Source organism: Quercus suber, unplaced genomic scaffold (genome assembly GCF_002906115.3).
Source record: "Quercus suber isolate HL8 unplaced genomic scaffold, Cork oak 2.0 scaffold_453, whole genome shotgun sequence".
NCBI lineage: Eukaryota > Viridiplantae > Streptophyta > Magnoliopsida > Fagales > Fagaceae > Quercus > Quercus suber.
Genome location: NW_027069904.1, coordinates 472,270 through 526,870, shown reverse-complemented (window position 1 = coordinate 526,870; position 54,601 = coordinate 472,270). Strand labels below are relative to the sequence as shown.

General features: G+C 34.7%; 2 protein-coding genes across 6 annotated transcripts; one reads left to right on the top strand and one right to left on the bottom strand.

Moving 5' to 3' along the window:
* Positions 1-7,751: 7,751 nt before the first annotated feature.
* Positions 7,752-19,959, top strand: LOC112038804 (zinc finger CCCH domain-containing protein 1; the record flags this gene model as incomplete). Its single annotated transcript, XM_065762338.1, has 2 exons — positions 7,752-8,501; positions 19,112-19,959. Coding segments are annotated over 2 exons (888 nt in total), but the record flags the coding sequence as incomplete, so codon positions are not given.
* Positions 19,960-22,272: 2,313 nt separating this feature from the next.
* Positions 22,273-39,636, bottom strand: LOC112038821 (probable LRR receptor-like serine/threonine-protein kinase At1g56130). 5 transcript variants are annotated; one of them, XM_024071682.2, is made up of 24 exons: positions 39,421-39,636; positions 36,378-36,561; positions 35,127-35,198; positions 34,884-34,955; positions 33,869-33,940; positions 33,098-33,169; positions 32,933-33,004; positions 32,765-32,836; positions 32,541-32,612; positions 32,374-32,445; positions 32,183-32,254; positions 32,015-32,086; positions 31,675-31,740; positions 28,708-28,776; positions 27,970-28,014; positions 27,754-27,815; positions 26,829-27,211; positions 26,469-26,664; positions 26,218-26,379; positions 25,665-25,783; positions 25,080-25,290; positions 23,473-23,704; positions 23,029-23,179; positions 22,273-22,933 (listed from the first exon to the last, which is right to left on the bottom strand). In XM_024071682.2, exons 1-24 carry the CDS (start codon positions 39,548-39,550, stop codon positions 22,562-22,564), a joined length of 3,102 nt encoding a protein of 1,033 aa, XP_023927450.2. In that variant the 5' UTR covers positions 39,551-39,636; the 3' UTR covers positions 22,273-22,561. The 5 variants fall into 5 exon arrangements, with proteins under 5 accessions (XP_023927450.2, XP_065618415.1, XP_065618416.1 ...); XM_065762343.1 differs by having other exon boundaries at positions 36,378-36,590; positions 39,421-39,508; XM_065762344.1 differs by lacking the exon at positions 39,421-39,636 and adding an exon at positions 37,099-37,387.
* Positions 39,637-54,601: the final 14,965 nt, after the last annotated feature.

Here is a 54,601-nt window from a genome sequence, read left to right as displayed (position 1 = left end):
GATTTTAGAACCTGTGCTCTGATACCAAATGATGCGAACCTCAATCGGTACGCTTTGAGACCCAACAAAAATATTGGAATACTTGCTCAAGAAAGCTAAAATTTAGATTTTTGATAGAACCTTGACCCAACGTTTATAATCGAAACGCGAACCAAAGGTATAAGTAACAAACCTTGACCTAATGATTATAATTGAATCACGAACCAAAGGTATAGGGGGGGGGGGAGGGGGGACATTAACCGGCACTATTAAGGGTAGGTACCTGTGGGGGAGAGATTAAATTGCGATCCTCACTTATAATAGTTTTAGAAACTTTTTCCTTTAACCTAATAAGTATTGAACAATCACACAATACTCCTGATACGCTTCTCCACTTCAATCACCTTGCTCTTATACTATGATCAACATCATCTTCAAGCTCTCCACCTTTATAAATTGTTTGATCTAAAACACTAATTCTTTGGTATCTCTTGACCCTCAAGTCTTACAACTCCTAACCTTTATTTTTACCAAACTAACATTCTATGTACTTTACTTTAAACTACTTAGCCAAAAGGCTTTATATTCTAAAACATCTCTCTAAATTTCTAGTCTGCTAAAACTATATCATATGCAAAAGCATAAATCAAGGGACTTCATTTTGCTCATCCATAGCCAACATTCCTAACATTCACCACATAACCTGTTTAGGTAACCTATAATGTGATTTCTCTAAGTCAACAAAAACCAAATGAAGATTTTTAGAGACTACTTGATATTTTTCCATTAGACATCTAACTAAGAAAATAGCTTCCATAGTAAACCGACTTGGCATAAAGCCAAATTAATTCTCTGATATTGTTGTTTCATGTCTTAATTAAGACTAGACACATATTTGTTATACCCCAAAAGGGCTAGTCTAGTCACAATTGAAACTCATAATAGTTGCTTATAAAGCCCAAATCAACCTAGTATACACCTATGTGGAACTCAACACACACCTTTGTAATTCATATAAATTTAGGGATCACCTCATCCCCCACTTAAACCTCTAATGCCCTCATCAAGGCCCACTTTGTGGGGGTAAATGTCTCCAAGCTCACACAGAGTTGGCTCTAATACCATTTATAATGGCCAAAAAAAAAAAAAAAGCTCTAGCCACATTAGCGTTATATTTCCAAAGAACTAGTCTAGGCACAATAGAGACTCCTTGTAGTTGTTTATAAAGCCCATATCAAATCTAGTATATGCCCAATGTGGGTTTCAAGCTCTCAGCACACACCTACTCAGCTAATTCAACACACACTTAGTGCAAGCCCACTCTTGCCCATTTCTAGCTACATATGAGTGTAGATGTAGCATGATACTTACATGAAATGCCTAGGTTGTTAGGTATTATCTTTTAAATGAATATTGAAAGACTAAAAGGATTCTTTGACAAAAATTTAAATAAATAAATAAATAAATGGCCCAAAAGGATTCTTCATAAACATACAGCCCAACACCAATATGTTGATGCAAGTTGAAAGAAATTCAAGAAAAAAAAAAAGAATATCTTTACATGAAGTTCAAGAAAAAACATCAACATCAACATCGAAGTGAATCTACCTATATGCTTAGAGGACCGTCATGCCTACCCGTCTACAAACACTTCGATTGTGTTGTCTAGGTTTGGGAAATGGATTCAAGCCTTGGCCACTAGTTATGCATTCTTAGGATACGTTTGGATACAACTTATTTTGCTGAAAACTGAAAACCGAAAAAATTGTAGCAAAATAATTTTTAAATGTATGAATAGTGCCGTGGGATCTATTTTTAATATTTTTAAGTGCGTGAATAGTGCATGAACATTAACTTTGTCTCCCGCATAGTGTAATCACGTTACTGAACAGTGCCATTTACTGTTCATAAGCACTAGGGATGGCAATTGTGGCCCAACCTGCAGGTACCTGGCTCGGTCCGACCCTAATGGGTTGGATTTTACCCGGCCCGATAAATAATACGGTTGGGCTTGGGTTTTGAAAAAAGAAACCCAAAGCGAGTCTGGGTTTTTTGTAAAACTCGGCCCGAACCCGGACCCGACCCAACCCGGTTACAATTTAATAAAATTACAAAAAAAAAAAAACCCTCCTATATATATATATATATACACACACATTTATAAACCCTAAAACTAATCCTCTCATTTCACACAACACACACCAGCCGCCACCTCCTCTCCCACTCTCACTCACTCTCAACTCACCGTCGACACTGTCACCACTTGCCTTAAGCACCTCAAGTGATCAATCATATTGGATTCGGGGGAGTTGTACAATTCGGAGATGAAGTCTTGGGAGACTCTGCCACCGATGAAGAAGCCGAGGAAGATGTGTTCTAGTGTGTTTATGGATGAGAAGTTTTATGTGATTGGGGGAATTGGAGGACCTGATTCAAAGGTTCTTTTCATGCTTTTGTGAGCAAAGCAAAATCTGGGTTTGGATTTTTTTCTTTTCGTGTTTTTGTGAGCAATCTGGGTTTGGATTTTTTTTTTAGCCAAATTTGTTGGGTTTTCTTTGGTGTTTCATTGCTGAGATTTTCAGATTTGCTAAGTTTATTTCTTTTTGGGTTTGCAAAATTTCTGGGATTTGTTGGATTTTTTTTTTTTTTTTTTTGTACAGATTGGTTTATTAGAGGCATCCGTTTGGATGGCAAGAAAATTTCGAAGAAAATGCTGTGATTGCTAAGAAAATTACATGTATTGTTCTGTGATTTGTGATTTTTGGATTGTTCTGATTTTCTGGGGGTATGATTTTTGGCTAGGCCTCGACAAGCCCCGCGGGGCCCAACGGGTCGAGTTTGGGTGCAACAAAAAAAACCCGTTTATTAAACGGGCCGGGTTCAGGTAACAGGTATAGACCCGCGGGTCGGGTTCGAGCATAAAGTAACCTGACCCGAATCCGACCCGTTGCCATTCCTAATAAGTACTGACAAAAAAAAAAAAAAAAAAAAAGATGAGAAAACGCAGTTTCAGCAAACGTTCATAAAGTAACCTGACCCGAATCCGACCCGTTGCCATTCCTAATAAGTACTGACAAAAAAAAAAAAAAAAAAAAAGATGAGAAAACGCAGTTTCAGCAAACGTAGAAACGCAACCTTGAATCCAAACATATACTTAGTGTTCTATATTGATTTAATGTTTTTTTTTTTAAAATTCTGGGAAATATAATTTAATAATTAATAGAATTTTTTAATTTAAAAAATTTGAAGAAAGAGAGAAAAATTTTGCCACTTAACGGCAACATTTAATAAAAGTTTTTATTTATTTATTTATTTATTTTGAGAATCTACATTTAATAAAAGTTGATAGAGAGGGATTCATTGAATAAAAAACTTATAGAAATCGATTAAACAAAAATGAAATTAATTGCTTAAAATGAATTTTGGTCAAATTTAATGGATGTTAATTATAACCCAAAAAAATAATAAAGAATAAAGAATTCTCTTGTACAGGACATAAGAAATGATTCGTGCTAAATTGAACAAACAAGATTAAGTTCCATATGTATATAATAAAGGCGTGAAATGGTAAGTTTTTAACATGCTAAAAGAGCTTTGGTCATCAGCATAGTTGTCAGTATCGTACGATACGCGATACGTATAGTACGATATGTATCGTATCGTGTATAAAAAGTTTCGTATCATAAGGGCGTATCGTAAGTGCTCATGAATCATCCAATACATAGATGCGTATCGTATGAATCATATCGTATCGGTGAATCGTACGTATCGTATGATACATAGACATGTGGGTTTAATATGGGTTTTTTTGTTAAAATTTGTGGTTTTATTTGATTTAAACAAGTTGTTAGACTTTGTTAATACAAAATTATTGGGAAACTTAATTGAGTCTAATTAAATAGCAAGTCCATGAGTTTTTTTTCCTCCCTTCTCTTTCTCCTACAAAATTTCATAAAACTCACTTTCATATGTGCAAATTTATTTTCTATGCTATTAATAATGTATTAAATGAAAATATAATTATTTTTTATTTTGTTATTATTATTTTGAGTTTGAAAAGCTAGAATGCCAAGAAAAAAATATAAAGAAAAAATTATTAGAATAAAAAAACCAAAAAAAAAGTAAATGTTGATAATAATAAAGAAAATGTCTATGAAAAAATAATTTTGCAAAATGTTGAACATGATGATAACATTGACTTAGATGGAGTTGATTAGCCAAGATAATGAAAGATATTATTGTAGGGTTTGGATTTGTGGCCCAAGTCCAAGAGCAATGAATTTGTAGAGCGTGGGTGATAGAGCTAGATTAACTATGGAGCTAACAGCGATTGATTATGGCATGCAAGTATAAACCAACATAAAAGTATACCTAAAGACTAATTGAGTTCAAGTCCGAAGAGACTTTTGATAAATTGAATATAGGTTACAGTTCTTAAGATTCCAAAATCCCCCCTTCTTCTAGGAATCCTTCTTCTTTATATAACATCCTCCCATCTCATCTCCATTGTCCACTTGTTCTTCATGTCATGTATCTTCTCCAGCTTTTTGTGAGTGGTGGTAGACGAGGTTACCATGTTTAGGGGTCTTCTCCACATAAATGCGGCCAGAAAAGTTGTTGCAGTGCATTTAATACGGTGGTAGCAGCTTTCCCTTTAGATATTTCCTCATTCTTATCGTCTCCAGATATACTCAGAGCTTATCTTGATTAGTAGGAGTGCTCGGATGATCATTCGGACCTTTTACACGTTCGATTGGTCAATACTATTCGCGTCTGAGGAATAGAATCTCTTCGAACGGATGACGACCTCTTCAGATTGTACCCATCTTTCTTTTCCAGGTATCGTTCTTCCAGATGGGTCTTGCCCTTACCATCTCCTTCTCTTCGGACACACAGTAATCCTCAAATGGGGCTTTAGGCCCACTACGTTAGATTGGGCCTTTCCCCCTACAATTATTATTTTGGATCATATATCATGTATTACTTATGAGTTTAATCAATTTAAATGCGCATGTTATAAACATAAGTTAATTTGATTTATTTAGTTAGCTTTGTTAAATTTTATTACAGAAGTAATAATTAAATTGGTCATTAGTTGAATATATTTTGAATTTATAATGAATATACCTTTTATATATGTATATTTATAATTATTTTATAATTTTATTAGGTGTTTGTGTATCTTACGATACATGATTCAATACGATACACGATACAGAAAAATCAAAAATCGATTCATGATACGATTCATGATTTGACAACTATGGTCATCAGTTCTTTTTTTTTTTTCGGCAACGTAACAAAGGAAGAGAGTTATTATATGGTTCTCTTTTAAAGTTCAAATAAATTAAAACTTTAAAAATTTGACATGTCAATTTTTTTTTTCTTTAAGATGTGACATCATTAATTTTGTGTTTTTGTTAGTGGAATATGACATGGTATAATATCAATAATTTATTTTAAAATAAAATGTTAAGATTAAAAGAAATCTATACGATAAAGTACTCTAGGAATTCTAAAGAATTTTGACTTGAAATACAAGGGATTCTGTTATGAAAAGCTTAACAATTTTGTTCTAAATTAAAATTTGTAATTAATTTAAGAAAATAATTGTTTTGTCATGGAAGGGGAAAAATTAAAATCAGACTCCTTGGCTTTCGAAAAATTATCTTTGAAATTTATATACAAACCTACACAATCTAATCTCAAGTCTATAAATGTATACAATTTGCCTTTCTTTAATATAGCTAATGTGACATAATTAATAATTATATTGGTATTTAGTTTTGTTTTTGGACAAATGTGGGGTTTTTTTTTTTTAAATAATAATAAAGTATTAGAAATGTAGGTTTTTTATAGGAAAAAAAAAAAATCAGAAACATGGGTTGTTTTTAACTTATTTTTCTATTAAAAAAATAAATAAATGTATAGTTGCTTTGAAGAAGTGGATTAGTGGGAAAATGTATCTATTTTTGTAGGCGTTTTAGTATAAGTTAGACATGTATTTTTACGCGCTTGCTCAGAGACTCTTCTATTTTATGGACAAATTTTAATAATTTGCATCCATTATAATTAAGGGTGTGATGAGTATTATGCATTTATAGGTGAAATAATTTTTTCATCACACTCCTAGGTTTTTTTGTTATTGAAAAATGTAGCAATCCCAAATTATAATGGATGCAAATTATTAAAATTTATCCAAAAAATAAAAGGGCCCTGAGCACGCAGGCCAGTAACTTGATAATGGGGAGATTTAAATTTGTTGGGTAGAAGTTTGGAGTTGTGTGTATGACTAAATCGTGGGTGTACGTCTGTGTTCCCCCCCCCCCTATCTAAACAAAAAAAAAAAAAAAATTGTGTATATATCTATTTAGTTTAGTTTTTTTTTTAATAACTATTTAGTTTTTTTTTTATATATATTTTTTTATTTTTTATATTGATACTTATTTTTGTTTTTGGCTAAATGTGGGGTGTTTTAAAAAAATAATAATAATAAAGTATTAGAAATGTAGGTATTTTATAGGAAAAAAAAGAAAAGAAAAGAAATGTGGGTTGTTTTAACTTATTTTTCTATTTTTAAAAAAAATAAATTTATAGTTGTTTTGAACAAGTGGATTAGTGGAAGAATGTTCCTATTTTGTAGGCAATATTTTAGTGCAAGTTAAACATATATTTTTACTAAACTATTTTTTAGTTTTGTCTCTAATTAAACTTAGGGGTGTAAGGATATTTTGAAAAAAAAAAAAAATCAGGTCTAAATAGGAGAAACCCCTTAAATAGTAGTATTGATAATAATACTGTGTTCTCAAAAATCAAAAGAAAATAAAAAGAAAAAAATCAAACTGCATGTAGTAATATTGTTCTAATAAAGTTGTTTGTATTTTTAAAAAATACATTTGAGTAAAAAAATATATAATATTATTTAAAAGCTAAAAATATATATTTAAACAAGTACCAAACGAACTTAAGTTTTAGATCCAGGACATGTCTTAGTTTCAATATTAAACGGCGACGTTCCTCTCTCTCCTTGAATACAAAAACTTTATGCATGAAGTCTTGAACGGCACCGTATTTGTTCTCATCTCAGATTCTCAGTCTCACTGGGAAAAATTTTCCTCTCATAGACTCTCACGGAATCCTTAAAAAGTCACTCTCTCTCTCTCTCTCTCTCTCTCATCTCTATTGTCCACCGTCGGCTCTGCCACTATGTACTTCTCCGTCATTGCACGTTTCTTACTGATTCTTATTTTCTTGTAATTTTCAGTGGTAATTTAAGAGTTTCAGCAAATCCCAAAGGCTCAAATATTTCATAGGAATTTTCTCATCATATCTTTCTTTATTTGATTTGATTATATTTTTAGGGATTTTTTTTTTTTTTTTTTATAATTTTCTTTTCAGTTCACCCTATTGTGTCTACCTCTCATGCCTCGCCGATACTGAGACGAATTACTTTACTTTTGTCTTGAAAGGCATGGCTGTGTAAAAGCCAGGAATCAAATATAGTTGATTTCTCTGTTGTTACACTCTTTAGTGTCGCTGAAGCATCTCTCTCTGTGTGTGTATATATCATTGCAGTATCTATATGTATCAATATGTATATTTTTGATAATTCTGGACCTGCATTCTTTGGTTGATTATGGTCTATTGTGTAGATTCCAAATTTGCAGTAGTTCCTATTAATTTGGCTAAATATTCTGTTATATTTTCTGAAGCATTAGTATGGGACTGAATGTCAATGATTTTCAGGAGTCCTTAATGGCAGATTCGGCTAAAAACCAACATTCTTACACAGTCAAAAGAAAACCATAAAGCCTGACAATAACCTATATTTTTCGACTGGATCCTCTAAGAACACGTCATCTACTGCAGCAAAGGAAGAATCTAAGAAGAAGCCAATTTTTCAGTTTGAGTCTTCAAAGGAAATTCAAGTTGAACATGATAGCAGAGCGACAGTAACTCTAGAAACTGAGACCGATTTCTCAAGAGATGCTCGTGCATTGGGTGAGAGATCTCTTAAGCAAGCAGAGGAGGCTTTGAAGGGGAAAGGAAAAAGCTCTGGGGATGAAAAGTTGTATAGAGGCATTAATGGATATACCGATTACAAGGCTGGTTTCCGAAGAGAGCAAAGGGTTGCCAGTGAGAAAGCTGGCGGGGCACATGGGCCTCTGAGGGCTTCTGCTCACATAAGAGTTTCGGCGAGATTTGATTATCAACCGGACATATGTAAGGATTCCAAAGAGACTGGTTACTGTGGGTATGGAGATTCTTGTAAGTTTATGCATGATCGAGGGGATTACAAGTCTGGATGGCAAATGGAGAAAGAGTGGGATGAAGCAGAGAAAGTAAGGAAGAGAAATCTAGCTTTGGGATTAGATGATGAGGATGATGGCGGTGTAGACCCTGGTGAGGAAGATGATGATGATGATTCATTGCCCTTTGCATGTTTCATTTGCAGGCAGCCATTTGTTGATGCTGTTGTAACCAAGTGCAAGCACTATTTCTGTGAGCATTGCGCATTAAAGGTATCCCTTCTGTACCAACTTAAATTATGGAACATAATCAGTCTACTGTTTGTGGATTTATGATGGATTTTTTTACATTTGTTTGATGAGGAAAATCAGAGCAGACATTTAAAAAAAATTAACCTGTTTAAATTTTGAGAGTGAAGCTGGCAATGGATTAAATTTCAGGCTTGTAGTGTATGAAACATGACAAAGTGTAGGCTTGTTATAAAGGTTTATTACCAGTGCTGTCCCCTCCCCAATACTAGTAGCACATACTTACACACTTATGTACATATGTAAACTAGTTCAATTTTTAGATGAGGAGCTCTGCATGCAAATTAATGATACAATCAAATGCTATGAGTGAATTTTTCAGCAAGATGCTGACAGATGGGTTTCTAATACACTAACATAGAAAACTTAGAGCTGGTTTAAGTTTGAGATAAAATTCAGGTGTCATAATTATTCTCAGAGTTTTGATGGTTGGATTTCTGTCGAGACATATTTTGCCTACGTCTAGAAGTGGGTTCTTATAATGGGCTTAGGGTTTGTGCATGGATCAAACACATAAGGTTGTTATATGGGTGTAAATAACTTGATGATTAGGGTTTATAAACTTATTTCTCAGTGAAGTCTTTCAAAACGTGTTTTCTATATAAGTAGTTTGAAGTCCTATTTATTAGAGAACTGAGTTGTGTAGGAATTATACTTAAAAAGTAATAATTCAAGAGAAACAAATGTAATACATCTATCAATTATCAATTATATCACGTGCATATGTAATAAAAATCAATAATAAAATGTGAGAAATTTACATACTAAGTTATATTATTCAAGGACCTCACAAGCAATTAGAATGCTCTTCCCAGCTAGTCAGGATTAATAAGAGCTTTCTTTCCTCTTCTCACACCCCTTGCAAATGTGGCCTTGACAATATTTATAATATTCAAAAAGGACACGACCAGCCATAAAATCCTTTCTATTGTAATAACAATTCATGTAACAGATATGTTACATTCATTAATAAACAACTTCATTAATTAGATTTATTAAATTTTTTTTGTGATTTATTTGATTTCTATACTATCTTCTGAGTTTCATATGTCCCCTGTAAAGTCTAGAACTGAGCAACCAACATCCTAACATCACTCAAAATTCCAAATAGCCAGTTTTTGTTCTAATTTCCATCAAAGTAAGGCGGCGGCCGATGGAGAAAAGTGTAGTCGATCCATGGAACCACAAACTAGTCAGAAAAAGCCTCAAACTAGTCGATCCATGAAATAAGAAAAAGCTAAAATGTGAGAGGGAGGCCCGGCTACCTCAAACTAGTCAGAAAATTTGTCTTTTTCCTTGCTTTTTTGTATCTTCAGATCGACATGGGTGGATTTCGCAGTTTTTTTATTGAATCTAAATTCTTTCAGTTGGTGGTTGAGGAAGGGGGAAACTTTTTCTCTCTTAAGATTTTTGAGTGGGGAAAATACTTTATGAAATCTGTTTTTATGGGCAAACACGCTGCACAATGGCTCATGCACACTGTAGAACACTCTGTGATTGGGGTTAAACCTAAGCTCTTCTTCACGTTTAGAGAAGGAGACACTGCATACACAGTGCAACGGGGTTCCAATCAGTTTGGTCAGTACTTATCAGTGACAGAAATCAAAGTCGGTGGGCTTAGGAGAACTATTATTATCCCGGCAGGACGGGCGCAACAAGGGTGGAGGGTGTTTGGGATTGAATTACGTAGATTATTAAATCCTTCTCAATATGCGATGGGTGATCCGAAGTTCATTCCTCATAGGCTTAAGCTTTCCTCTGAGGTTCACTCTTCTCGGACCTTTGCAGAAACGCTAAAAGGACCTGTGCAGAGAAGGGATATGAAGCAAGCACAGTAGCCTATTCTCAGAGATAAGGCTACAACTCGAATAGCGGAGAGTTTGACTAAATCCCCGAGAGAAAATCCTCACATGCAGGTGGTGGTTTCTGATTCTCAAACTGGAAATTTTGCTCCGACGGCCGTGGGTGGTATGGAGGGGAGGGATCGGCGTATTAATGGGGAGAAGCAACTTGAGGCGAAAATCCCGCAAGGAAATAAACTCAGATTTCCTTTGTGGTTTAATACGATATTAAACTCAAAACAAATTGCGTCTGGTACGGAGCGTGATCGTAGGAATTATAGTTGGTTAAGGAAAGGTTTGATTGTAGAAGTGAAAGAGAATTGTAGGAGGCGGGTTTTTTGGGAGCACGTTAAAAAGGGTGAACAAAAGTCTATGTGGGTCTCCAGGGGGATTACGGCACCCATCTCAAACAGTATGGGGTTGGGCCCATCCTCGTTAAAAGCCCATAAGCCTTTAATAGGTAATAATTCGTATGTTGGCCCAAAAATATCAAGCCCAAGTGTCTTTGAGGCTGGTGATTGCTCTAAGAAAAGTCACCCTGGACTCGGCCCAAGCCAATGTGATCTGGCTGTGTGCCCCTTAAGCCCAGGCAAAGAAAAGGTTGTAGTGCCTTCTGCGATGCTTCTAACGTGTTCTGAAGATTCCTCTCTGCCACCCGAGGTGCATGTGAAGCCTACGATGGACACAGAGTCAATCATCTCGGAATTGTCTCTTCTTCCCGAGGAGCAGATGAGTGTGAAGAATACCCACACTTTTCCCGAGCCGATGCATGTAGCGGATGTGTCCCAATCACCCACCGTGCTAGTTCCGTCAGCAGTGGCTTCTATAGCATCTCCGGTTGCGAAGGATGATGGGGGTGAGAAAAAGGTAGGCATGGATATGTCCCTTGTTGAGTGTCCAGAGAGCTCAAACTTTGAGGGGTTCCAGAATTGCTGCCCCACTATTCGAGAACTGGTTGGAGATTTGGATAAATCATGGGATAATTCTAAAGATTGGATGTTACAACTGAGGGATGGTAGGCAGATTGTGATTCCACTTTCGCTCTATCGGCCTCCAGGGAGTGAGTCGGATTGCTCAGTCATGGAGGGTGAAGCTACTACAGGTAATTTTTCTTGTGTCACCAATGAGCAAATTGTTAACTGGGTAGATGAGTGCGATGGGGTGGTTGATTCCTTGTCTGTTGCTACTGGGTCCGAGGATGAGAGATCGATGACTTGGGATAAAGGGGGTAAGCCTTTAGTTGTAGAACCATTGGCCACAGAAGCTCCTTTGGATATTGAGGGTGATTCCGGGGAAGAGTTTGGGTGTAAGGAAAATAGTGACAGCAAACTATTATCACGATGGGTAACCAAACGGATTAAGGCTTTCCAAAAATCTGTGGGGACTTCATTAGAAGGTTTTGAGGAACAAATAACGGGACTGTTCTTAGCTTTAGAGGCAAGAAAAAGAAATAATAAAAAGCAACAGATTATGGTAGGTAGTCCAAAGAAATTAATTAAATCGGGGCAGAAGGGCCAACGGGAATTGAAGAATTTGATGAGCTCTTTCAATGTGGAGTATGGGTCAGCTAAGTTAAGGAGCGCCAGTAGTGAGAGGGCTATTGTGGTGCGTCAATGAATCTGAAAATTATTTCTTGGAATGTTAAAGGTCTGAATGAACGGGATAAAAGGCTTCGGGTTAGAAATCTGATTAGAAATTGGAGGCCAGATATAGTTTGTCTCCAAGAAACTAAAATGGAGTTAATAACTAGAGCAGTGATTGGCAGCTTGTGGGGTGGACCACATGTTGATTGGTCATATTTAGGCTCTTGTGGAGCTTCTGGAGGTGTGTTGCTAATATGGGATACTCGGGTGGTGGACAAAGTGGAGGAGGTAGTGGGTCGATTTACAATGTCGTGTAAATTTAAAAGTGTAGTCGATCATTTCGAATGGGCATTTACCGGAGTTTATGGTCCTAATTTAGTGAGGGAGAGGAGGCTTTTATGGGAGGAATTATTTGGTCTGAGCAGCTGGTGGAATGTTCCATGGTGTGTGGGCGGTGACTTTAATGTGGTAAGATTTCCTTTTGAACGTGCTGGTTCTACTGTTTATACTGCTGCTATGCGGGAGTTTTCTGATTTTATTTTAGAAAAAGGTCTGATTGATCTCCCTTTGGAAGGTGGAACTTTTACTTGGTCTAATTCTCGAGAAGTTGAGTCGAAGGCAAGGCTGGACAGATTTTTGTTTTCTGCAGATTGGGAGGATAAGTTTCCTACTGTTTGCCAACGTAGACTGTCTAGGCTTCTATCAGATCACTTTTCGATTGTCCTAAAGGGTGGTTCCTTTCATCAAAGGGGCAGGAGGCCTTTTAGATTTGAAAACATGTGGCTTAAGGATGAGGGTTTTGTGGATAGGGTGCGATGTTGGTGGGATTCTTATCATTTTCAAGGCGCTCCGAGTTTTGTTTTGGCAAACAAATTAAAGCTATTGAAAAATGATTTGAAAAAATGGAATGTGGAGGTTTTTGGACATGTTGAAGAATGGGGAAAACAATTGTGGAAGGAACTTGGTGATTTAGAGAATATTGAAGAAAGTCGTGGTCTAACGGTGGAGGAAAGGTTGGAGTTGGATAGAATCCGAGGGGAGTTGGAAAAAGCATCTCTATTGGAAGAAATTTGTTGGAGGCAGAAATCTAGAATCCTTTGTATTAGAGAAGGAGATAGGAATACTAAATTCTTCCATCGTGTAGCCAATTCTCACAGAAGAGTTAACTCCATTGATAGTCTTATGGTGGACGGAGTTTTGTCTTCGGATCCGGAGGATATAGCTCAGTGTATTTCTCGGTTCTATAGGCAGCTCTATTCAGAAAATGTGGCTCATAGACCTGTCCTAGATGATGTGGAATTCTCTAGAATTTCGGAGGAAGATGCTATTTGGCTAGAGAGGCCTTTTGATGAGGAAGAGGTGTTTGGGGTGATTAATAGTTTTAATGGCGATAAGGCTCCTGGCCCGGATTCCTTTGTATTAGAGAAGGAGATAGGAATACTAAATTCTTCCATCGTGTAGCCAATTCTCACAGAAGAGTTAACTCCATTGATAGTCTTATGGTGGACGGAGTTTTGTCTTCGGATCCGGAGGATATAGCTCAGTGTATTTCTCGGTTCTATAGGCAGCTCTATTCAGAAAATGTGGCTCATAGACCTGTCCTAGATGATGTGGAATTCTCTAGAATTTCGGAGGAAGATGCTATTTGGCTAGAGAGGCCTTTTGATGAGGAAGAGGTGTTTGGGGTGATTAATAGTTTTAATGGCGATAAGGCTCCTGGCCCGGATGGTTATTCCATGGCTTTCTTCCAATCTTGTTGGAGTATTTTGAAGAAAGAAGTTATGGAAGTGTTTCAAAACTTTCATACTCAAGTTGTGTTTGAGAAGAGCCTTAATGCTTCTTTTCTTGCCCTGATTCCTAAAAAGGTAGATGCTGTGGAGATTAAGGATTTCCGTCCAATTAGCTTAGTTGGTGGGATGTACAAGATTATTTCAAAGGTGTTGGCTAATCGGTTTCGAAGGGTAGCACATGGGCTTATTTCAGATTCACAGAATGCTTTTGTGAAAGGTAGACAAATCTTGGATTCAGTGTTAATTGCTTCTGAATGTATTGATAGTAGATTAAAGACTGGGATTCCAGGAGTGTTGTGTAAGTTGGATTTAGAGAAGGTGTATGATCATGTGAATTGGGGTTTTCTTATGTATATGCTGCAGCGCTGTGGGTTTTCTGATAAGTAGAGGAAATGGATTTTGTGCTGCATTTCTACTGTTAAATTTTTCATACTAATTAATGGGAGTCCTTCGGATTTTTTTGGAAGCTCTAGGGGGCTTAGGCAAGGGGATCCCCTATCTCCATTGCTTTTTGATGTTGTTATGGAAGCTTTGAGTCGTATGTTGGATGTGGCTGCAGCTGTTGGGCAGTTTTTGGGCTTCTCTGTAGGTTCGACAACTAGTACATCAATGATGGTGTCTCATCTCCTATTTGCGGATGACACTCTTATTTTTTGTGATGCTGATCCTAATCAATTAGTTACTTTGAGGGAGATTTTGAATAGATTTGAGGAGGTTTCTGGGTTAAAAATTAATTTGGGGAAATCAGAGTTGGTTCCAGTTGGAGAGGTGCATAATCTGGATATGCTGGTGGGGTTGTTGGGTTGTAGGCATTCTTCCCTTCTTTTGAAATATTTGGGACTTCCTTTGGGCGCCAAATTCAAGGAGGTATCAATATGGAATCCTATTCTAGAGAAGATGGAACGAAGACTAGCAGGTTGGAAAAGGCTTTATTTATCTAAGGGAGGTAGGGTCACTCTTATTAAAAGTGCCTTATCCTCCTTACCTACTTATTTCCTTTCCATTCTTCCTATTCCTGGGAAGGTTGCTACTCGTATGGAGAAATTACAAAGAGATTTTCTTTGGAGTGGTAGTAATGGTGATTCTAAATTTCACTTGGTGAAATGGGCTAAGGTTTGCAAGCCAATGCAGGGTGGGGGGCTTGGTATCAGACAATTGAGAAGCTTTAACACTGTTTTGTTGGGCAAGTGGTTGTGGAGGTATGGTTTAGAGACAGATGCGCTGTGGAGGAGGGTCATAAAGGCGAAATATGGGAATGTTTGGGGTGGTTGGTGCACGAAAAAGGTGACTAGTCCGTATGGTGTTAGCCTTTGGAGGTTTATTCGAAGTGGCTGGCTGAACTTCTCTAAACTATTACGGTATGATGTGGGTGATGGTACTAGAGTGAAGTTTTGGAAGCACGTGTGGTGTGGGGATTGTTCCCTCAAAGAGGCTTTTCCAGAACTTTACAGCCTTAGCATAGCAAGGGATTCTTCAGTGGCGGAGGTTATGGGCTGGTCTGGTGGGCAGCTGCATTGGAATTTTCTTTTTCGTCGTTCACCACAAGATTGGGAGGAAGAATCTTTTGATCGGTTCATGGACATTGTTTACTCTTCGAAAGTGCGGGGGGTTGGCCCTGATAAGATTTGTTGGAAGCTAGCCAGGAGTAGAGGGTTTGAGGTTAGTAGTTTTTATCTCTCCTTTTACCCTCCTTCCCTTTCGTTCCCTTGGAGGATGGTGTGGCACTCAAAGGTTCCCCCAAGGGTGGCTTTCTTCTCATGGTCAGCTTCTTTAGGTAAGATTCTTACAACTGATAACCTTCGCAAAAGGCGTATTGTTGTTCTTGATTGGTGTTACATGTGTAAGAGGAGTGGAGAGTCGGTGGATCATCTTTTGCTTCACTGTCCCTTAGCCTGGGAGTTGTGGTCATTGGTGTTTTGTTTGTTTGGGCTGCATTGGGTTATGCCACTTAAGGTTATTGAGTTGTTTGAATCTTGGCAAGGTAAATTTGGGCGGCATCGCAATATAGATTTTTGGAGACTTGTGCCACACTACTTGATCTGGTGTATTTGGAAGGAAAGAAATGCTCGCTGTTTTGAGGGATGTGAACGGTCCTTGCTAGAGATTAAGTCTTTCTTCTTACACACTCTCCTTGGTTGGAGTGTGGCTCTGTCGCATTTTTCTTATATTTCTCTTCCTCTTTTAATTGATCATTGTAACTTGGGTTCTTGATTTTTGCCCCCAAAGTACATCCCCAATGTACTTGGGTTGGCTTTTTTTGTTTCTTATTAAAAAATTTTTAGTTATCTATCAAAAAAGAAAAAATTAGATTTATTAATGAATAAGTTCATTAACATGTCATTATTTTTGTAACTCCATACTTCATGGATTCATCTATCGATCATATCCAGAATCACTATAATGACAACACCTCTTATAGGGGGCCAAGTTACTGGTAATGACACAAAAGATTTATTAAGGCCAACACTTAACGTGCATGAATCTCATTATGAAAGGACTTCCGAGATTATTATGCACTAACCATCGAAAGACTAACCCTTATTGTCTTCCATAGTCTGAGCAATTTTAACTTGCACCTTCTTTCCATCATGGTCCAACAATGTACCTATTAGAATAGGCTACATCATGATGGATATGGTCAAGTCAAGGACTATAATGAAATGATTCATAATCTTAGTCTACAATATCAAGTAGACAAATTCCAATATTTTACATCATAAAAATATTGTAAAATTTCACAAGAAATTTTGAAAAATTAATTATTGATAATAGAGATATCATAAAATATCATGTTTGGCCACATTATTCTAACAAGTTGCACTTTTTTTTTCTTTGTGGTTTCAATTTTGAGCCAATTACTTGTTAAATTTAAGCCAACTGTTGAGTCTGCAATTTTAGGCATTCAATCCAGGTGTATGTTGGGTCCAACAAATCAATGTAGTCATCAGATCCAGGATTTCCTTTTGATTGATGCCATAAAATCTTCCATTATGAAGTTTCTAGCAAGATTGATTATGCAGCTGATGACACTAATTTTTAGATGAGGAGCTCTGCCATGCAAATTAATGATACAATCAAATGCTATGAGTGAATTTTTCAGCAAGATGCTGACAGATGGGTTTCTAATACACTAACATAGAAAACTTAGAGCTGGTTTAAGTTTGAGATAAAATTCAGGTGTCATAATTATTCTCAGAGTTTTGATGGTTGGATTTCTGTCGAGACATATTTTGCCTACGTCTAGAAGTGGGTTCTTATAATGGGCTTAGGGTTTGTGCATGGATCAAACACATAAGGTTGTTATATGGGTGTAAATAACTTGATGATTAGGGTTTATAAACTTATTTCTCAGTGAAGTCTTTCAAAACGTGTTTTCTATATAAGTAGTTTGAAGTCCTATTTATTAGAGAACTGAGTTGTGTAGGAATTATAATTAAAAAGTAATAATTCAAGAGAAACAAATGTAATGCATCTATCAATTATCAATTATATCATGTGCATATGTAATAAAAATCAACAATAAAATGTGAGAAATTTACATACTAAGTTATATTATTCAAGGACCTCACAAGCAATTAGAATGCTCTTCCCAGCTGGTCAGGATTAATAAGAGCTTCCTTTCCTCTTCTCACACCCCTTGCAAATGTGGCCTTGACAATATTTATAATATTCAGAAAGGACATGACCAGCCATAAAATCCTTTCTATTGTAATAACAATTCATGTAGCAGATATGTTACATTCATTAATAAACAACTTCATTAATTAGATTTATTAATGAATAAGTTCATTAACATGTCATTATTTTTGTAACTCCATACTTCATGGATTCATCTATCGATCATATCCAGAATCACTATAATGACAACACCTCTTATAGGGGGCCAAGTTACTGGTAATGACACAAAAGATTTATTAAGGCCAACACTTAACGTGCATGAATCTCATTATAGAAGGACTTCCGAGATTATTATGCACTAACCATCGAAAGACTAACCCTTATTGTCTTCCATAGTCTGAGCAATTTTAACTTGTACCTTCTTTCCATCATGGTCCAACAATGTACCTATTAGAATAGGCTACATCATGATGAATATGGTCAAGTCAAGGACTATAATGAAATGATTCATAATCTTAGTCTACAATATCAAGTAGACAAATTCCAATATTTTACATCATAAAAATATTGCAAAATTTCACAAGAAATTTTGAAAAATTAATTATTGATAATAGAGATATCATAAAATATCATGTTTGGCCACATTATTCTAACAAGTTGCACTTTTTTTTTCTTTGTGGTTTCAATTTTGAGCCAATTACTTGTTAAATTTAAGCCAACTGTTGAGTCTGCAATTTTAGGCATTCAATCCAGGTGTATGTTGGGTCCAACAAATCAATGTAGTCATCAGATCCAGGATTTCCTTTTGATTGATGCCATAAAATCTTCCATTATGAAGTTTCTAGCAAGATTGATTATGCAGCTGATGACACGAGCTTTCAGCAAATTATTGTCAAACTCAAAACAACTCTGTTAAGAATATATATCATGTTTTTTTTATTTGCTTTTGTTCTGTGCTTAAGCATTGCCAAAGGTTTACTACAAAATATGTTAGTCTGATTTCATTGTTCCCCATCTCTCCTTTATTTGTAAGTGTATTCTAGCTAGAGGTTCTTCTCTTTTTCAGCATCATGCCAAGAATAAGAAATGCTTTGTTTGCAACAAACCTACTCTTGGCATTTTCAATACAGCTCATGGGATACGCAAAAGGATTGATGCGGAGGGTAAATAATAGTCGCTTGGTTTTTCATCGTGCTCTTTGGTTTGTAACTTGTTGGAACAAATTTTTTTGTTTTGTTTTGTTTTTGTTAGCATTGAAAGAGGAAATTTCCTTATCAGCCTCTCTTTTTCCTAGAATGTCTGGTAAAATTCTCTTTAACTAGATATCTTACTGAAGGAAAGCAATTTAAGTCTGGAGTACTATTGTAGGTTTTTGCAGAATTTAATTTGTATTGGGTATCTGAGAAAGCAAACAGATTTACTCAGTTTAAGCCTATTTGGAACAATTTGTTTAATTAGGTGGAGACTGTTTCATACATTGGCCAAAGGACACAGGTCATGACTTTGAAGTTTCTTTTTGTTTTTGTTTTCTATGATCCTGATTTATACGTCTTAACCTGATATGTAAGAAATTTTTATGATATTTCATATTATTAGCTTTAATAAGTAAATAGACTTCACATATTATTCATTCTCTTTTATTGGGGGATTATCGGAAAATTACCTTTTAAATATTTTTTGGTGAGACAAATAAAGTTTCAGTTTTCTGCTTTTGCTAATTGGGTGTTCAAATGATCACAGAGGAGGAAGGCTTGGAGCTCTATGTAGACATGGTACTTGGCAGGGCTGTTTATGATGTGTGCACCCAGATGTGTCACAGGGGAAATATGTTTGGTTTCCTTCTCCTCTACAATGATGAAGAGGCAAAGAGGCTGTCTTAACCTGTTATATCTAGTTTTTTGGAGATGGAAGATTGTGTGATCAGCACATAACATGACATACATGAGCAATGGGTTCCTGCCTCTGCTGTGATATGTGAGCTCGCACTTTGGGCACTGGGTGTTGCTGAGACCATGGTTGTTTGATGTCAGAAGAGCACATTTTGCTTGGTGGGTTAGAGTTCATTGGTGAAAGGTTCCGGTGGCAACAGGCCTGCATTTAGGATGTCAAGTGCTCCTGTTGAAGATATGAAATATTTTGAAAGGTAGGGAGGTGGCAGATGCAATTGGACGGGATAGGAGAGAACAGCAGACATTGGCAGAATTTGAGACATAGGTTTAGAGAACACTCATTGGCTGATCCTGATGAGCTTTGTGACCTTGGTGAGCATTTGACTTTTCTTTTTTGGGTGAGTGCCATATTTACTATCATTTATATTACTGTCGAAAGGAGTTCTCTCTATGAATTGTACAATTAAATAGCTGGTTCCAGTTTTGGCCTCTTTTCACATTGGTTGACTTCTGTTTTTTTAAGTGTTTCATGTAGTTGAACCAAATTCAAATGGTGCTGCCCCATCCTCAGTTGTATATGCCATTTGTATTGAAATGCTTCTATATTCTAATGTTGAATTAATTGAGTTAAGTAAAGGTGGAGGGTGAGGTCAACCAATGGGATGCTGTGTAATTGGCAATAAAAAAAATCACTTTTGTTGGATTGTGGCTTAAGGATTATATTGAATAGCGTCTTAAATGCTTGATAAGCAAATAGTTCTTTATCTGGATTAGCTAGGCAACCGTTTACTTTGATTTGAAGAAGCATGTCAACTGGAAAGGTAGCTTAGCTTTGTCAAGTGCAAAATTTTTCTGGTTGAAACTCGGAGGATCGAGTAGTTGAATTGTTGGGACATGAGCTGATTGTATTGGGCCTATGTTTTAGAAAACATTTTTTATGAGATGATGGGAATGCCTTTGGCTTTTGCCTTCTGTTCTTTATTTGAGTATCTACCACTGTAGACATTTGTTGTTTCATTTTTCATTTACCAGAGATAAATTTATAGAATATACATCCCTGGATTAAGTATAAACATAGAATTCAATGAGGCTGTGCCCAAGAATGGTCTTTTACTCATAATATGCTTCACTATACATGCTTATAATCTTGTCATCATGATTTGCAGATTCTTACCGATATTTTGAATTAATCTTGCATTGGAAACGTTTTCAAGTTCGAGTATCTGTTATAGATCAATATGAATTGGATGTGTACCTAAGGATGACTTTTAATTTCTTCTCTTGTATGATGTTTTATATATCTATTTTGTAATTGGACCTGATTGGCGATCTAGATCTGAGGATCCCAAATTCTCTAAAGGCACTGCTCATGCGCAATCTTTCAAGCTTTGGACATCATGCAATCCACTTGCATTGGCATTCAGTTTATGGATGCATGGTTATAATTTAGGCAGGATTTGTTCTTTAGGTTACATACTATATTTCAAAATTTGAGATTTGCCCATTTATATTCTAAGACTGATTTTTGTTGGACTATGGTTTGGTATGGCAAAGCCTAAGCGCAACTTTCTTATTTTCCATTGATGTTGCCGCAGTTAGTGGGTTTTATGTTGATTGGGAACATAGCAGTACTCCTAAATGAATTTTTAAGGTGATCAACACATGTTCAAGGGGATGTGGTTTTTCACAACCTAAATTAAATTTAACATGATTAATATTCCACATGATCAAGATTCGTGTGGCAAAACCATGTAAACTGCTAAATTCTTAAAAATTCTGAATTTTTTTAATTAAATCCAACATAGAGGATTAAGTTGACACCAAATCTTCAAGTATCTATGATCCATCATAGGTACTTGAGAATGTTTTGTCAACTTGTATACTAATCATGAGTTAACACATAAACATGATATGGATTTGAGTGTGAAAAAGGGATTTGTTATTAACATAAAATTTGACATGTGTATTAAGAGTATGAAAAAACATACAATTTAGATTTTAAAAATATGTAATAATGTTTTTTTTATTAAGTAAGGTTGTAAACTTGAGCTACAACTAATTTTGTAACTAAATTTTGTCCATCATATATTATCACTTCTAAGTTAATAATTTTGAATGTGTATTTTTTAAACATTTTGAATGTGTATTTTTTAAACAAATGTTAATTTGATTTATTTAGTTAGTTTTGTTAAATATTATTACATAATTAATAATTAAATTGGTAATTAATTATATATATTCCGAACTTATAATAAATATATCTATAATTTTTTTATAATTTTATTAGATGTTTTAGAATCATAGGATACATAATATGATACAAAATACAATACAGAAAAATAAAAAATCAATTCACAATACGATTCAAATTTTGACAATTGTGATAATGTGTGTGTAAGCTCAACTCATGGGGAGGGTAGTTTGAAATGTGGTTTTAATAGTCATAATTGCCTCCTAATTAATTTCAACAAATAAAAACCCAAGCTTTCATTTCAATTCAGCTCAATAAAAAAGCAAACGACCATTTTGAATTTCTAGGGCTTTCTTCTTTGGTGAAGGGCTTTCTTCTTTGGTGAATTGGAGTGATGGGACAATCTTGGGCGGTGTTGCATTCTTCTAAAGAGGATCCACAAATCAAAGGTCCAAGAGAATTAAGTGCCATGTTTTAATAGGCACCAAAATCTCTAAGGTGCTTAATACCTTACCCGCGCATAATCAAATCATTGATTTTGTAATTTGAATTTTCTATTTAATACATGATTTTATCAAAGCTTACCTTAGTACCCTCACAATTTACGTTTAAGGTTAAAATCGATTATACATAAGTGACCAATCACACATTAAAATTTTGGATGAGTGGTGGTGATTCTATTCGCTTAATCCACTTTAGTCATACAAGGCTAATTTTGTGTTGCCTATGTGCATAACTCACCAATCCTATGAATTCTCATATTTCTACTGCATTCATGCTCCGTATATGCCATTTCATCTATAGGATAAATAGTGAAAAAGACTAGAAAATGTCAAAATAAAGTTCCAATAGTAAATAAATTGTGGTCAAGTGTATGATTTCACATTGATATTATGAAACTATAAGCCTATAACTTCCTAAAGAAGAAAATTTTCATTGTTGGTTGAAATCATGATACACGACAAGACAAATATCTCAGTATTTACACACATGACATCACATATTACCATTTGCAAAAGGTGAAAGCCAGTCAAGCATAAAGAGTTTTAATTTGAAGTGCCTTAGATAGCAAAGGCAGTGTCCCTGAGTGACTGCAACAAAGACAAATGTTTTCACCTTCCATCTCCAATTATGCCACCAAGCATGGGTTCAGTAACATTTATAGGAGAAGGCAATGGATCAGCAAGTTGGCTAAGATTAGTGTTATCCCCATGATGCTTTCGATCTTCTTCACTCACAAAGTTGCTTGTTATATCTTTGAAATTCCAATCAGTTAAATAACTCGGCTTTGATGTAACAATGCCTACCTCAATATCTCCTGCAAGCATGGCCACAACACGGGACATTGGTGGCCGCATGTTTGGTGATGCCTGTGTGCACAACAAAGACACCGCTATAACTCGAGCAGCTTCACTTTCATCAAATTCTAATAATGTGGGATCTACCAGCCTTAAGCTCTCACTATTTTCATGTAGAGTCCATGCCTGGTGATTCATGACAAGCAGAGCAAATAAGAATTTTGTTTTTAATGCAATAAATTAAGAAATGGAAAAAGAGAGAAAAACCTCCTTTCCCATACCCATTCAAGGAGATAAATTTTTTGTGCGTCCAAACTATTGTCTGAGTTTGGTCTCCCACTAAGGATCTCCAAAGCAAGAACACCAAAACCAAAAACATCAGCTTTCTCAGTCAGGTGCCCACGCATCGCATATTCTGGTGCCAAATAGCCTCTGCAAGATTTAAAATTAAAATAACAGTTTATCAAAACCATCAGTGTAGCTTATCAGGTTCAATTTCCATAGATGACATAATTATCAGTAATTGAAAAAAAAAAAAAAAAACACTTTCCAATAGCATCCTTAAGTTTATAATAGTTAATCATTCTTCTGCTCTAATAATTACTGATTAATTTTAAGATACTTATATAAAGATCTATATCTTATACTGCATAATGCACCTTGATTCAACATAAAAAAAACTATTAAAGACAAAATGGCTTTGAGAAAGTGGATAAGGAGTTTACATGGTCCCTGCAACTCGGGTGCTGATGTGGGTTTTAGTGTCATCATAAAGCTTTGCCAATCCAAAATCTGATATTTTCGGGCATAGTTCTCCATCAATCAAAATATTGCTAGCCTTCACATCTCGATGTACAATCCTTGGCCTTGACTCCTCATGGAGATAAGCAAGTCCTCTTGCAGTTCCCAAGCAAACATTGAAGCGAGTAGGCCAATCAAGACACAACTTACTTTCTCCTGCATTAGTAGTGGCTCCCATCCAATTATGTCTTGGGGTGAAAAAAATATATTTTCATATGAGATTTGGGCTACTTCAAAATATTTGGCAATGGACCAAAACATAATTGACAATGCTTAATAACATAACAATAATATCACCTTAGTCCCAAAACTTGGGGGTTGGTTATGAATCCCCCACAAATTAATCAGGATCATACACATGTATTCTTTTCTGCCCTTTTATCTTATCCAAAATCATACTCTTTGTGACTTCCTTAATTGACATGGTTCTTTTACTGCTTCAAGTACTGTTGATGAGAATATTAATCACATTCCTCTACACATAATCAAACCATTTCAAGTGACTCCCTCTCATCTTTTCATCAATTATTTCCATCTCTAAGTAAATTTCTTCATTTTGAATACCATTTTTCTTTGTATTTTTAGTTATCCATCTTAATATTCTCATTTCAGCTATAATAGTTTTATGAACATGTTATTTCTTAAGATCCTAACATTTAGTATCATGGATCATAGTTTGTCTATGAACAGTTTAATAAAAATTTTCCTTAACTTTATAAGTACTCTAAGATCACACAATTTTCCTAATGCACTTCTCCACTTCCTTCACCTTGCTCTCATATATCCTATGATTCACATCGCCTTCAAACTCTCCACCCATATGAATTCTTAATCTAATAAATAAAAAGCACTAACTATATATTTGGTATCTCTTTACCCTCAAGTCTTACAACTCTTGATCTTTATTTATATTGGTACCAAGCTAACATTCTATATATTTTACTTCAGTTTTACCTAGTTGAAATCCTTTATATTCTAAAACATCTCTTTAAATTTCTATTTGATATTGACTCTACATTTAGTTCTTACACTAAAACTATATCATTCACCAAAGCATAAATTAGAGGACTTCATGTTGAATTGATCTAGTGAACTCATTCGTAGCCAACACAAAGAGATATAGATTTAATGTTGATCCTTGATGCAAACCTATAGTGATATGAAACTTACTTGTGATGCCTTTCCTTGTTCTCATACTAGTTACAACTTTGTCATACATATTCATAATCAACTTAATATACAATAAAGTAACTATTTTTACCCTAGAACTCACCACATAACCTCTTTAAGTAAACTATCATATGATTTCACTAAGTCAATTAAAAACCATATAGGAATCTTTATAGAGTTCTCTATATTTTTCCATTGAATGTCTAACTAAGAAAATAGCTTACATAGTAAACCAACCTGGCAGAAAACCAAAGTGGTTCTCCGATATTATTTTTCGTGTCTTAATCTATATTCAATTGCTCTCTCCCAAAATTTTCATAACAACCAAAAGGAATGATTTGAGTATAAATTATGGTCCTACCAAATAATGCCTGATCAAGGCTTCCGTTTTCAAGATATTCATAAACAAGAAGGTGCCTATCGCCCTCAATGCAGCATCCATATAATTTCACAAGATTGCGATGCTGCACAGCCGATATGGTAGAAATTTCAGTTATGAATTGACCCCTCCCTTGGTGAGATGCTACTGATAATTGCTTCACAGCTACAATCCTCCCATCAACTAGTGTGCCCTGTGAAGTTGTATAAATCAGTGACATGAAAAGTGAAATTCAGGGTTTTTTTGGTTCAACAATAGGAATGTTGGTATGTTCCCTTGAACGTTGCACTACTCCTTTATACTTTCAATCAACTCTGACTTTAGCTAAAATGTTTAAGATAAACAATTAAAAACAATTTTCATGATAAAGGTCCTACCAAGTGCACAAATCCCCCACTTTTTCAGCCTATGGAAACATTAATATTTTATTTTAAATGTAATTACTTTTTTAAAAGTATATTTTAGTTGTTTTTAGTACCATTTAGTTGAAAATTTTTCTGACCTAATTTTGCCATCAAACTTAATGTTAATTAATTATCCAACATTACATGTAATAATGTACTTTACCTTGAAAACAGGTCCAAATCCCCCCTCCCCTAACTTATTTGAAGGGTTGAAGTCGTCAGTCGCACTTCTCAGCTCAGCATAACTGAAAGTGTTTGGTCGGAAGCCTATTCCAAGAAGCTCTGCACATTCAAGCAAGAGAGGCTCTAGATAACTGATTTAAACTCTTCATTATTGTCATAGTTATATATTTGAAGATTTTTTTTTTTGGGTAGTGGTGTCGGTGACATAGAAATTTCAATTTATAGATATGCATTATGAAGAAATCTTGAGCCTGTCTCTTATAATATGACCTGCCAAAACTATTGAGTCCAGACCTTTATTCCATTTCATGAAAAGGATCCATATCATTAGAATTTTCCAACACCTATTCTAGGAATTTTCCATTTCAATAATAGTACTGATACTTTTCCAACACCTATTCTAGGATTTAGCCTTTTCAAATATCAGAGAGTAATTAGAATTTTAGTAAAAAGTGAGTGGTACAGAGTCCATTAGTGTTTATTTCTTAGGCTGTATTTCACCAGTACCTCCACTACTGCTGTTATGTTCTTACCTTCCTCATTATAGTGCTGTGATTTTCTCTTCACGTATAAAACAGCAAATATCAAAATCAAGCTCACGACTCCAACAGGGACTGCAATTCCTACAATCAAACCCAACCTGCTTTTCTTCTCTCGATTGCTTGGTGGAATCCCAGGAACATTGGATACAAAATCTGAGCAATTATTTATCAGTAGTAATTAGCAGTAAATAATCATTTAATAACATCACAAATCAATTCATAAATCATATCATATATATTACCTGAAACAACATGAATGGCTGAAATTAGTGGCCCATAATAACCTTGTACAGGTATGCAACAAGTTCCCTTACCAGCCCAAAATAGATGAATTTCAAGATAATTCTCTGACACATTAGCCTTAAAAATCTTCGGAATTGCTTTCTCCACCTCACCCGCCTCCTTTGTTATGTCAAAGTCCTTCAATTCTAGATGACCCTAGAAAAGAAATTATAGGAGAATGTTATAATTATTATTGAATGAATTAAAATGGAACTCTATGCAAATAAACAGAAATTGTATTATACAAACTCTACAGGAGTAGGTAATGATCTTTAGTCAAGAATGGAATATACTTTTTCTCTAAAGCAATCTAGAGTTACCTGAATGTAGATATCGAATACACGCCTCCCTAGACTCTTCCAAGTTTGAGAGCTTATATAATCAAAACCAGTTTCCGCAAAAAACAAGCTTACATTATAAATACCATTATCAAGACCTAGGCCATAGTATCTAAGTGATCCTGGGGACATCCTTGAAGTCTGGTAAAGTTCTGGGGTGCTAGTTGCAATGACTTGTGCCAAAGTGATTTCAACATAACTTTGATTATTTCTCTCAGCAAACCTCCCCACGTTGCTGACTGCCCATTTTTCTGTATCAGTAACATAATACCATGCTGGACCAAAGGATGATGCATTTTCAGCCTCGTACACTATACCCTCAGCAGGCATCTCTCGGCCACCACACTTGATTGAGAAGTTTGCATCTGTAGAATTATTATGATTGCCCTCATCATGATAGATAATTAAAACTTCAAAATAAAACATGCTTGCAAAGTTGGTAAAATTTCTGGCTTTCCCAGCAAAGTTCATGCATACTTGCAGTGTTATTTTCCATAACTTGATATTGAATTAAATCATTAAGTAATTAAAGAAACAACTCATGACAAACTACCCACTTCTGCAATAATAATGTTAGGTTTTGTAAAAATTCAGCCATTCAAAGGATAAAGGGAAACTTTTAAAGAGGGAAGGGATAAGTTAGATTACTTTTTTTTTTCTTCAAAAAAATGAACATAATTTTTTTATCTTATAATTGAAATACTATTAATTGTTCATATGTTATTTGGCTCCACAACATTCAAAAAAAATTTGGAAGATATCCAATTCTATGCTTTGTAGATTATTTTGATTAGTAGGATCCATATATGATCCCACCATCATATGTGAAAATGTTGGGGCCTAATCAATCATGAAAGTCTGTGCCTTGTCATATCCCATAACAAAGTATAAGAAAGAAATAACTTACAAAGTGGAGAATTCCTATTGCATGGGAAATTTCTTTGGAGGCAATTTAGTCCTGGAAAAACACTGCAAACACAGGGAGTAACTACTGCTTATCCAAATTAAAAAATTTCTTTAAGGAATTCATTCAACTAAAGATGTGAAATTGGTAATCACATTCCTTCTCATGCATACTTTTGGACTTGTCTGTTAAAAAAGGGTGAGAGGAACAACTACTCACCTTATGTTTGATCTGTCAAATATGAAGTTGTTTGCCACCAAATTCCTGCATAATTTTATCCAATGATCATTTATCCCTATCACTCCTGATATTTATTAGAGGTGATACATAGGATAATAAATTAAAACATTGGTACAGAATAAATTCACAAACAAGCTGTTGGCTCCTGAAGTCAGCCTGTTAAAAAATCAGTAATTAACATCCACCAAGTAATAGTGAAGGGTATATTTAGGGTTCTCATAAAGCAAGGAAAAAGGGTTAACCAAGTAATAGAAGAGGCATAAGATGTATGGGCCTTTGACATGACCTCAAAAAAAAAAAAAAAAAAAGAATTATGCAGGACTAGCTATACCTAATATAGTTTCCACCATGCATGTTAATCTAGTTAACATGATTTTTTTTTTTTTTTTTTTCCCCCTTTTTTCCTTTAAGTATTTAATCATCAGTTCCAAAAGCTAGTATAGATAGACAACTATAGAATGAAAGAAGTCAACTTCAAGTTTCAATAGTAATTATGTTATTTCTAACCAGTATTTATTAATCTTCTTTAGATTACTAAGGTTGGAATAAATTAATTGATTCTTCAGTTACATTCATGTGGCATCAACTTTATATATACTTCTAAAAATAATAAAAAATTCAGTTAGGTTCATGTCAATAACACCTGGTGTTCAAATCTAGGTGTTAAATTTAGAAAAAGAGATGAAAGAAACGGGTACTATGACTTGAGAGACATACAGTTGTAAGTTTGAGGATGCTGTTACCCATGAGGGAAATATTCCAGATAGCTGATTGTAGGAAACATCTCTGCACCCAAAGGAGTGTGGAAAGCGTTGAGCAGACACATTATGCACAAAAAAAAAATATTCAGAATAAGAAATCCACAGAACAACTAGAATGCTTTATCAGTTGGTCACTTGCCAAATGCAAAACTTTCTGATTTGGACACTTTATTGCATGACATTTAGAAGATACCAAAAAAAGTAAAAAAGGCTTCTTCTTTTCTTTTTTTTCTGTCCCTTGAGCAACTTAATTTAAGAAAGATTTCTTATGCAAACTTGAAATGATAATAACTGCAAGTAATTAATTATATTTTCAGGTATATTTTACATATTTTATATTTATTTAGGCAAGGAAAGGAAAGAAAGTAATTAATTAAACAAAACTAAAACCAAAGACAAAATGCAATAATTACTATTGAAATAACAAAAACCACCTCCATCACTCAACTCAGAATGTGAGGCATCCTTTCCCCAATTATATTGTCCAAACAATTCCCAGCTGAATGGGAAAGCCAAATGCAAATTCTGTCATATCTTAGATATCTTTCATGCTCCTCTCATCTATGCTTCTGTGCCTGCACCATTCTGAAGCAAAAAATACCCTTACGACAGTCCATAGCATTAACCGTGTCCCTTCACCTATCACTCGCAACTTCAGCCTATATGAAAGGTTATCTGGCTCACCTCCTTGACTACGGTCATCTTTGCATCTTTGGCTTTCTGTTATTTTGTCCTTCAACCTCATGAACGCACAAAACTTGAGCACCTCATTCAAGATTTGATTGCTTCCTAGGATATGGCATAGAACACAAAGGCTACAGGTGCTATGATTTTCTATCCACCCTATGTCCAACGTTCATATACCTTACTTTGCACCATTCCCTAGTGATCCACTTCTTACACTACTCTGTACCTCTTAATCAGATTCTGACCTCTTCCCTAAGCAACCACAAGTTGAATCTTCCCCTGTTGATACAGTTTATTCAGCTCCACCTCTGTCCCATGATTCTACACCATATGAGGTATCCAAGAGCACATCACCTCCAGCACTGTGTGGCTCTGCTCAAGGAAGTCAGTTTCCATCTAATCTTTGGGATTTGCATTGCTTTCATGAATTAGCTACCTTGTATGAGTCTCACTCCCATTGTAAGGCTTGAACTGATTTGTTTTGGCAAAAAATTATGACAGAGGAACTTGATGCACTGTCTAGGAATCATACATGAGACTGGTTGACTTGCCTCCAAGGAAGTTTGCAGGTTGGATGCAAGTAGATTTATAAGATCAAGACTCAAATTGATGTCTCTATTGAAAGCTATAAAGCTCAACTTGTGACAAAGGACTTTTCTCATAAGTATGGAATTGATTATAAAGAAACATTGGCACAAGTTGCAAATTGAGTGAGAGAGGGAGAGAGAAGATTGAGTGGTGCCCTTTTAAAAAAAATGTTTACCATGTCCTCCTCTGTGTCCTAACCATGTCAAAGAAAATCCTTTTGATACACCACAGACACGCATGCAAGTATGTCCCTAGTATGTCTATATCAAACAGGTGTCCAACACGAACAAGTTGGCAATTTTTTTCGTGTCAATATTTCTTAGGTTTTAAAGCGTGACACATAATACTGTTCCACATCATGAAAAACTGAAATTAGTTTTTGGATTACAATTATACACAGATTTGTTTGAAGCATAAAAATACATAGACAGAAAGAGATTCCTTTGAACTGTAAAAATGAATAATGTTAAAGCATGCTAAAGTACACACAGATTTGCTTGAAATGTAAAAACACACATACCCAAGAGATTCACTTCAAACATTTAAATACTAAATAAATAAAAGGAGAGAGAGTAATGTTAAAGCTGCTAAGAGCTTGTTTTGTTGGCTTGATTCCGTGCCAAATTTGAGTGTAATTTCTGCTCAACTTTCAAGTAATTTGTCGGGATATTTTTGTAATTGGGTAGAATTACTTGAGCCACCTGGTCACTATTGCTGAAGAAGGACTCGTGGCAGTAAAAGAAGCTGCCTTTGTTTGCAACTTGCAACCAACCGGTGCCCGTGAGTTAGCCAAGGACATAACTATTGTTACAGTCTTATCCCTTGGCCAGTTCACTCCCAATATGTATATATCTTTCTCCTACAAAAATAACTTAGAAAGATAGAGAGCAACTTTCAGATTTCCTATTAGAGAGAGAGAAAACCAATTTCATTGTTTGAGCCAAACACATATCTTATTTGTCTCTTCTCCTTCCCTCTCATCATTTCCTATCCAAGAGAGAAGATTTTAACCATTACTACCTACACCTTATCTAAGTGTTAGAGAGTTGACTAGTGCTGGAAACTAGTTGGAGTAACATCAAAATCCAAGAGGTCTTGGTGACTTACTGATACTAGGTGGAGAAAGGACGTGACAAAGTCAGTTGCTACTTGAAACTTGGAGAGCTCAAGTACTAGGGGAGGTTTAGGCTTGGAGGGTCTTTATGTGAATTTGTACTGCAGTTATTCACTAGTGGAGAATTGGAGGTGATGCCATGGAGAGGTTTTTCACCACGGGCTCTGGTTTCCTCTTCGTAAACACTTCTCGGTGTTTGTGTGTAGTTTGCTTGTTTATTATTTTGCACTTTATATTGCTTTTGAATATGTATCCAATGGAAATTGGTTAATCACTTATTGGGATGAATTGTTAATTAGGATTAAAAGTGGTTAAGCTGAAAAATTGGTTTATTCAGGTAAACATTTGCCTAGGTTGTTAGGTATTATCTTTCAAAATCACATTGACAGACTTAAAAGGTAAACATTAAGAGTTTATAATGACAATATTATATGCTCATTGGAACCTACGATTATGAATAATGTTAAAGGTTACTGAAAGGGAAAACATTATTAATAGATTAAGAAGACATATTATTATGTTATGAGAACTTACATGGTCAAAAGTACTTCACTCTTTAGGCTAGGAAGTGTTCCAGAGAGACTATTGTTTCCAAGAAACCTAACCATTTTGATATAGTGTAAGAGAAAGTAAAAGATATATATATATATATATATAAATAAAAGAGGGGGGAGAGGGGCCATTATGGATAAAACAGAAGTGCACAATGATAACAAAAGAGGGCATAAATCAATATCTCCAAACAAGGGGGGCAAAGTGCTCAGCCCTGGCTTAGGTGGTAAAGGGACAGGTTGGGTGGAGGTCCTAAATTTGTAACTTTGAATCCTTCCATTGCAAGAAGAAAGGAAAAACAAGAAGGCAAAGGCATACTTACAAGACGTTAAGCGAACTCATACTGAACAAAACACTTGGTATTTCACCTGTTAGGTTGTTGAAACTCAAATCCCTGCAATATCAAGGAAAAAATCGAGATAAATAAATGGAGCAGAGGGAAGTCTTTTATCAGTCAGCATTTAAGGTTGAACTGTCCATTGGAACTTACAGTAATTGTAAACTTTTGTATTCTCCAATATCAGATGGAATACTTCCAGTTATCAATGCATTTCTTAGAACTCTATGGGAGAAAATAACATTGGATAATTAGTGCATAGGTGAATGAGTTTAGATTGTATATCTGGTAAAAATAAATGTTGGATAGGTATATGAATGAATGGTGGGGGAATGTTAACTTACAAGTCAGTCAAGGACGTCAAATTTTTAATAAAATCCAAGGAGGAGCTCACATTGTATATATCACTGATTCGCCTACACATGTATACACAAACATTATGAGACTAGTCTTGCTGAGAGAAAGAGAGAGAGAGAGAGATGTTACAATAATTTGAGAAATATATACTCACAAACTTGTCAACAAAATCAAGTTAGAAAAAGTGGATGGTATTGGACCTTCAAAAGAATTTCCTTCAAATCTCCTACAAAAACATTTAACCAGCTTATCAACAGCAGTATTATAGTAGCCATACTTCATTGCTTTGGAAAAAAGCATAAAAATCTGGAGATAAATGCAACTTATTATACACAAAAAATACATTTGAAGATGAAACCAGAAACTTTGATGGCTTACAGAGATGTTAGCTTTGTCCAGTTTCCAATAAAGTCCGGTATCCTTCCAGTGAAAGGACTGTCTGATGCCCCCCTGAAATGCAAACATATCTATAGTAAGCTGTGCCCATGATAAATCTTTTCATCTACATGAGTAAAATTAAATAAATAACAGTGGTGTCCTCTTAACACGACTCGCAAGTTTTGAAGGTTGGCAAATGTCGAAGGAATTTCACCACCCAATCCACAACTGTTTATGAATCTGCAAAATTGACAAGCCAATATGATTTAGAAATTTCTATTTGACACACTCATGCTTATGGTTAAACTGAAATAAAAGAATGTTAGAACTTACAATCCCTCAAGTTTGACCAAATCACCCAATTCTGGAGGAAGTGTTCCTGAGAAATTATTTATACCAAACGACCTGCATGATATACATCCGGAGAAGCTATATGTCAAAGAAATCATTGAAATTTATATGGTGTAAGTTTTTCTGCCAGTATTCGGTTTCAAAACTGTATTCTTTGACTGTTTCGATAAATGCAAATTCTGACTAACATTCAAGAGCTTTCGTCAATCTGGTAGTAAAAATGACACTTATTTTAGGGCAATGTTAGATTAAATGAGCCATATAAAAATTTCACATTTTGTCATTGCATCAGGTTTGTAAATCATCAAAAATAGTTAAATGATATTACGAATAGTACTATTTAGAATTTATATAAATAGTTAGAATATGAGTTATCACCACCATTTAAGAGGCTTTGTTACTTCTGTGGAAATTTTAGATAGAATGAACCTTAAAAATTTTTATTATCAGATTGGCATTTATGAAAGCTTCATATATTGTTAATGTTTTCAATGAAATAACTTAGATAAAATCAAATATAGTCCTAGTTACGTTTCTTTTTATGCTCCTTTTCCTTTCTATTCTATTGTGTGCAAAGAATGCATCTTCATTCCACAGAATTCAGAAAAGCAATTAACTTCCATCATAATAAGGGCCACAATGCTACTTCGGGGTATGACCTTGACTGTTGCACTTACAAGACAAAACTTTTGATTGACACTTTCTTTTCACAGAATAATTAATGTTTCACGGTAGGGTGTTTTCATGTCTTACAGCAACTTTAGCTGCTTCAGGTTTCCAAGCTCCTTTGGGATGGTCCCAGAGAAAGAATTGTGGGCAATTGACCTGAACAGTTAAAAAACAATAAATCTAGAAATCAATAACCAATTATTCTCAGCAATTATTGTTTAATATTTACACAGCAGTAGTGATCAAATATTTCCATAAAATAACTTGAATTATAGGGAAGTATCAAATAATATAATTTAGCAAAATGAAATTGCCAAAATGAACAAACAGTAAACAGAATACAACTAGAAAGGACACAGATTTTGGTACGTAAAAAATGTCCAAGACAGCATATGCTGCTGGTTCAATGTGTAACTGTCTAAGGCAGAAATAGAAGTGCTAAGGCATGAAAATTTTATTACATGTAAGATTTCACCTTTATGAAGCGAGGAGTAACAGAAGATTTGAGGAGCCTTGATAATTAATTGAATATCAAGGAATGTTAGGCATGCACTATGTATGTTCCTGTGCTGCTTGCTTTGTGGAAATTCATATTACTTTAAATTTTTTGTTGAGAAAATTTATATTACTTGAAATTTTTTGTTGAAAAACTTTATATCACTTGAAATTTCTTTAATACGGAGTCTTTCTCTCTATGCACCCTTTTCATTATGCAGAAGGCCTTTGAAATTAAAAATTAGATAAGAACTAGTTCACCTCTAACAACTATATTATAAAAAAAAATTTAAAAAGGGCGGAGGCCTTTCATTTCATCCCCTCTCCATCCACATTTACATGATGGGTACTTGCATTCATCCACATGAGAGAAACAAAGGTTCTACCAAACCAAAATGAATCATATTCAGACAGCTTATATTGCACTTAGTAAGTCGGATGTGTTTACATGTTTTTACTGAATATAAATGCAATTTAACATGAACCTACTGTGATAGATGACGAGCATAAAGTTACACATTTGCAAGTTCGGTGACAATGTGTATAGACAGAAAAGCTTTGCTACAGTGTTTGAACCATATATATCCCTTCTTTCAATACTTACAATGTCTGCAATGCAGACAAATTTCCAACAAAGGCTGGCAAGGGGCCCGTGAAGTAATTTTGATCAATCTTCCTACAGTGTAGAAAAAAAATTATCAACTCTAAATCTGAATCTTTCATTCAAATTAAATTTTTTTAACAATCTTCAACAGCCAATAATTTTATTTAAAATTTTTACTTTTTCTTAAAAATAAAAATTGAGTTAATAATCATAAACCAACACAGAGAGCGAGGTAATTCATACAAGAAGGTAAGATATTTCAAAGCCACAATTTCTTTTGGAATCACTCCATGTTTGTCCATAGCATACACTCTCCTGAAAAAATATATGAACAGTTAGCCTGCAATAAGTAAAGAAAATGATCTCTATTCAAATGGATATGTTAAGATTAGCATGTGATAGACTAACACTTATTCCAAAAGCTTAAATTGATTTGAAAAATGGTTAATTTAATCACTCAACCATTATCCTAACAAACCCATCATGTGCCAAGATTTGTGGCTCAGTAGCATGTCTCTCACGAACAGAACTTGGGTTCAAATTCTCCCTCTCCCACTTGTTATATGGGGCCAAACTTGCCTTCAATAAATGGGACCCAACACATTAAATAAGATTTAAATAAGACGTAGAGTGAAATAGGACTCAAATTCAAGATCGTCTATTCTATCCCAAAAGTTTAAAGTGGTGGCAAAAAGTGAATTCAAGAAGAAATGAGATATGGAAGTATAGCAATATGTAGCTATTCGGAGACATGTCAAGTGAGAATCTCTTTGAGGTGTACATTGTTGGGGACGATGGCATACCCATACAATTTTTTATAGCTTCTCTAAGAGAATTGAATGTGTTTTAGCTTTCCAGGAACAGAAATTGAAGCGATATTTCTCAAAGGGTCAACATGGAAAGAGGGCCACTAAGGAGACAACTTACTCTACAATGTACTATCAATGTTTGAGTAAATCTTAGTTCTTTTTTTTCTTTTTTGTTCTTTTTTTTTGGTTGCTAAGGAGTAAATCTAAATTCTTAACTACTCATACATGTGAAACTCAATTGGAAATGGAGTCCATTGGTTGTACTTGTACTTTATAACAAATAACTGTTAACATTCCATGAATGGAAGTTAGGATCTAAACTATTTACTCTAGCCATGTATCCGCATTGTATCGGTGATAGTCTCAAACCTTAAACAACAGCTTATGATGTGAACAGTAGACACATATCCAAAATTTGCCACTTATTTATGATTCCATTTCTTATCATATCCAATGCACAGGAGTATTGAACCCAAGTCTTACCCATTATCTAATTCCAAATCTCTTATCTAAATTTCATTGTTGATTAAGTATATAAATTTGACAATTTTAATGCGGTACCAACCAAGGCTAGAGTGAATATTAAAATTTGAGAATAGTTTTATGAGTGGAAGTTGGTGATCAACATTAAAATGCTATTTATTCTCTTTTCATGTCCCACTATGAGAGAGAGTTAGAGGCGTACAATTGTGTGATATGGCAGATGGTACCACCGTTGTAGCTACAGTCACATGTGATAGCCGGGTTATTCATTGCGTCCTCAAAATCAGTTCCATTTATTGCAGCTCCGCTACATGGCTCTCCACTTATGTTCCACAAAGCCGCCGCTTGTGTATCCCATTGTTGGAATACTGAGTTCAATGCCTTCACTGTCTCACAAAAGCACAAATTCACAGCACTGTCACATAAATCACAAAAATAACATGACCAAAATATAATATCAAAGAGGAAAAAAAAAAAAAAAACAACCTAGTGACACTGCAAAAGTAGACTGAAAAATATTTTTAAGTCGCATTTGCAATGTATACTTGCTCACACTATATACAATAAACATTGCCAAAAAGAGGAAAAAAAAATGCTAGGACTACAGCTAAATTCACAACTTGCTAACATGCATGCTGTTTGTGATGAGTTCAAGCGATTCCACAACTCTACCATCACAATTGACCATATGGACAAGTTGTGAGTTTACTAATTAATGTATAAAGTTTACAAACTAATGTAACAATAAATATGATTGATAGTCACTTAATAAATGAATATATATATATATATAAAGTTTACAAACTAATATAACAATGAATGAATATGATTTATAGTTACTTAATAAATGAGTATTTGAATTTTTTTAAGTGATCAGTCAATTTGTATACAAAATCTAATAAAATTTATTTAGGTAAACTAACCGGGTTTGAGCTAATGCCAAGAATGTCCAAAACTTTTCAAAACTACAATTTTTGTCCCGATCCCTAAGAAAAATTTGTTCCCAAACACAAACAGCGTTAAAGAGAGTTACTCTCATTCTCTTTCGTCACTTCTTTCACTCGTCCTTGTTATCTCTTTATCTTTCGTTTTCTGAAATTTTTTACCCAAAATTTGTTACCCAAAAACAAAACCCTATTAAAATTGTGTGTTGTTGTTGTTTGGGTGTTGAGTATTTTCTGTGTGTGTAGATTTGTCATTTGTGGGCTGTGGTAGGTTTTGTTTTTTTGGTCTGAGAGATAGATAGAACGAGGGACAAGAAGTAAGAGCGAAGAGAGAAAAAAGGAAATCAAAGAAGAGAGTAAAAAAATAGTAACGACTTTCACACGTGAGCTCAAACCTCAGATTAATTTAAGTATTTTAAATTTTCTCCAAAAAAAAAAAAAAAGTTTAAGTATTTTAAACTTTTTTTTTTTTGATAAGTTAAACTATTTATTTTAGTATCCTAACAACATTTTTTTCTTGCAAAAAGACCTTACCAAATTCAGTATATATGACCAAGGCCCATTAATTTTTTTTGGGATATATCCCAAGATCTATTTTGGATAAACCTAAAGGCTAAAGCATATTAAACGCCATACATTTTTTTTTTTTTTGAAAATAGACTATTTATTCATTCAATCAAAAAAGTTTGCATCTTGATACAAAACTTCCATAGCTAATGGAGGTAAATCCTCCATCCAATACATGTCATCTACAATAGTTCTAGCATGTTGAGCTAGTACATGGGCCACCTTGTTTCCCCCTCTTCTTGTGCTGTCTATGCTCACCCAGTACAGACCTCTAAGCATTTGCTGAATGTCCCCCACCACATTTCCATAGCCATACATTTCAACAACAAATGTAAATAAAAACTTTTTAAAAGCCTAATAAATAAAGTTTGACTGTCAGGCTCAAAAACTCCAATGTGATGCAAATGCAATAGAGTAAACCTTGTTGTGCTTGACTGAAGGTGACAGGAAAAAATTCTAATGTTGGTTTTTCAAATAATCAACATTCAGTTGCCGTGTATAGAATGAACTCATGATGTTTAACTAGTGGGGGAAAAAAAATCTATGAAGTCAAGTGAGGTTTCATATTTTCAATCTATAGCTTTTGGCGTTTTCCCTATCCTGTTATATACATATATATAGTCAGGATTTAAATCTCAAAAAAGTCAAAAAAAGTATTGTCTGTAGTGAAAGCATGCAGAATTGAAAAATCTTAACATATGGCCTAAAACCTTGTGACATTCCATTTAGTGCATAATTCTTCAGTCATTGTGAATTTTGTAGCGTGGCAATAATTAAAAATAAGATAAATGATAATTTTTATCCCTAAGATTATATTTCATACACTTTGTCCTCCAAAAGTTATAATAAACTTCCTTCTAAATTTTATTTTTTTGAGAATCTTTCTAAATTAAATTAAAACAATTCATAGTTTTGGTAAATTAATAAAATCATAACTTATAATTATCATCTATTTTACCATTTAATGTTGGGTCCAATTAATTATTGCTTTTAGGGCATTGTTAATAAAAAAATTTAGAACAATTCGATACCAATTTTATGAAAAATGCAAACAAAAAAAATGGTCAAAAAATCAATTTTTTTTAAAAATCTTTTTATCATAATCCCTAACAAATATCTTTAAACATTTGTTAACAAAATCTTTTAATGTTTTATATAGATGCACAATCTTTCTTGCTTTATTTTCCTCAAAGGCTTAAACATCGTGGCATGGAGTGGATTAAATTGATAAATTTTGCATGAAGGGTTTGAAAAAAAAAATTGTAAATGCAATTAAAGTGACTGAGAACTTCTAAAAATGCTATTTTTTAGCATTTTATTTCAAAAAAGCATACTTCAACAAGGTGTTAGTGTTAAAATTTTTAGTATCCGAGCTACAGTAGACTGCTATGTATGACAGTTCACAGTTCAAATCTTATAAATATAATATATTTTTATACTACTTTAATTAAAATATCTTCTCTCTCTCACTATTCTGTTTTCTTCTCAACAGACCCTCTCTCACTATCTTTTCTTCTCTCTCTCACTATCTTTAACTAGTTTACCAAAATATATCAACTTAATTAAATTTATAATTTTACTCTTAATTCTATCACTTGGATCTCAAGCACATCTCATGAAGATAAACAAATAAAAATACAGCAAAACATAGATAGAAAATAATGAATTTGCTGTGATTTACTAAAAACAAGAGCGCAAGAGAGAGAGAGAGAGAGAGAGAGAGAGCGAGAGTACCTTCAGATGGGTCTGTGGTAGCAGTTTGGACTCTTGAAATGTCAAACGATAATACGAAAAAGAACAAGAGACAGTAACTATAAGCAAATATTGAACAAGGCCGTGGCTTCACCTTCATATTCATCATCATCGTCTCCTATTTTACATGAAACTGAAATAGATAACACTTACACAGTTACACCACACACATGTATCTTTTTGATGAATAAACACACATATAACATATATTTTAATAGTGGAGGAGCTTAAAAGCGCAATATATATAGCTAGAGACATTGACATGTCAAAGTTTTTTTTTTTTTTTTTTTTTTTCTTTTTTATGGTCCACGTCAAAGTTTATTGTTCGGTTCACACTTTACACATTTGAAATTTTTTTTTTTTTTTTTTAAGATAATGATTATCATGCAATTGCTATTGTACATTTAGTCTCACTATTTATATGAAACCATTTAAGTTAAGATTGTGATTGTAGTTAAAATTGTGAAATTAGGTTTTTAGTTTTGACAATTTTAAGTTAAATCAAAACACAATTCAACGAAGCATGCCCTGCCTACAATGTGTGATTAGATATGTAAAAAAAAAATTTCCCTTATTTTTTAAGTATCTATTTTGTTTTCTGAGTTCAGTTCGGACAAGTTGTAAGTAATTTTTTTAAAATATCTATTTTGTGAACAAAGTTTCTCTCCAAATTAGTTTGGAGATAAACTCTTCAAACTTCTTGTATATCTCTTTTTTTTTGTGTGAATTTTGAAAATATAACCGTTGAATTTTATGACTTTACATGTGTTAGGTTCTAAGGTCTTAGGATTTTATGTATTTAGAACTATAATTTGTAATGTTGGCAAACCATGATCAAAACAATGTATTTAGTCTTGTTTAGGCTTGCTCAAAGTTGGTTTATTATTGTAAAGTTGGAATTGAGTGGCTGCAGAAGTACTTGGGACTTTCGGCCTGGCTCGATCGATCGAAGAATAGACTTGATCAATCGAAAATCGCACAGGTTGATTTTTCTGCAGAATTTCCAACTCAGCCCTACTTCATTAAACGTTTAGGGTTTTATGTTTTTACCCTAAGTATTTAAACAAAACCCTAGCCACGTTTTTGAATGTTACTCCAATTGTATTATTGCTCATACATTGCTGTTTTGTGTAAATCTCTTGTGAGATCTAAAGGAGCTTTCCTTTACACAAAGCTTAGGGTTTTCAAGTTAGAGATAGTATCAATAGCTTGATGATCAACTTGGTTGCTACCATTGAAGCTTAAAGAATATCAAGCGGGGGTGCTTGTAGCTGATTGAAGAATCCAAGAAAGAAGGAGTCCGTGGATTCGGAGCTTGCACGTGGTCGTGTCAGTAAGTTCTACTGGTGGGTAGCATTAGGAAGTCAAGTGGGGAGCTTGTAGTCCTTCTTATGAACTTCGATTCTTTCGCATAGTGGATTCAGGTTTACCTTGAGGATAGCTAGATCAAATCCTCCCCAGGTTTTTACCGTGTGGTTTCCTGGGTCATCATATCTTGTGTTCATTTTTTTTTCGCTGCTTTATATCTTGATATGATTATTTGATTGCTTTAACCTAGAATTGCATAATTTGACTAAGTAACAACTTGGCTAATTAACTAGGCTACGCAATCTAGTTGGTTTAAGGGGTCTAAATTTCCAACATGTGGTATCAGAGCGGGTAGCTCTTCTGTTTTAGATCTTTTGATCTAAGAGCTAATCCTTGACCCCTGTTGTCATGGATAATTTGAAGTGTCTTTCTGATCATGTTTCTGCTCATGCTTCTGCTGATTTTATTGATGCCTGTGATGTTTTGAATAAAAAGGACACTATTGTTTCTGTTGATTTTTTTGATGCTTTTGAAACTCTTCGTAAGGAATTATCTAAATCTTTGAAAATTGCTAAGAAATTTAAAGAAGAGTTAAAATTGGCTAATCTTGAAAAGAGATTTGATTGTGAGATTAGATGAGTCTAATAAAAAGAATGAATTTTTGAGAAATCAAATTTCCTCTCAAAATGAGAAGATGAAAAGCTTGGAACAAGAGTTAGTTGAGTCTCAAACTAAACTTGAAAATTTGACTAGTACCAAGCATGCTGTTGATAACAGAAGTGTTTCTGTTTCTCTTAAGCCTAAAACTGAGAAAGTTTATATCCCTCCTTTTAAGAGGAACAATAAAGAAAATGCTTATTTTGCTAGGTTAGACAAAGGTAAAAGTTCTGATGTTGACGCTGAAGTTTCTAAACCTAAGTCTAAACCTACTGTTGGAGAGCATAATAAATCTGTTTTTGTGCCTACTTGTCACCTTTGTGGTGTTGTTGGTCATATTAGACCAAATTGTTCTTTGTTGAGGCAAAAACCAAAATCTGAGACTAGATTTGCTGTTAGGAATACTGATGTTCCTAAATTTGTTCATGTTTGCCATTTTTGTGGTGTTCGTGGTCACATTCGTCCTAATTGTCATAAATTGAAATTTAAACATTCTGTATGTCAATCTAGGATATGTGGTAATCTTTTTCCTGCCATAAGTCCAAATAAATTATTTCATATGCTTTTGAAAAATTTGAGCTTCTTGGCTTGTGAAAGGAATTTGTAGGATTTTAGTCTCTCTCAGAAAATTGGTGTAATTCCTCAAATACACTATGCCTCTCATGGATTTTCACCTACAAAGCCGAAGTCTCGTGCTATATGGGTGAGAAAAGATTCTCCAAGGTGAATGTTGCTAACCTGTCCTTGATTTAATTCTTTTAATTAATTGTGGACATGTTTTGTTTTAGTTTTTGGTTGTTTTATTTTCTTTGATTGTGTTGTTTTAAAGAAAAATCCAAAAACATTGAAAAATTTCAAAAAGACAAAAATATTTTATTTTGTGTCTTATTTTATTTTTCTTGAGGATTACATGGGTTATAATATCTCTCTCTTGATTTAGAATATGCTTGACATTGTGAAGAAACTTGAATAGTTTGTGCTAAGCTATTTTTGATTTTGTGTGAGTATGTACTAGTTTGTACATGTACTCAAGGGTTAATTAAGAAATTGATATTTCTTGTTTGTGTACCCTCTATAGCTTAGTTAAGCATTGTCATGCATTGCATTTGCATTGTTCATTTAGCATTATATGTGCTTTTTTGTGTTTGGTCATAAATTTTCTTTTAGAACCAAAAGGATTTTTATGTTTTGTATTTTACATCTTGGATTTATAATCAAGGATTGGCCATATTATCTTTACATAACAAGTTTATGTACCTTGTTTAGCTTTGATGAGCTTATTTATTGCACTTGACTAGTTGAAGCTTTGTAGTGCATGTTGTGTGGGAAAGATGTTTATAGTTTTTGATCACTTTGTCTTGATCTTGAAGTCACATGTATTTGACTGTCGGACTTGATCCTTTTGAGAAAGGTATAAATAACCATCTCACCACTGTTCACTAGCCAATCATGAACACCTTAGTGCATATCATAAGATTTTGTGCTCGAGAAAGTGTAGCACATGCACAAAAAGAACATAAGGTGTAGCCTCAATTAATTCACTTAATTCAAACTGGTGTGTACTATTAGGCTTGATGCCAATTCACTTAATTCAAACCGGTGTGTACTATTAGGCTGAATGCCATTTCATACAAATAAGAGGCAAAAATGCAAGAAACTTACATGATTGCAAGCTTTTATCCTAGGAGATGTGGGAGTTATAGGATGTAACTCTTTAGGTGATAGTTGTTAGGTTCTAAGGTCTTAGGATTTTATGTATTTAGAACTCTAATTTGTAATGTTGGCAAACCATGATCAAAACATTGTATTTAGTTTTATTTAGACTTGCTCAAAGTTGGTTTAATATTGTAAAGTTGGAATCGAGTGGCTGCAGAAGTACTTGGGACTCTCGGCCTGGCTCGATCGATCGAAGAATAGACTCGATCGATCGAAAATCGCACAGGTTGAATTTTCTGCAGAATTTCCAACTCAGCCCTACTTCATTAAACGTTTAGGGTTTTATGTTTTTACCCTAGGTATATAAATAAAACCCTAGCCACGTTTTTGGAGGTTGTCCATATTGTATTGTTGCTCATACATTGCTGTTTTGTGTGAATCTCGTGTGAGATCTTTGAGGAGCTTTCCTTTACACAAAACTTAGGGTTTTCATGGTGGAGATTATTTCAACATCTTGAAGATCATTACTGTTGCAACCATTGGAGATTAAAAGAAAAGCAAGCGGGGAGCTTGTAGCTGATTGAGGAATTCAAGAAAGAAGTAGTCCGTGGATTCGGAGCCTGCGCGTGGTCGTGTCAGGAAGTTCTACTGGTGGGTAGCATTAGGAAGTCGAGCGGGGAGCTTGTAGTCCTTTTGTACGAACTTCAATTCTTTCATAGTGAATTCAGGTTAGCCTTGAGGATCGGTGGGTCAAATCCTTCCCAGGTTTTTACCGAGTGGTTTCTGGGTGATCATATCTTGTGTTATTTATTTTCCGCTGCTTTATATCTTGATATGATTGTTTGGATTGTTTTAACCTAGAATTGCTTAATTTGACTAAGTAACAACTTGGCTAATTAATCTAGCTACGCAATCTGTGTGTGTTAAGGGTCTAAAAACCGTTCAAGTGGTATCAGAGCAAGGTAGCTCTTTTTGTTTGAGATTCTTTAATCTCTGTGCTGATCCTTGACCCCTGTTGTCATGGAGCATGGACACTCTCTGTTTGTTCCTCCTCATTTTGATGGGAACAACTATGCCTATTGGAAAGTAAGGATGAAAGCATTCCTGAAATCCATTGATGAAAGGGTTTGGAACTCCGTTGAATACGGATGGGAAAGCCCGCTACTCCTGTGAGTGAGTGGCAAACTTCTGAAAAAGAAGCAGCAAGCTTCAATAGCAAAGCTATGAATGTTATCTTTAATGCTGTTTCTATGGAGGAATTTAAGAGAATCTCTAATGTTGAGGTGGCTCATACTGCTTGGAAAATCCTCCAAACTGTGCATGAAGGCACAAAGGCAGTTAAGATAAACAAACTGCAGCAATTAACTTCTAGGTTTGAAAACATTAGGATGTCTGATGATGAATCCTTTGATGAATTTTATGCCAAACTTAATGATATTGTTAATTCTGCTTTTAATTTGGGTGAAATCTATGATCAACCTAAGATTGTTAGGAAGATTCTTAGATCTTTAACTGAAGACTTTAGACCCAAAGTGACTGCCATAATTGAAAGCAAGGATGTGGACTCCATCCCTGTTGATGAGCTTGTAGGATCTCTTCAATCCTATGAGTCTGACCTACCTAAAGTAAACAAATCCAAATCAATGGCTCTTAAGTCAGTTGATGATGTTGATGGTGGTGGATTTGATGATGAGCTCTCTGCTACAGAGATTGCCTATCTTGCCAAAAACTTTAAGAACTTTCTTAGGAACACAAATAGAAGGCAAGAGGTACTTACACTGCTGAACACTAGAAATTTTAGGAAGAATGATCCCACTAAGGTTAACAATTTTGAAAAACCTAGAGAAATTTCTGGTCAATCTTCTAATAACTCTTTGGGTCCTCAGTGTTTTGGGTAAAAAAAGTTACATTACCCTGAAAACTAATTCACAACAGGTTGAGTGACAAGCCTTAGTTTAATGGCTGTAACCCTTAGTGATAATGAGGTTTCTGATGATGAGTCCGGTGGTGACGAGGATGGAAACTTCATTGCTTTCACGGCTACTGCTATAGTCAATGAAGGCATATCTGCTGAAGAGAACCCTTCTGATGGGGAACTCTCTGAAGATGCAGATCTTCAAGAGGCCTATAACAAACTTTGCAAAATTGCTGCAAAGGATGCTATGAAAGTTGATCTTGGCCTAAAGAAAATTGATTCTCTTGAGCTTGAAAAGAGAAATTTGCTTGTTAAACTGTTTGATGCAAATGAACTTTTGAATAATGTTAAATCTGAGAATATGCTTTTGCTTGATAAAGTTAGAACTTTGGAACATGATTTATCTGTTGCTAGATCTGCTAGTTCTAAACTTGATCACATGCTGAATGTTCAAAAGTATCCTTCTGATAAAACTGGGTTAGGATATGTTGAAAGCATCTTTGATACTGGACCACATTCCACTACTTTTGTTCCTTCTTCTTCTTCTGGACCTTCTGTGAGTGAGGTTGTGAGTGATACTGTCAAACCACCTGTGAGTGAGGTAGTTAAACCTGTAGAAGTTTCACCACCTAAGAAGACTAGGGTAGACTTAAGAGAATCTAAACCTAAGGAGCCTACCAAATCTAAGGACAAGATGCATGGTAAACCTGCGTGGGTTTGTCATTATTGTGGTAAGTCTGGACATATTCGTCCTAACTGTTACAAGCTTCAAGCTGATAAGAGAGCAAATAAACCAAAAGTGCCTGTGCCTCAAGCACAAGATCCTATGGCATTAATTGGTGAATTGGTAAAGGTGTTAAACCTTTATTCCAATCATGGAGTTGGGAATCACTCAAATGTGAATAAGAACTCCAATGCTCATGGTGCATCTAAAAAGTTTTGGATGCAAAAGACTCGAAATACTTGAGTCTTTCTGACATGGTCCTTGTGCTTCATTGCTCTATTCTTTTGTGACCATTGTTTTTTTTTTTTTTTGTTTTCTTTGTTCTAGGACTTGCATTGCATTACATTCATGCATTTCATTCTAGGATTTATTTGTTTTCCTTTAAATTAAAAAAAAAAAAAAAAAAAAAAAAAAAAAAGGAAAAGGAGGAAGCAAAATTTATGTTGAACATAATGTTCTTGATTTTTGAAAAACAAGGTTGGTCAATTTATTTACACATAACATGTCTTATGTACCTTGTTTAGCTTGGATGAGCTTACTTTATTGCACTTTACTAGTTTGAGCTTTGTAGTGCATGTTGTGTGGGAAAGATGTTTATGGTGTTTATCACTTTGTCTTAATCTTGAAGTCACATGTTATTTGACTGTCGGACTTGATCCTTTTGAGAAAGGCATAAATAACCATCTCACCACTGTTCACTAGCCAATCATGAACACCTTAGTGCATATCATAAGATTCTGTGCTCGAGAAAGTGTAGCACATGCACAAAAAGAACATAAGGTGTAGCCTCAAAATAAATTAAAACTGGTGTGTACTATTAGGCTTGATGCCAATTCACTTAATTCAAACCGGTGTGTACTATTAGGCTGAATGCCATCTCATGCAAATAAGAGGCAAAAATACAAGAAACTTACATGATTGCAAGCTTTTGTTCTAGGAGATGTGGGAGTTATAGGATGTAACTCTTTAGGTGATAGTCTCTTTTGAATTCTATGTGATGAATTTTGTAGACTTTGTGATTGATTGCTATTCACATATCACCTCACATGTATCTCAAGTTTTTGCTAGTATCACACACGACACAAGTTACTCTTTGTTAAACACTGTACATGCTAGTGTGTGTTTTTGGTCTGACCAACCAAGTTTGAAAATATCTTGAGATTTATGCACAACATATTTGTTGCTTGAGAAAATATAATGGGAGGTTGATTGCAATTTGTTTAAGAATATTGGGTTCAAAATTTTGGGTTTTTGAAAAAGCATTCCATCTCATACTCATGCATTTTGTTTCTTCAATTTAATGCTTTGAGGAGTTATTTTCAAAATTCGGCTTGTGTCTTTCAAAAACTGTGATTTTTCCAAAATTTAGTGAGCCTCTGCCCATTTCGATCGATCCAGCCTATTTTTCGATCAATCGAAAAAGTGCTCTCATTTGTCTTAAAATGACTGTGCTTTTCGATCGATCGAATGTAATTTTCGATCAATCGAAAAAGTGCTCTCATTTGTCTTAAAATGACTGTGCTTTTCGATCGATCGAATGTATTTTTCGATCGATCGAATATCGTGGAAAAGCTTTTTAAAAGTTCAGTTCTGACTTTTTCAAAGGTGCTATTCAAATTTTTTTTCAAACTTTTCTCTCTCTCCGCGTTGGCTAGGCTCCACACCTCAGGATTTTTGTCGTTTTCCTCCGTTGTTTTTGCAAAATCTCTCTTTCCTCAAGCCGGTAAGACTCTTTTGCCCTTCCTTTTGATGTTATTTTCATTATTTCATGCATAAATCCATGCATTTAAGGGTAATTTTCGGACTTTATTCTTTTTGGATTTTCTGTTGATTCAAACCTTATTTTATGAAATTGATCATTGGGTTTTTGTGGGGACACATTATATTAATGATCCTTGGTGGTTAATTTGATCAATTTTGTGTTTTGTGAAAAATTGAAAATTCTAGGGTTTGTTCTTGATCCGAATTGGGGCTTTTGTTAAATTGGGTAGAATTTGATGAAATTGGCTTGTTGTGTTGGTGTAATTAAGCATTATAATCTATGTGCTGTGTTTTGTAATGCTCAATTCATCAATTTGTTGCAAAATTTTCAAGTGGTTTTTCAAATTTTTGGGATTTTTGATAGAAATTCCTTGTTCAAGCCAATTTTGTCCAATTACTCTCAATTAAACTTAATTTGTCACTGCATTTAGATCATGCATCACAACATTTTATTGTTCATGCATCATATAGATTTTTGTTCTATATTATTTATTGTGCTAATTTGCAGTCTGCCCTTGGTTTTGTTTTCTCTTGTTTCTTTGTGTTTTTCTCTTTGTGTCTCTGTCCTTTCCTTAGCACTATGCCTAGGAAAACTAGAGCCCGTAGGAGTGTTCCCTCACCTTCTCCTTCACCCCCTCCATCCTTTGATAGTGAGAGGTTTCCGAGTGAGGAAAACCAAGAGACTTTTGAGAAACTGACCGTTAAGAGAAAGATTTGGGCTGAGCGTTCTGTGCTGTTAGATGAGCTTGATCCTGCCATTAGGGCAAATTTTGAGCGTCGGGGTTGGTTACCCTTGGTGGATGTTTCTGATCCTCCTCCACCTTCTGCCTTGATTAGAGAGTTCTATTCGAACATCTCTATCCGCATCTATGATTCCAACACTCTAGTTAAGAGTTGGATACGAGGCGTAGAGTACTCCATTACTCCTCGGGTAGTGGCTGATGCTCTAGGGGTACCTTTGGTCCAGCATCCTGTCTATCCTTATGCTGAGTCTCCCGAGATTAGCGATGTTTTGTCGTACGTCACTGGTACTGCTGTCCAGTGGGGTTCTGATCCTCGGATCACTTCTGCTGAGCTCTCTGGGTTGCACTATCTGTTCTTTAGGATAGCTTGTCATTCGATCTGGCCTATTTCCCATGTTCACACCATTCCTCTTGAGAGGTGTGTATTTCTGTACGCTCTTGTTACTGATGCTCCTATTAGTTTTCCCCATCTTTTTCTTCGTTCTTTGAACGAAGTTTATAGGAGTTCATCTACTGCTCATGCTCTTGTTCATCCTATTTTCATTCATAGGATTCTTCTCTATCTTGGTCTTGATGACTTTCCTTCCTCTGAGCCCGTCCATGTGATAGGACCTATAGGTGCGTCTTTTCTTAGACAGAGGGCCGCTCATCTTCGAGCTGGTTCTAAACACCCTAGATCTGAGCCCTCTAGTAGTGCACCTCCTCCTTCTTCTTCTGCAGGTGTGGCTGGTGAGGATATTCCTATTCCTGTTGGTGATGATGATGCTGCTGCTGATGTTCCTCCACCTCCTTCGGCCGACTTTGATGTTCGTCGTACTTTGGAGACTGTCATGACTGTTCAGCAGGCTCATGGTCAGATTTTGGTGGACTTGCTGGATGAGATGCGTGCTCTCCGAGCTGATCTTGCGCGTCTTCATTCACCCTCACCACCTCCTTTTGATGGCGACTTGTGATTGCCCTTTGGCATTCCGTCACAAAAAGGGGGAGTGGTGTTTTGACTTGTAGTAGAGTTTTTGTTGTTAGGGGGAGATTTTTTTGTTGTTACTTTTGAGAGCTTGTGGAGTTTTAGATTGTATCTAGGTGCTTCACTTTGATATCATTTTGGAGATTCATGTTGGGGGAGTAACATTGATTGATATACATTGTTATTGATTCTTGTTGATTGTGATTCACTGCTTATTGATTTATATTTATGAGTGATCAATTAAATATGTCTTTATTTGTGTTGTTGTGAATCTTACAAGAAGTTATACCTGTGTTTTACTCTTTCTATCACACATGCGTTTATGCGTTTGTTGAGTATTTCAGGAATATACAGGTTGATTTAACTAAGCTGCTGTCTACACTTGCAACTGATGGATAGTAGTTAGGCTGAATTTGAAGTTTATGAGCATTTCTTTGTAAAGAGCTTTTTACTTGTAAAACTTTGAGTTTTTTAATTAGGGTTTTGTCACGGATTGCCAAAGGGGGAGTTTGTTAGGTTCTAAGGTTTTAGGATTTTATGTATTTAGAACTCTAATTTGTAATGTTGGCAAACCATGATCAAAACAATGTATTTAGTCTTGTTTAGGCTTACTCAAAGTTGGTTTATTATTGTAAAGTTGGAATCGAGTGGCTACAGAAGTACTTAGGACTTTCGGCCTGGCTCGATCGATCGAAGAATAGACTCGATCGATCGAAAATCGCACAGGTTGATTTTTCTGCAGAATTTCCAACTCAGCCCTACTTCATTAAACGTTTAGGGTTTTATGTTTTTACCCTAGGTATTTAAACAAAACCCTAGCCACGTTTTTGAAGGTTGCTCCAATTGTATTGTTGCTCATACATTGCTATTTTGTGTAAATCTCTTGTGAGATCTAGAGGAGCTTTCCTTTACACAAAGATTAGGGTTTTCAAGTTAGAGATAGTATAAATAGCTTGATGATCAACTTGGTTGCTACCATTGAAGCTTAAAGAATATCAAGCGGGGGTGCTTATAGCTGATTGAATAATCCAAGAAAGAAGGAGTCCATGGATTCGGAGCTTGTACGTGGTCGTGTCAGTAAGTTCTACTGGTGGGTAGTATTAGGAAGTCAAGCGGGGAGCTTGTAGCCCTTCTGTATGAACTTCGATTCTTTCGCATAGTGGATTCAGGTTTACCTTGAGGATAGCTAGGTCAAATCCTCCCCAGGTTTTTACTGTGTGGTTTCCTGGGTCATCATATTTTGTGTTCATTTTTTTTCCGCTGCTTTATATCTTGATATGATTATTTGATTGCTTTAACCTAGAATTGCATAATTTGACTAAGTAACAACTTGGTTAATTAACTAGGCTACGCAATCTGGTTGGTTTAAGGGGTCTAAATTTCCAACAACATGCATATCAAATTTCATTCAAATCGGATGTTATTTACTATTTGATCTATAAACTTATTTTTTATTCACAATTTTAGATCAGAAAAACTTGAAATTTTAAAATTTGTTTGATGACATAACAATTGATATTTGATCTTCTTAAAATTTTGCAAGTATGAAGGATATAATAAGAAAATGCAATCAACTGGTTAGATTTTCAAACTTCACATTCAATATAATGATATATGAGAAGTTTGTAGTGTTTCTCTCTAAACTAATTTAGAGAAAAACTTTGTTCCTATTTTATTTTCTTTTACGAGGCTTGTGTAATGATTGCGTCCAACGAACAATTCGCAATGACTATAAATTTTGTAGGTGAGAGATCATTGCTTCTTTGGTAGGTAGTTATTAGAGCATCACCATTAGGTGTGCCAAATGCCAAATATTTGGCATTTGGCACACCAAACACCAAAAACAAAGCCTCATGAGGCGAGTCAAATGCCAAAAAATTATGAAACATGCTACAGTACCCTTTCATCTTTGGCATGGTACGGATCAAAATGCCAGTGTTTATTATTTTTTATTCTCTTTTCTCTCTCCTCTCTCATCACTTTATTCCTCTTTTTTCTCTCCTCTCTCATTCTTCCTCAGACATTCCTATCAACCCATCTCTTTTCACTCTTTTTTTCTCATTGTTGTTGCTTTTCTCTCTTTTGTTCACCTCGCCGCGCCACTGATGCCGATCTCTGTTGCTGTGTTTTTTTTTTTTTTTTTGGGCAGTGATTTGATGGGTGGATTCTGCAGTGGGTTTCTTTTCTCTCTTCCGTTCAGCCTCGCCGCACCACCTGATGGCGAGGTGGTGGGGTGGGATGTGGGGTGTTGATGGGTGGGTGGGTGGGTTGGTGATGGGCGAATCGGTGGTGGTGCCGATCTCTGTTCTGATTTGTTTTTTGTTTTGTTTGGTGGTTGTGGTTTGATGGTGGATTCGGCAGCGAGTGGTTGTCGGTTGATTTTCATCGTGTTGTGATGGCTAACGTGGGTGGAAGGCGGTGGTTGCAGGTTGATTTTGGTGGTTGGGGTTTTTTTTTTTTTTTTTTTTTTTTTTTTTTTTTTTTTTTTCTGTGATTGTGGACGCAACAATTTTCAGGTGGTGGTTTTTTCAATTTTTTTTATAAGGTGGTGTTGTGGTTGTGGGTTTGTGCCGGTGTGGCTTGCGGAAGTGGTTGTTGGTGGCTGTTTGCCAGTGGTGTTGTGCCGTTGTTGATGATGATGAATGATGGGGAAGAANAATAAAACATCTGATGAATGAGATATTGTAAAATGATGCGGTAAATAAATAAAGTAGGCTTTGGTGTGTTAAAATGACATTTTTTATAAACACCTGATGGTGATGCTCTTAACAAGGACAAAGTTTGTGTACGTAATAGTTTGTCGATAGTGACTATAAATTTCCACTAAAATTAACATTGCTATATGTATTTTAGATCTAAAAGTGATGTAGGACACAATTTACTATTTAATTATTGTAATTTATTATTTTTGGTATTTTATGTAAAAAACGTTATTTTAGGTTTAGATGATTTATTTCCTTGTTTTTAGGTGCATTTAATGCTTTTTAGGTCAAATTTGGTTCCTGTTATGGTTAGGTATCAATTAGGAGTTATTTTAGATTATATTTTCTTGTATGTCAAGTTTTAAGGAGCCTTAAATAGGCCTCTAAGTCTGTAAACGTTTTTTTATAGTTTATTATCAATAAAAATTCAGACTTGTGTCTTTTGTGTTCTCTGGTGGATTCCAGACCTATTACCTTGTGGATTCAAGGAACTCCTCGTGAATTCGAGATTTACTACCCAGGAACTAACAGTTTAGTTTCTGTCCATCAAAGAGAGCATCGTGTGTGCTTCTCTTCAGGCTTCCGCGACATCAAAAAGTTATGTTTTATATTCTTTATGTTTTTAACATGCATATTAAATTTTATTCAAATTGAATATTATTTATTATTCGATCTATAAATTTATTTTTTGTGTAATTTAAGACTATAGAAATTTGGAATTTAAATGTTTGTTTGATGACATAACTTTGATCTTTTTGAAATTTTGCAAATATGGAGAATATAATAAGAAGATTCAATCTTATATTAAATTTGTCAAAATTTACATCCAATAAAAAGATATAAGAGTAGTTTGTAACATTGCTTACAAACGAGTTTGTACTTTTTTTTTAATGTGTGTTTGATATAAATAAAAGACTAAAATTACTTTGAAGATGTAACGTCCCAAGTCAAAAAAAAAAAAATAATAATAATAATAAATAAAACTGGTACGGTCAAAGAACCGGTAAAGGGACTGGTTACCGGTTTTATGGTCTGATCGAGATTGAACCGATAGTCGAACCAATAGTCGAACCGATAGTCGAACCAATGATGTCATAAATAATTTAATTTAAAATATTTAAATAAAATTTATGTGAATTTTTTATTTTTCATAAATTATATAAAAAAAATATTTAAAAAAATGAAAGATTTTCTTTATTCTTCATTTTTTTCCTAATTAATAATTGTTGAAAAAGTATAATTTACTATTTAAGTTCCACACACACACAGATATATATATATATATATTAAATAATAGTTTTATTTTTTTGGGTTGAATTATATAAATAATATAGTTTGATATTTTAACTATTTATTAAAAAAAAAAAAACCTGAAAACCAAAGTTCTAAATGTCAGAACTAGACAAGTCATTCATTACCTTTCTTACTTACATAGCAATTGTCACACTCACACACATTTACTCTTGTTTTCTTTTTTGTTTTTTCTTCTTCTTTTTTATTTTATTTTTTATTTTCATTAAATCTATAACCACACATTACCACCTACCCTCAAGGCCTCAAATCAGATTCAAACTCCTTTTTAAATTTTACTCCTCAGTTTTCTTTCGACATTTTTTCTATAAGAGCACTAACACTTTGGGATGCAAAAAAAAAAATCTATTTTGCATTCTCAAACACTATTTTATCTATTTTATCCATTTATTTTATAATTCATCTTACATTCCAGTTTTTATTTTTCATACAACTCAATAAAATAATATAAACTACTTAATAAAATAATAAAAAGTATTCTTCTTTCTCTCTTTCCTCCTACCATCTTTTTCTCTTCACACACAACCACTAGATTCAATATTATTTTTTTCTTTACAACCTATGAATAGTAAGGTTGTATATATGCAACCTTATTATTCAAAGGTTGCAAATTTTTTTAAGTATACAAACCCGGAAGGAGTGGGTTTTTGCTGTCTTGGGTTGTAAAATAGTAACTGGGAGGTGTTTACACCCCCCAATGCTAGTGCTCTAATGCAGTAGACATCGTCTCAGCCACTCCCTCTCAAATCTCAAGTCTTTCTCTTTCTCAAGATAAGTTTTTGATAGTCTTCCTCTACATTTTATTCCAATCAAAGCGCAAAGCACAAATTTCTTATACATATCATCCACTAGAAGTATCTCTTTTATTTTATTTACACCCACAAATTTGAATTTTTTTCCCAATTTTACTTTAGTGCAAATGTAAAAAGTTTGTTCCACTTTATTCTAGTTTTTCTTCTTATTCTTCTTCAGATTCAAGACCCGGTTTTACTGTAGCAGTTCCCGTTTTTTCTGGTTGAACCGACGGTTTCTGCTTTTCGGTTTTTCTTCAATTTTTGATTTTTAATGATAACGAACCAGATTGGTGTCTGGTTCCTGGTTGAACCGGTCGGTCCGGTCCCTTTTTTAAAACCATGTGTTTCTCTTCACTTAAACACGCACTCATTTACCACACTCTTCCACCGGTACCACTCCACTCCATCTCCACCATCATTTTTTCGACAGATCACCGAAAAATCCTTAAGAACTTTTAAGCACCTTCACATTTTTTATTTGAGGTAAAAATTTCTAATCTTTTTGGTGGGTCTTACACTTTTTCTTGAGGTTATTTTTATCTAAGTTTTAATCATGAGACCCATGTGATTTATAAGCATTGGAAGTGATATTATGTGTTTATATGTATGGGTTTTGTATTGGTGGAAT

Coding starts and splice junctions, on each gene's coding strand:
- LOC112038821 (XM_024071682.2), bottom strand. CDS start 39,550: ATGATGATGAATATGAAGGTGAAGCCACGGCCTTGTTCAATATTTGCT. Junction 32,255..32,373: donor TTGACGTCCTTGACTGACTT/GTAAGTTAACAT, acceptor TTTCTCCCATAG/AGTTCTAAGAAATGCATTGA. Junction 32,087..32,182: donor TACAAAAGTTTACAATTACT/GTAAGTTCCAAT, acceptor TTGATATTGCAG/GGATTTGAGTTTCAACAACC.